This window comes from Ascaphus truei, unplaced genomic scaffold (genome assembly GCF_040206685.1).
Source record: "Ascaphus truei isolate aAscTru1 unplaced genomic scaffold, aAscTru1.hap1 HAP1_SCAFFOLD_922, whole genome shotgun sequence".
NCBI lineage: Eukaryota > Metazoa > Chordata > Amphibia > Anura > Ascaphidae > Ascaphus > Ascaphus truei.
This window is the reverse complement of record NW_027457261.1, coordinates 1-69,739: the sequence shown is the minus strand read 5'-3', so window position 1 is coordinate 69,739 and position 69,739 is coordinate 1. Positions and strand designations below refer to the sequence as shown.

The following is a 69,739-nucleotide window of genomic DNA, read 5'->3' as shown; positions in this document are numbered from 1 at the left end:
GCTTTCCTAGCTTAATAACAAAGCCGGGACTTCGTCTCTGCGAGGCGGGCTTTCCTAGCTTAATAACAAAGACGGGACTTCGTCTCTGCGAGGCGGGCTTTCCTAGCTTAATAACAAAGCCGGGACTTTGTCTCTGCGAGGCGGGCTTTCCTAGCTTAATAACAAAGCCGGGACTTTGTCTCTGTGAGGCGGGCTTTCCTAGCTTAATAACAAAGACGGGACTTCGTCTCTGCGAGGCGGGCTTTCCTAGCTTAATAACAAAGCCGGGACTTCGTCTCTGTGAGGCAGGCTTTCCTAGCTTAATAACAAAGACGGGACTTCGTCTCTGCGAGGCAGGCTTTCCTAGCTTAATAACAAAGACGGGACTTCGTCTCTGCGAGGCGGGCTTTCCTAGCTTAATAACAAAGCCGGGACTTCGTCTCTGCGAGGCAGGCTTTCCTAGCTTAATAACACAGACGGGACTTCGTCTCTGCGAGGCGGGCTTTCCTAGCTTAATAACAAAGACGGGACTTCGTCTCTGCGAGGCGGGCTTTCCTAGCTTAATAACAAAGCCGGGACTTCGTCTCTGCGAGGCGGGCTTTCCTAGCTTAATAACAAAGACGGGACTTCGTCTCTGCGAGGCGGGCTTTCCTAGCTTAATAACAAAGACGGGACTTCGTCTCTGCGAGGCGGGCTTTCCTAGCTTAATAACAAAGACGGGACTTCGTCTCTGCGAGGCGGGCTTTCCTAGCTTAATAACAAAGACGGGACTTCGTCTCTGCGAGGCGGGCTTTCCTAGCTTAATAACAAAGCCGGGACTTCGTCTCTGCGAGGCGGGCTTTCCTAGCTTAATAACAAAGACGGGACATCCTCTCTGCGAGGCAGGCTTTCCTAGCTTAATAACAAAGACGTGACTTCGGCTCTGCGATGCAGGCTTTCCTAGCTTAATAACAAAGCCAGGACTTCGTCTCTGCGAGGCGGGCTTTCCTAGCTTAATAACAAAGCCGGGACTTCGTCTCTGCGAGGCGGGCTTTCCTAGCTTAATAACAAAGACGGGACTTCGTCTCTGCGAGGCGGGCTTTCCTAGCTTAATAACAAAGACAGGACTTCGTCTCTGCGAGGCGGGCTTTCCTAGCTTAATAACAAAGACGGGACTTCGTCTCTGCGAGGCAGGCTTTACTAGCTTAATAACAAAGCCGGGACTTCGTCTCTGCGAGGCAGGCTTTCCTAGCTTAATAACAAAGACGGGACTTCGTCTCTGTGAGGCGGGCTTTCCTAGCTTAATAACAAAGCCGGGACTTCGTCTCTGCGAGGCGGGCTTTCCTAGCTTAATAACAAAGCCGGGACTTCGTCTCTGCGAGGCAGGCTTTACTAGCTTAATAACAAAGCCGGGACTTCGTCTCTGCGAGGCGGGCTTTCCTAGGTAATAATAATGCCGGGACTTCGTCTCTGCGAGGCAGGCTTTCCTAGCTTAATAACAAAGCCGGGACTTCGTCTCTGCGAGGCAGGCTTTACTAGCTTAATAACAAAGCCGGGACTTCGTCTCTGCGAGGCGGGCTTTCCTAGCTTAATAACAAAGACGGGACATCCTCTCTGCGAGGCAGGCTTTCCTAGCTTAATAACAAAGACGTGACTTCGGCTCTGTGATGCAGGCTTTCCTAGCTTAATAACAAAGCCGGGACTTCGTCTCTGAGAAGCAGGCTTTCCTGGCTTAATAACAAAGACGGGACTTCGTCTCTGCGAGGCAGGCTTTCCTAGCTTAATAACAAAGCCGGGACTTCGTCTCTGCGAGGCGGGCTTTCCTAGCTTAATAACAAAGACGGGACTTCGTCTCTGCGAGGCGGGCTTTCCTAGCTTAATAACAAAGACGGGACTTCGTCTCTGCGAGGCGGGCTTTCCTAGCTTAATAACAAAGCCGGGACTTCGTCTCTGCGAGGCGGGCTTTCCTAGCTTAATAACAAAGACGGGACTTCGTCTCTGCGAGGCGGGCTTTCCTAGCTTAATAACAAAGACGGGACTTCGTCTCTGCGAGGCGGGCTTTCCTAGCTTAATAACAAAGACGGGACTTCGTCTCTGCGAGGCGGGCTTTCCTAGCTTAATAACAAAGCCGGGACTTTGTCACTGCGAGGCGGGCTTTCCTAGCTTAATAACAAAGCCGGGACTTTGTCTCTGTGAGGCGGGCTTTCCTAGCTTAATAACAAAGACGGGACTTCGTCTCTGCGAGGCAGGCTTTCCTAGCTTAATAACAAAGCCGGGACTTTGTCTCTGTGAGGCGGGCTTTCCTAGCTTAATAACAAAGCCGGGACTTCGACTCTGCGAGGCGGGCTTTCCTAGCTTAATAACAATGCCGGGACTTCGTCTCTGCGAGGCGGGCTTTCCTAGCTTAATAACACAGACGGGACTTCGTCTCTGCGAGGCGGGCTTTCCTAGCTTAATAACAAAGCCGGGACTACGTCTCTGCGAGGCAGGCTTTCCTAGCTTGATAACAAAGCCGGGACTTCGTCTCTGCGAGGCGGGCTTTCCTAGCTTAATAACAAAGACGGGACTTCGTCTCTGCGAGGCGGGCTTTCCTAGCTTAATAACAAAGCCGGGACTTCGTCTCTGCGAGGCGGGCTTTCCTAGCTTAATAATAAAGACGGGACTTCGTCTCTGCGAGGCGGGCTTTCCTAGCTTAATAACAAAGCCGGGACTTTGTCTCTGCGAGGCAGGCTTTCCTAGCTTAATAACAAAGACGGGACTTCGTCTCTGCGAGGCGGGCTTTCCTAGCTTAATAACAAAGCCGGGACTTCGTCTCTGCGAGGCAGGCTTTCCTAGCTTAATAACAAAGACGGGACTTCGTCTCTGCGAGGCGGGCTTTCCTAGCTTAATAACAAAGACGGGACTTCGTCTCTGCGAGGCGGGCTTTCCTAGCTTAATAACAAAGACGGGACATCCTCTCTGCGAGGCAGGCTTTCCTAGCTTAATAACAAAGACGGGACTTCGTCTCTGCGAGGCGGGCTTTCCTAGCTTAATAACAAAGACGGGACTTCGTCTCTGCGAGGCGGGCTTTCCTAGCTTAATAACAAAGACGGGACTTCGTCTCTGCGAGGCGGGCTTTCCTAGCTTAATAACAAAGCCGGGACTTCGTCTCTGCGAGGCAGGCTTTCCTAGCTTAATAACAAAGCCGGGACTTCGTCTCTGCGAGGCGGGCTTTCCTAGCTTAATAACAAAGCCGGGACTTCGTCTCTGCGAGGCGGGCTTTCCTAGCTTAATAACAAAGACGGGACATCCTCTCTGCGAGGCAGGCTTTCCTAGCTTAATAACAAAGACGTGACTTCGGCTCTGCGATGCAGGCTTTCCTAGCTTAATAACAAAGCCGGGACTTCGTCTCTGCGAGGCGGGCTTTCCTAGCTTAATAACAAAGCCGGGACTTCGTCTCTGCGAGGCAGGCTTTCCTAGCTTAATAACAAAGACGGGACTTCGTCTCTGCGAGGCGGGCTTTCCTAGCTTAATAACAAAGACGGGACTTCGTCTCTGCGAGGCGGGCTTTCCTAGCTTAATAACAAAGACGGGACATCCTCTCTGCGAGGCAGGCTTTCCTAGCTTAATAACAAAGACGGGACTTCGTCTCTGCGAGGCGGGCTTTCCTAGCTTAATAACAAAGACGGGACTTCGTCTCTGCGAGGCGGGCTTTCCTAGCTTAATAACAAAGACGGGACTTCGTCTCTGCGAGGCGGGCTTTCCTAGCTTAATAACAAAGCCGGGACTTCGTCTCTGCGAGGCGGGCTTTCCTAGCTTAATAACAAAGACGGGACATCCTCTCTGCGAGGCAGGCTTTCCTAGCTTAATAACAAAGACGTGACTTCGGCTCTGCGATGCAGGCTTTCCTAGCTTAATAACAAAGCCGGGACTTCGTCTCTGCGAGGCGGGCTTTCCTAGCTTAATAACAAAGCCGGGACTTCGTCTCTGCGAGGTGGGCTTTCCTAGCTTAATAACAAAGACGGGACTTCGTCTCTGCGAGGCGGGCTTTCCTAGCTTAATAACAAAGACAGGACTTCGTCTCTGCGAGGCGGGCTTTCCTAGCTTAATAACAAAGACGGGACTTCGTCTCTGCGAGGCGGGCTTTCCTAGCTTAATAACAAAGACGGGACTTCGTCTCTGCGAGGCGGGCTTTCCTAGCTTAATAACAAAGCCGGGACTTCGTCTCTGCGAGGCGGGCTTTCCTAGCTTAATAACAAAGACGGGACATCCTCTCTGCGAGGCAGGCTTTCCTAGCTTAATAACAAAGACGGGACTTCGTCTCTGCGAGGCGGGCTTTCCTAGCTTAATAACAAAGACGGGACTTCATCTCTGCGAGGCGGGCTTTCCTAGCTTAATAACAAAGCCGGGACTTCGTCTCTGCGAGGCAGGCTTTCCTAGCTTAATAACAAAGACGGGACTTCGTCTCTGCGAGGCGGGCTTTCCTAGCTTAATAACAAAGCCGGGACTTCGTCTCTGCGAGGCAGGCTTTCCTAGCTTAATAACAAAGACGGGACTTCGTCTCTGCGAGGCGGGCTTTCCTAGCTTAATAACAAAGACGGGACTTCGTCTCTGCGAGGCGGGCTTTCCTAGCTTAATAACAAAGACGGGACATCCTCTCTGCGAGGCAGGCTTTCCTAGCTTAATAACAAAGACGGGACTTCGTCTCTGCGAGGCGGGCTTTCCTAGCTTAATAACAAAGACGGGACTTCGTCTCTGCGAGGCGGGCTTTCCTAGCTTAATAACAAAGACGGGACTTCGTCTCTGCGAGGCGGGCTTTCCTAGCTTAATAACAAAGCCGGGACTTCGTCTCTGCGAGGCGGGCTTTCCTAGCTTAATAACAAAGACGGGACATCCTCTCTGCGAGGCAGGCTTTCCTAGCTTAATAACAAAGACGTGACTTCGGCTCTGAGATGCAGGCTTTCCTAGCTTAATAACAAAGCCGGGACTTCGTCTCTGCGAGGCGGGCTTTCCTAGCTTAATAACAAAGCCGGGACTTCGTCTCTGCGAGGCGGGCTTTCCTAGCTTAATAACAAAGACGGGACTTCGTCTCTGCGAGGCGGGCTTTCCTAGCTTAATAACAAAGACAGGACTTCGTCTCTGCGAGGCGGGCTTTCCTAGCTTAATAACAAAGACGGGACTTCGTCTCTGCGAGGCAGGCTTTATTAGCTCAATAACAAAGCCGGGACTTCGTCTCTGTGAGGCAGGCTTTCCTAGCTTAATAACAAAGACGGGACTTCGTCTCTGTGAGGCGGGCTTTCCTAGCTTAATAACAAAGCCGGGACTTCGTCTCTGCGAGGCGGGCTTTCCTAGCTTAATAACAAAGCCGGGACTTCGTCTCTGCGAGGCAGGCTTTACTAGCTTAATAACAAAGCCGGGACTTCGTCTCTGCGAGGCGGGCTTTCCTAGGTAATAATAATGCCGGGACTTCGTCTCTGCGAGGCAGGCTTTCCTAGCTTAATAACAAAGCCGGGACTTCGTCTCTGCGAGGCAGGCTTTACTAGCTTAATAACAAAGCCGGGACTTCGTCTCTGCGAGGCGGGCTTTCCTAGCTTAATAACAAAGACGGGACATCCTCTCTGCGAGGCAGGCTTTCCTAGCTTAATAACAAAGACGTGACTTCGGCTCTGCGATGCAGGCTTTCCTAGCTTAATAACAAAGCCGGGACTTCGTCTCTGCGAGGCGGGCTTTCCTAGCTTAATAACAAAGCCGGGACTTCGTCTCTGCGAGGCGGGCTTTCCTAGCTTAATAACAAAGACGGGACTTCGTCTCTGCGAGGCGGGCTTTCCTAGCTTAATAACAAAGACAGGACTTCGTCTCTGCGAGGCGGGCTTTCCTAGCTTAATAACAAAGACGGGACTTCGTCTCTGCGAGGCAGGCTTTACTAGCTTAATAACAAAGCCGGGACTTCGTCTCTGCGAGGCAGGCTTTCCTAGCTTAATATCAAAGACGGGACTTCGTCTCTGTGAGGCGGGCTTTCCTAGCTTAATAACAAAGCCGGGACTTCGTCTCTGCGAGGCGGGCTTTCCTAGCTTAATAACAAAGCCGGGACTTCGTCTCTGCGAGGCAGGCTTTACTAGCTTAATAACAAAGATGGGACTTCGTCTCTGCGAGGCGGGCTTTCCTAGGTAATAATAATGCCGGGACTTCGTCTCTGCGAGGCAGGCTTTCCTAGCTTAATAACAAAGCCGGGACTTCGTCTCTGCGAGGCAGGCTTTACTAGCTTAATAACAAAGCCGGGACTTCGTCTCTGCGAGGCAGGCTTTCCTAGCTTAATAACAAAGACGGGACTTCGTCTCTGCGAGGCGGGCTTTCCTAGCTTAATAACAAAGCCGGGACTTCGTCTCTGCGAGGCAGGCTTTCCTAGCTTAATAACAAAGACGGGACTTCGTCTCTGCGAGGCGGGCTTTCCTAGCTTAATAACAAAGCCGGGACTTCGTCTCTGCGAGGCAGGCTTTCCTAGCTTAATAACAAAGACGGGACTTCGTCTCTGCGAGGCGGGCTTTCCTAGCTTAATAACAAAGACGGGACTTCGTCTCTGCGAGGCGGGCTTTCCTAGCTTAATAACAAAGACGGGACTTCGTCTCTGCGAGGCGGGCTTTCCTAGCTTAATAACAAAGACGGGACATCCTCTCTGCGAGGCAGGCTTTCCTAGCTTAATAACAAAGACGGGACTTCGTCTCTGCGAGGCGGGCTTTCCTAGCTTAATAACAAAGACGGGACTTCGTCTCTGCGAGGCGGGCTTTCCTAGCTTAATAACAAAGACGGGACTTCGTCTCTGCGAGGCGGGCTTTCCTAGCTTAATAACAAAGCCGGGACTTCGTCTCTGCGAGGCGGGCTTTCCTAGCTTAATAACAAAGACGGGACATCCTCTCTGCGAGGCAGGCTTTCCTAGCTTAATAACAAAGACGTGACTTCGGCTCTGAGATGCAGGCTTTCCTAGCTTAATAACAAAGCCGGGACTTCGTCTCTGCGAGGCGGGCTTTCCTAGCTTAATAACAAAGCCGGGACTTCGTCTCTGCGAGGCGGGCTTTCCTAGCTTAATAACAAAGACGGGACTTCGTCTCTGCGAGGCGGGCTTTCCTAGCTTAATAACAAAGACAGGACTTCGTCTCTGCGAGGCGGGCTTTCCTAGCTTAATAACAAAGACGGGACTTCGTCTCTGCGAGGCAGGCTTTATTAGCTCAATAACAAAGCCGGGACTTCGTCTCTGTGAGGCAGGCTTTCCTAGCTTAATAACAAAGACGGGACTTCGTCTCTGTGAGGCGGGCTTTCCTAGCTTAATAACAAAGCCGGGACTTCGTCTCTGCGAGGCGGGCTTTCCTAGCTTAATAACAAAGCCGGGACTTCGTCTCTGCGAGGCAGGCTTTACTAGCTTAATAACAAAGCCGGGACTTCGTCTCTGCGAGGCGGGCTTTCCTAGGTAATAATAATGCCGGGACTTCGTCTCTGCGAGGCAGGCTTTCCTAGCTTAATAACAAAGCCGGGACTTCGTCTCTGCGAGGCAGGCTTTACTAGCTTAATAACAAAGCCGGGACTTCGTCTCTGCGAGGCGGGCTTTCCTAGCTTAATAACAAAGACGGGACATCCTCTCTGCGAGGCAGGCTTTCCTAGCTTAATAACAAAGACGTGACTTCGGCTCTGCGATGCAGGCTTTCCTAGCTTAATAACAAAGCCGGGACTTCGTCTCTGCGAGGCGGGCTTTCCTAGCTTAATAACAAAGCCGGGACTTCGTCTCTGCGAGGCGGGCTTTCCTAGCTTAATAACAAAGACGGGACTTCGTCTCTGCGAGGCGGGCTTTCCTAGCTTAATAACAAAGACAGGACTTCGTCTCTGCGAGGCGGGCTTTCCTAGCTTAATAACAAAGACGGGACTTCGTCTCTGCGAGGCAGGCTTTACTAGCTTAATAACAAAGCCGGGACTTCGTCTCTGCGAGGCAGGCTTTCCTAGCTTAATATCAAAGACGGGACTTCGTCTCTGTGAGGCGGGCTTTCCTAGCTTAATAACAAAGCCGGGACTTCGTCTCTGCGAGGCGGGCTTTCCTAGCTTAATAACAAAGCCGGGACTTCGTCTCTGCGAGGCAGGCTTTACTAGCTTAATAACAAAGATGGGACTTCGTCTCTGCGAGGCGGGCTTTCCTAGGTAATAATAATGCCGGGACTTCGTCTCTGCGAGGCAGGCTTTCCTAGCTTAATAACAAAGCCGGGACTTCGTCTCTGCGAGGCAGGCTTTACTAGCTTAATAACAAAGCCGGGACTTCGTCTCTGCGAGGCAGGCTTTCCTAGCTTAATAACAAAGACGGGACTTCGTCTCTGCGAGGCGGGCTTTCCTAGCTTAATAACAAAGCCGGGACTTCGTCTCTGCGAGGCAGGCTTTCCTAGCTTAATAACAAAGACGGGACTTCGTCTCTGCGAGGCGGGCTTTCCTAGCTTAATAACAAAGACGGGACTTCGTCTCTGCGAGGCGGGCTTTCCTAGCTTAATAACAAAGACGGGACATCCTCTCTGCGAGGCAGGCTTTCCTAGCTTAATAACAAAGACGGGACTTCGTCTCTGCGAGGCGGGCTTTCCTAGCTTAATAACAAAGACGGGACTTCGTCTCTGCGAGGCGGGCTTTCCTAGCTTAATAACAAAGACGGGACTTCGTCTCTGCGAGGCGGGCTTTCCTAGCTTAATAACAAAGACGGGACTTCGTCTCTGCGAGGCGGGCTTTCCTAGCTTAATAACAAAGCCGGGACTTCGTCTCTGCGAGGCAGGCTTTCCTAGCTTAATAACAAAGCCGGGACTTCGTCTCTGCGAGGCAGGCTTTACTAGCTTAATAACAAAGCCGGGACTTCGTCTCTGTGAGGCGGGCTTTCCTAGCTTAATAACAAAGACGGGACATCCTCTCTGCGAGGCAGGCTTTCCTAGCTTAATAACAAAGACGTGACTTCGGCTCTGCGATGCAGGCTTTCCTAGCTTAATAACAAAGCCGGGACTTCGTCTCTGCGAGGCGGGCTTTCCTAGCTTAATAACAAAGCCGGGACTTCGTCTCTGCGAGGCGGGCTTTCCTAGCTTAATAACAAAGACGGGACTTCGTCTCTGCGAGGCGGGCTTTCCTAGCTTAATAACAAAGACAGGACTTCGTCTCTGCGAGGCGGGCTTTCCTAGCTTAATAACAAAGACGGGACTTCGTCTCTGCGAGGCAGGCTTTACTAGCTTAATAACAAAGCCGGGACTTCGTCTCTGCGAGGCAGGCTTTCCTAGCTTAATATCAAAGACGGGACTTCGTCTCTGTGAGGCGGGCTTTCCTAGCTTAATAACAAAGCCGGGACTTCGTCTCTGCGAGGCGGGCTTTCCTAGCTTAATAACAAAGCCGGGACTTCGTCTCTGCGAGGCAGGCTTTACTAGCTTAATAACAAAGATGGGACTTCGTCTCTGTGAGGCGGGCTTTCCTAGGTAATAATAATGCCGGGACTTCGTCTCTGCGAGGCAGGCTTTCCTAGCTTAATAACAAAGCCGGGACTTCGTCTCTGCGAGGCAGGCTTTACTAGCTTAATAACAAAGCCGGGACTTCGTCTCTGCGAGGCAGGCTTTCCTAGCTTAATAACAAAGACGGGACTTCGTCTCTGCGAGGCGGGCTTTCCTAGCTTAATAACAAAGCCGGGACTTCGTCTCTGCGAGGCAGGCTTTCCTAGCTTAATAACAAAGACGGGACTTCGTCTCTGCGAGGCGGGCTTTCCTAGCTTAATAACAAAGACGGGACTTCGTCTCTGCGAGGCGGGCTTTCCTAGCTTAATAACAAAGACGGGACATCCTCTCTGCGAGGCAGGCTTTCCTAGCTTAATAACAAAGACGGGACTTCGTCTCTGCGAGGCGGGCTTTCCTAGCTTAATAACAAAGACGGGACTTCGTCTCTGCGAGGCGGGCTTTCCTAGCTTAATAACAAAGACGGGACTTCGTCTCTGCGAGGCGGGCTTTCCTAGCTTAATAACAAAGCCGGGACTTCGTCTCTGCGAGGCGGGCTTTCCTAGCTTAATAACAAAGACGGGACATCCTCTCTGCGAGGCAGGCTTTCCTAGCTTAATAACAAAGACGTGACTTCGGCTCTGCGATGCAGGCTTTCCTAGCTTAATAACAAAGCCGGGACTTCGTCTCAGCGAGGCGGGCTTTCCTAGCTTAATAACAAAGCCGGGACTTCGTCTCTGCGAGGCGGGCTTTCCTAGCTTAATAACAAAGACGGGACTTCGTCTCTGCGAGGCGGGCTTTCCTAGCTTAATAACAAAGACAGGACTTCGTCTCTGCGAGGCGGGCTTTCCTAGCTTAATAACAAAGACGGGACTTCGTCTCTGCGAGGCGGGCTTTCCTAGCTTAATAACAAAGACGGGACTTCGTCTCTGCGAGGCGGGCTTTCCTAGCTTAATAACAAAGCCGGGACTTCGTCTCTGCGAGGCGGGCTTTCCTAGCTTAATAACAAAGACGGGACATCCTCTCTGCGAGGCAGGCTTTCCTAGCTTAATAACAAAGACGGGACTTCGTCTCTGCGAGGCGGGCTTTCCTAGCTTAATAACAAAGACGGGACTTCGTCTCTGCGAGGCGGGCTTTCCTAGCTTAATAACAAAGCCGGGACTTCGTCTCTGCGAGGCAGGCTTTCCTAGCTTAATAACAAAGACGGGACTTCGTCTCTGCGAGGCGGGCTTTCCTAGCTTAATAACAAAGCCGGGACTTCGTCTCTGCGAGGCAGGCTTTCCTAGCTTAATAACAAAGACGGGACTTCGTCTCTGCGAGGCGGGCTTTCCTAGCTTAATAACAAAGACGGGACTTCGTCTCTGCGAGGCGGGCTTTCCTAGCTTAATAACAAAGACGGGACATCCTCTCTGCGAGGCAGGCTTTCCTAGCTTAATAACAAAGACGGGACTTCGTCTCTGCGAGGCGGGCTTTCCTAGCTTAATAACAAAGACGGGACTTCGTCTCTGCGAGGCGGGCTTTCCTAGCTTAATAACAAAGACGGGACTTCGTCTCTGCGAGGCGGGCTTTCCTAGCTTAATAACAAAGCCGGGACTTCGTCTCTGCGAGGCGGGCTTTCCTAGCTTAATAACAAAGACGGGACATCCTCTCTGCGAGGCAGGCTTTCCTAGCTTAATAACAAAGACGTGACTTCGGCTCTGCGATGCAGGCTTTCCTAGCTTAATAACAAAGCCGGGACTTATTCTCTGCGAGGCGGGCTTTCCTAGCTTAATAACAAAGCCGGGACTTCGTCTCTGCGAGGCGGGCTTTCCTAGCTTAATAACAAAGACGGGACTTCGTCTCTGCGAGGCGGGCTTTCCTAGCTTAATAACAAAGACAGGACTTCGTCTCTGCGAGGCGGGCTTTCCTAGCTTAATAACAAAGACGGGACTTCGTCTCTGCGAGGCAGGCTTTACTAGCTCAATAACAAAGCCGGGACTTCGTCTCTGTGAGGCAGGCTTTCCTAGCTTAATAACAAAGACGGGACTTCGTCTCTGTGAGGCGGGCTTTCCTAGCTTAATAACAAAGCCGGGACTTCGTCTCTGCGAGGCGGGCTTTCCTAGCTTAATAACAAAGCCGGGACTTCGTCTCTGCGAGGCAGGCTTTACTAGCTTAATAACAAAGCCGGGACTTCGTCTCTGCGAGGCGGGCTTTCCTAGGTAATAATAATGCCGGGACTTCGTCTCTGCGAGGCAGGCTTTCCTAGCTTAATAACAAAGCCGGGACTTCGTCTCTGCGAGGCAGGCTTTACTAGCTTAATAACAAAGCCGGGACTTCGTCTCTGCGAGGCGGGCTTTCCTAGCTTAATAACAAAGACGGGACATCCTCTCTGCGAGGCAGGCTTTCCTAGCTTAATAACAAAGACGTGACTTCGGCTCTGCGATGCAGGCTTTCCTAGCTTAATAACAAAGCCGGGACTTCGTCTCTGCGAGGCGGGCTTTCCTAGCTTAATAACAAAGCCGGGACTTCGTCTCTGCGAGGCGGGCTTTCCTAGCTTAATAACAAAGACGGGACTTCGTCTCTGCGAGGCGGGCTTTCCTAGCTTAATAACAAAGACAGGACTTCGTCTCTGCGAGGCGGGCTTTCCTAGCTTAATAACAAAGACGGGACTTCGTCTCTGCGAGGCAGGCTTTACTAGCTTAATAACAAAGCCGGGACTTCGTCTCTGCGAGGCAGGCTTTCCTAGCTTAATATCAAAGACGGGACTTCGTCTCTGTGAGGCGGGCTTTCCTAGCTTAATAACAAAGCCGGGACTTCGTCTCTGCGAGGCGGGCTTTCCTAGCTTAATAACAAAGCCGGGACTTCGTCTCTGCGAGGCAGGCTTTACTAGCTTAATAACAAAGACGGGACTTCGTCTCTGCGAGGCGGGCTTTCCTAGGTAATAATAATGCCGGGACTTCGTCTCTGCGAGGCAGGCTTTCCTAGCTTAATAACAAAGCCGGGACTTCGTCTCTGCGAGGCAGGCTTTACTAGCTTAATAACAAAGCCGGGACTTCGTCTCTGCGAGGCAGGCTTTCCTAGCTTAATAACAAAGACGGGACTTCGTCTCTGCGAGGCGGGCTTTCCTAGCTTAATAACAAAGCCGGGACTTCGTCTCTGCGAGGCAGGCTTTCCTAGCTTAATAACAAAGACGGGACTTCGTCTCTGCGAGGCGGGCTTTCCTAGCTTAATAACAAAGACGGGACTTCGTCTCTGCGAGGCGGGCTTTCCTAGCTTAATAACAAAGACGGGACATCCTCTCTGCGAGGCAGGCTTTCCTAGCTTAATAACAAAGACGGGACTTCGTCTCTGCGAGGCGGGCTTTCCTAGCTTAATAACAAAGACGGGACTTCGTCTCTGCGAGGCGGGCTTTCCTAGCTTAATAACAAAGACGGGACTTCGTCTCTGCGAGGCGGGCTTTCCTAGCTTAATAACAAAGCCGGGACTTCGTCTCTGCGAGGCGGGCTTTCCTAGCTTAATAACAAAGACGGGACATCCTCTCTGCGAGGCAGGCTTTCCTAGCTTAATAACAAAGACGTGACTTCGGCTCTGCGATGCAGGCTTTCCTAGCTTAATAACAAAGCCGGGACTTCGTCTCTGCGAGGCGGGCTTTCCTAGCTTAATAACAAAGCCGGGACTTCGTCTCTGCGAGGCGGGCTTTCCTAGCTTAATAACAAAGACGGGACTTCGTCTCTGCGAGGCGGGCTTTCCTAGCTTAATAACAAAGACAGGACTTCGTCTCTGCGAGGCGGGCTTTCCTAGCTTAATAACAAAGACGGGACTTCGTCTCTGCGAGGCAGGCTTTAATAGCTTAATAACAAAGCCGGGACTTCGTCTCTGCGAGGCAGGCTTTCCTAGCTTAATAACAAAGACGGGACTTCGTCTCTGTGAGGCGGGCTTTCCTAGCTTAATAACAAAGCCGGGACTTCGTCTCTGCGAGGCGGGCTTTCCTAGCTTAATAACAAAGCCGGGACTTCGTCTCTGCGAGGCAGGCTTTACTAACTTAATAACAAAGCCGGGACTTCGTCTCTGCGAGGCGGGCTTTCCTAGGTAATAATAATGCCGGGACTTCGTCTCTGCGAGGCAGGCTTTCCTAGCTTAATAACAAAGACGGGACTTCGTCTCTGCGAGGCAGGCTTTACTAGCTTAATAACAAAGCCGGGACTTCGTGTCTGCGAGGCAGGCTTTCCTAGCTTAATAACAAAGCCGGGACTTCATCTCTGCGAGGCGGGCTTTCCTAGCTTAATAACAAAGCCGGGACTTCGTCTCTGCGAGGCGGGCTTTCCTAGCTTAATAACAAAGACGGGACATCCTCTCTGCGAGGCAGGCTTTCCTAGCTTAATAACAAAGACGTGACTTCGGCTCTGCGATGCAGGCTTTCCTAGCTTAATAACAAAGCCGGGACTTCGTCTCTGCGAGGCGGGCTTTCCTAGCTTAATAACAAAGCCGGGACTTCGTCTCTGCGAGGCGGGCTTTCCTAGCTTAATAACAAAGACGGGACTTCGTCTCTGCGAGGCGGGCTTTCCTAGCTTAATAACAAAGACAGGACTTCGTCTCTGCGAGGCGGGCTTTCCTAGCTTAATAACAAAGACGGGACTTCGTCTCTGCGAGGCAGGCTTTACTAGCTCAATAACAAAGCCGGGACTTCGTCTCTGTGAGGCAGGCTTTCCTAGCTTAATAACAAAGACGGGACTTCGTCTCTGTGAGGCGGGCTTTCCTAGCTTAATAACAAAGCCGGGACTTCGTCTCTGCGAGGCGGGCTTTCCTAGCTTAATAACAAAGCCGGGACTTCGTCTCTGCGAGGCAGGCTTTACTAGCTTAATAACAAAGCCGGGACTTCGTCTCTGCGAGGCGGGCTTTCCTAGGTAATAATAATGCCGGGACTTCGTCTCTGCGAGGCAGGCTTTCCTAGCTTAATAACAAAGCCGGGACTTCGTCTCTGCGAGGCAGGCTTTACTAGCTTAATAACAAAGCCGGGACTTCGTCTCTGCGAGGCGGGCTTTCCTAGCTTAATAACAAAGACGGGACATCCTCTCTGCGAGGCAGGCTTTCCTAGCTTAATAACAAAGACGTGACTTCGGCTCTGCGATGCAGGCTTTCCTAGCTTAATAACAAAGCCGGGACTTCGTCTCTGCGAGGCGGGCTTTCCTAGCTTAATAACAAAGCCGGGACTTCGTCTCTGCGAGGCGGGCTTTCCTAGCTTAATAACAAAGACGGGACTTCGTCTCTGCGAGGCGGGCTTTCCTAGCTTAATAACAAAGACAGGACTTCGTCTCTGCGAGGCGGGCTTTCCTAGCTTAATAACAAAGACGGGACTTCGTCTCTGCGAGGCGGGCTTTCCTAGCTTAATAACAAAGACGGGACTTCGTCTCTGCGAGGCAGGCTTTACTAGCTTAATAACAAAGCCGGGACTTCGTCTCTGCGAGGCAGGCTTTCCTAGCTTAATATCAAAGACGGGACTTCGTCTCTGTGAGGCGGGCTTTCCTAGCTTAATAACAAAGCCGGGACTTCGTCTCTGCGAGGCGGGCTTTCCTAGCTTAATAACAAAGCCGGGACTTCGTCTCTGCGAGGCAGGCTTTACAAGCTTAATAACAAAGCCGGGACTTCGTCTCTGCGAGGCGGGCTTTCCTAGGTAATAATAATGCCGGGACTTCGTCTCTGCGAGGCAGGCTTTCCTAGCTTAATAACAAAGCCGGGACTTCGTCTCTGCGAGGCAGGCTTTACTAGCTTAATAACAAAGCCGGGACTTCGTCTCTGCGAGGCAGGCTTTCCTAGCTTAATAACAAAGACGGGACTTCGTCTCTGCGAGGCGGGCTTTCCTAGCTTAATAACAAAGCCGGGACTTCGTCTCTGCGAGGCAGGCTTTCCTAGCTTAATAACAAAGACGGGACTTCGTCTCTGCGAGGCGGGCTTTCCTAGCTTAATAACAAAGACGGGACTTCGTCTCTGCGAGGCGGGCTTTCCTAGCTTAATAACAAAGACGGGACATCCTCTCTGCGAGGCAGGCTTTCCTAGCTTAATAACAAAGACGGGACTTCGTCTCTGCGAGGCGGGCTTTCCTAGCTTAATAACAAAGACGGGACTTCGTCTCTGCGAGGCGGGCTTTCCTAGCTTAATAACAAAGACGGGACTTCGTCTCTGCGAGGCGGGCTTTCCTAGCTTAATAACAAAGCCGGGACTTCGTCTCTGCGAGGCCGGCTTTCCTAGCTTAATAACAAAGACGGGACATCCTCTCTGCGAGGCAGGCTTTCCTAGCTTAATAACAAAGACGTGACTTCGGCTCTGCGATGCAGGCTTTCCTAGCTTAATAACAAAGCCGGGACTTCGTCTCTGCGAGGCGGGCTTTCCTAGCTTAATAACAAAGCCGGGACTTCGTCTCTGCGAGGCAGGCTTTCCTAGCTTAATAACAAAGACGGGACTTCGTCTCTGCGTGGCGGGCTTTCCTAGCTTAATAACAAAGACAGGACTTCGTCTCTGCGAGGCGGGCTTTCCTAGCTTAATAACAAAGACGGGACTTCGTCTCTGCGAGGCAGGCTTTACTAGCTTAATAACAAAGCCGGGACTTCGTCTCTGCGAGGCAGGCTTTCCTAGCTTAATAACAAAGACGGGACTTCGTCTCTGTGAGGCGGGCTTTCCTAGCTTAATAACAAAGCCGGGACTTCGTCTCTGCTAGGCGGGCTTTCCTAGCTTAATAACAAAGCCGGGACTTCGTCTCTGCGAGGCAGGCTTTACTAACTTAATAACAAAGCCGGGACTTCGTCTCTGCGAGGCGGGCTTTCCTAGGTAATAATAATGCCGGGACTTCGTCTCTGCGAGGCAGGCTTTCCTAGCTTAATAACAAAGACGGGACTTCGTCTCTGCGAGGCAGGCTTTACTAGCTTAATAACAAAGCCGGGACTTCGTCTCTGCGAGGCAGGCTTTCCTAGCTTAATAACAAAGACGGGACTTCGTCTCTGCGAGGCGGGCTTTCCTAGCTTAATAACAAAGCCGGTACTTCGTCTCTGCGAGGCGGGCTTTCCTAGCTTAATAACAAAGACGTGACTTCGTCTCTGCGAGGCGGGCTTTCCTAGCTTAATAACAAAGACGTGACTTCGTCTCTGCGAGGCGGGCTTTCCTAGCTTAATAACAAAGACGTGACTTCGTCTCTGCGAGGCGGGCTTTCCTAGCTTAATAACAAAGACGGGACTTCGTCTCTGCGAGGCAGGCTTTCCTAGCTTAATAACAAAGCCGGGACTTCGTCTCTGCGAGGCGGGCTTTCCTAGCTTAATAACAAAGCCGGGACTTCGTCTCTGCGAGGCGGGCTTTCCTAGGTAATAATAATGCCGGGACTTCGTCTCTGCGAGGCAGGCTTTCCTAGCTTAATAACAAAGACGGGACTTCGTCTCTGCGAGGCGGGCTTTCCTAGCTTAATAACAAAGCCAGGACTTCGTCTCTGCGAGGCGGGCTTTCCTAGCTTAATAACAAAGCCGGGACTTCGTCTCTGCGAGGCGGGCTTTCCTAGCTTAATAACAAAGACGGGACATCGTCTCTGCGAGGCAGGCTTTCCTAGCTTAATAACAAAGACGGGACTTCGTCTCTGCGAGGCGGGCTTTCCTAGCTTAATAACAAAGACGGGACTTCGTCTCTGCGAGGCGGGCTTTCCTAGCTTAATAACAAAGCCGGGACTTCGTCTCTGCGAGGCAGGCTTTCCTAGCTTAATAACAAAGCCGGGACTTCGTCTCTGCGAGGCGGGCTTTCCTAGCTTAATAACAAAGACGGGACTTCGTCTCTGCGAGGCGGGCTTTCCTAGCTTAATAACAAAGTCGGGACTTCGTCTCTGCGAGGCGGGCTTTCCTAGCTTAATAACAAAGACGGGACTTCGTCTCTGCGAGGCGGGCTTTCCTAGCTTAATAACAAAGACGGGACTTCGTCTCTGCGAGGCAGGCTTTCCTAGCTTAATAACAAAGACGGGACTTCGTCTCTGCGAGGCGGGCTTTCCTAGCTTAATAACAAAGACGGGACTTCGTCTCTGCGAGGCGGGCTTTCCTAGCTTAATAACGAAGACGGGACTTCGTCTCTGCGAGGCGGGCTTTCCTAGCTTAATAACAAAGACGGGACTTCGTCTCTGCGAGGCGGGCTTTCCTAGCTTAATAACAAAGACGGGACTTCGTCTCTGCGAGGCGGGCTTTGCTAGCTTAATAACAAAGACGGGACTTCGTCTCTGCGAGGCGGGCTTTCCTAGCTTAATAACAAAGACAGACTTCGTCTCTGCGAGGCGGGCTTTCCAAGCTTAATAACAAAGCCGGGACTTCGTCTCTGCGAGGCGGGCTTTCCTAGCTTAATAACAAAGACGGGACTTCGTCTCTGCGAGGCGGGCTTTCCTAGCTTAATAACAAAGCCGGGACTTCGTCTCTGCGAGGCGGGCTTTCCTAGCTTAATAACAAAGCCGGGACTTCGTCTCTGCGAGGCGGGCTTTCCTAGCTTAATAACAAAGACGGGACTTCGTCTCTGCGAGGCAGGCTGTCCTAGCTTAATAACAAAGACGGGACTTCGTCTCTGCGAGGCGGGCTTTCCTAGCTTAATAACAAAGCCGGGACTTCGTCTCTGCGAGGCGGGCTTTCCTAGCTTAATAACAAAGCCGGGACTTCGTCTCTGCGAGGCGGGCTTTCCTAGCTTAATAACAAAGACGGGACTTCGTCTCTGCGAGGCGGGCTTTCCTAGCTTAATAACAAAGCCGGGACTTCGTCTCTGCGAGGCGGGCTTTCCTAGCTTAATAACAAAGCCAGGACTTCGTCTCTGCGAGGCAGGCTTTCCTAGCTTAATAACAAAGCCGGGACTTCGTCTCTGCGAGGCGGGCTTTCCTAGCTTAATAACAAAGCCGGGACTTCGTCTCTGCGAGGCGGGCTTTCCTAGCTTAATAACAAAGACGGGACTTCGTCTCTGCGAGGCAGGCTGTCCTAGCTTAATAACAAAGACGGGACTTCGTCTAAGCGAGGCGGGCTTTCCTAGCTTAATAACAAAGCCGGGACTTCGTCTCTGCGAGGCGGGCTTTCCTAGCTTAATAACAAAGCCGGGACTTCGTCTCTGCGAGGCGGGCTTTCCTAGCTTAATAACAAAGACGGGACTTCGTCTCTGCGAGGCGGGCTTTCCTAGCTTAATAACAAAGCCGGGACTTCGTCTCTGCGAGGCGGGCTTTCCTAGCTTAATAACAAAGCCAGGACTTCGTCTCTGCGAGGCAGGCTTTCCTAGCTTAATAACAAAGCCGGGACTTCGTCTCTGCGAGGCGGGCTTTCCTAGCTTAATAACAAAGCCGGGACTTCGTCTCTGCGAGGCGGGCTTTCCTAGCTTAATAACAAAGCCGGGACTTCGTCTCTGCGAGGCGGGCTTTCCTAGCTTAATAACAAAGCCGGGACTTTGTCTCTGCGAGGCGGGCTTTCCTAGCTTAATAACAAAGCCAGGACTTCGTCTCTGCGAGGCAGGCTTTCCTAGCTTAATAACACAGACGGGACTTTGTCTCTGCGAGGCGGGCTTTCCTAGCTTAATAACAAAGCCGGGACTTCGTCTCTGCGAGGCAGGCTATCCTAGCTTAATAACAAAGCCGGGACTTCGTCTCTGCGAGGCAGGCTTTCCTAGCTTAATAACACAGACGGGACTTCGTCTCTGCGAGGCAGGCTTTCCTAGCTTAATAACAAAGACGGGACTTCGTCTCTGCGAGGCAGGCTTTCCTAGCTTAATAACAAAGACGGGACTTCGTCTCTGTGAGGCAGGCTTTCCTAGCTTAATAACAAAGCCGGGACTTCGTCTCTGCGAGGCGGGCTTTCCTAGCTTAATAACAAAGCCGGGACTTCGTCTCTGCGAGGCGGGCTTTCCTAGCTTAATAACACAGACGGGACTTCGTCTCTGCGAGGCGGGCTTTCCTAGCTTAATAACAAAGACGGGACTTCGTCTCTGCGAGGCGGGCTTTCCTAGCTTAATAACAAAGATGGGACTTCGTCTCTGCGAGGCGGGCTTTCCTAGCTTAATAACAAAGCCGGGACTTCGTCTCTGCGAGGCAGGCTTTCCTAGCTTAATAACAAAGCCGGGACTTCGTCTCTGCGAGGCAGGCTGTCCTAGCTTAATAACAAAGCCGGGACTTCGTCTCTACGAGGCAGGCTTTCCTAGCTTAATAACAAAGCCGGGACTTTGTCTCTGCGAGGCAGGCTGTCCTAGCTTAATAACAAAGCCGGGACTTCGTCTCTACGAGGCGGGCTTTCCTAGCTTAATAACAAAGCCGGGACTTCGTCTCTGCGAGGCGGGCTTTCCTAGCTTAATAACAAAGCCGGGACTTTGTCTCTGCGAGGCAGGCTTTCCTAGCTTAATAACAAAGACGGGACTTCGTCTCTGCGAGGCGGGCTTTCCTAGCTTAATAACAAAGACGGGACTTCGTCTCTGCGAGGCAGACTTTCCTAGCTTAATAACAAAGCCGGGACTTCGTCTCTGCGAGGCGGGCTTTCCTAGCTTAATAACAAAGACGGGACTTCGTCTCTGCGAGGCGGGCTTTCCTAGCTTAATAACAAAGACGGGACTTCGTCTCTGCGAGGCGGGCTTTCCTAGCTTAATAACAAAGACGGGACTTCGTCTCTGCGAGGCGGGCTTTCCTAGCTTAATAACAAAGCCGGGACTTCGTCTCTGCGAGGCGGGCTTTCCTAGCTTAATAACAAAGCCGGGACTTCGTCTCTGCGAGGCAGGCTTTCCTAGCTTAATAACAAAGACGGGACTTAGTCTCTGCGAGGCGGGCTTTCCTAGCTTAATAACAAAGCCAGGACTTCGTCTCTGCGAGGCGGGCTTTCCTAGCTTAATAACAAAGCCGGGACTTCGTCTCTGCGAGGCAGGCTTTCCTAGCTTAATAACAAAGCCGGGGCTTCGTCTCTGCGAGGCGGGCTTTCCTAGCTTAATAACAAAGCCGGGACTTCATCTCTGCGAGGCGGGCTTTCCTAGCTTAATAACAAAGACGGGACTTCGTCTCTGCGAGGCGGGCTTTCCTAGCTTAATAACAAAGCCGGGACTTCGTCTCTGCGAGGCGGGCTTTCCTAGCTTAATAACAAAGACGTGACTTCGTCTCTGCGAGGCGGGCTTTCCTAGCTTAATAACACAGACGGGACTTCGTCTCTGCGAGGCGGGCTTTCCTAGCTTAATAACAAAGACGGGACTTCGTCTCTGCGAGGCGGGCTTTCCTAGCTTAATAACAAAGACGGGACTTCGTCTCTGCGAGGCAGGCTTTCCTAGCTTAATAACAAAGCCGGGACTTCGTCTCTGCGAGGCGGGCTTTCCTAGCTTAATAACAAAGCCGGGACTTCGTCTCTGCGAGGCGGGCTTTCCTAGCTTAATAACAAAGCCGGGACTTCGTCTCTGCGAGGCGGGCTTTCCTAGCTTAATAACAAAGACGGGACTTCGTCTCTGCGAGGCGGGCTTTCCTAGCTTAATAACAAAGCCGGGACTTCGTCTCTGCGAGGCGGGCTTTCCTAGCTTAATAACAAAGCCGGGACTTCGTCTCTGCGAGGCGGGCATTCCTAGCTTAATAACAAAGCCGGGACTTCGTCTCTGCGAGGCGGGCTTTCCTAGCTTAATAACAAAGACGGGACTTCGTCTCTGCGAGGCGGGCTTTCCTAGCTTAATAACACAGACGGGACTTCGTCTCTGCGAGGCGGGCTTTCCTAGCTTAATAACAAAGCCAGGACTTCGTCTCTGCGAGGCGGGCTTTCCTAGCTTAATAACAAAGACGGGACTTCGTCTCTGCGAGGCGGGCTTTCCTAGCTTAATAACAAAGACGGGACTTCGTCTCTGCGAGGCGGGCTTTCCTAGCTTAATAACAAAGACGGGACTTCGTCTCTGCGAGGCGGGCTTTCCTAGCTTAATAACAAAGACAGGACTTCGTCTCTGCGAGGCGGGCTTTCCTAGCTTAATAACAAAGACGGGACATCGTCTCTGCGATGCAGGCTTTCCTAGCTTAATAACAAAGACGGGACTTCGTCTCTGCGAGGCGGGCTTTCCTAGCTTAATAACAAAGCCGGGACTTCGTCTCTGCGAGGCGGGCTTTCCTAGCTTAATAACAAAGACGGGACATCGTCTCTGCGAAGCGGGCTTTCCTAGCTTAATAACAAAGCCGGGACTTCGTCTCTGCGAGGCAGGCTTTCCTAGCTTAATAACAAAGACGTGACTTCGTCTCTGCGAGGCGGGCTTTCCTAGCTTAATAACAAAGCCGGGACTTCGTCTCTGCGAGGCGGGCTTTCCTAGCTTAATAACTAAGCCGGGACTTCGTCTCTGCGAGGCGGGCTTTCCTAGCTTAATAACAAAGACGGGACTTCGTCTCTGCGAGGCGGGCTTTCCTAGCTTAATAACAAAGCCGGGACTTCGTCTCTGCGAGGCAGGCTTTCCTAGCTTAATAACAAAGCCGGGACTTCGTCTCTGCGAGGCGGGCTTTCCTAGCTTAATAACAAAGACGGGACTTCGTCTCTGCGAGGCGGGCTTTCCTAGCTTAATAACAAAGACGGGACTTCGTCTCTGCGAGGCGGGCTTTCCTAGCTTAATAACAAAGCCGGGACTTCGTCTCTGCGAGGCAGGCTTTCCTAGCTTAATAACAAAGCCGGGACTTCGTCTCTGCGAGGCGGGCTTTCCTAGCTTAATAACAAAGACGGGACTTCGTCTCTGCGAGGCGGGCTTTCCTAGCTTAATAACAAAGACGGGACTTCGTCTCTGCGAGGCGGGCTTTCCTAGCTTAATAACACAGACGGGACTTCGTCTCTGCGAGGCGGGCTTTCCTAGCTTAATAACAAAGACGGGACTTCGTCTCTGCGAGGCGGGCTTTCCTAGCTTAATAACAAAGCCGGGACTTCGTCTCTGCGAGGCGGGCTTTCCTAGCTTAATAACAAAGACGGGACTTCGTCTCTGCGAGGCGGGCTTTCCTAGCTTAATAACAAAGACGGGACTTCGTCTCTGCGAGGCGGGCTTTCCTAGCTTAATAACAAAGCCGGGACTTCGTCTCTGCGAGGCGGGCTTTCCTAGCTTAATAACAAAGACGGGACTTCGTCTCTGCGAGGCGGGCTTTCCTAGCTTAATAACAAAGCCGGGACTTCGTCTCTGCGGGGCAGGCTTTCCTAGCTTAATAACAAAGCCGGGACTTCGTCTCTGCGAGGCGGGCTTTCCTAGCTTAATAACAAAGCCGGGACTTCGTCTCTGCGAGGCGGGCTTTCCTAGCTTAATAACAAAGACGGGACTTCGTCTCTGTGAGGCGGGCTTTCCTAGCTTAATAACAAAGCCGGGACTTCGTCTCTGCGAGGCGGGCTTTCCTAGCTTAATAACAAAGACGGGACTTCGTCTCTGCGAGGCGGGCTTTCCTAGCTTAATAACAAAGCCGGGACTTCGTCTCTGCGAGGCGGGCTTTCCTAGCTTAATAACAAAGACGGGACTTCGTCTCTGCGAGGCAGGCTTTCCTAGCTTAATAACAAAGCCGGGACTTCGTCTCTGCGAGGCGGGCTTTCCTAGCTTAATAACAAAGACGGGACTTCGTCTCTGCGAGGCGGGCTTTCCTAGCTTAATAACAAAGCCGGGACTTCGTCTCTGCGAGGCGGGCTTTCCTAGCTTAATAACAAAGCCGGGACTTCGTCTCTGCGAGGCGGGATTTCCTAGCTTAATAACAAAGACGGGACTTCGTCTCTGCGAGGCGGGCTTTCCTAGCTTAATAACAAAGACGGGACTTCGTCTCTGCGAGGCGGGCTTTCCTAGCTTAATAACAAAGACGGGACTTCGTCTCTGCGAGGCGGGCTTTCCTAGCTTAATAACAAAGCCGGGACTTCGTCTCTGCGAGGCGGGCTTTCCTAGCTTAATAACAAAGACGGGACTTCGTCTCTGCGAGGCGGGCTTTCCTAGCTTAATAACAAAGCCGGGACTTCGTCTCTGCGAGGCGGGCTTTCCTAGCTTAATAACAAAGCCGGGACTTCGTCTCTGCGAGGCGGGCTTTCCTAGCTTAATAACAAAGCTGGGACTTCGTCTCTGCGAGGCGGGCTTTCCTAGCTTAATAACAAAGACGGGACTTCGTCTCTGCGAGGCAGGCTTTCCTAGCTTAATAACAAAGACGGGACATCGTCTCTGCGAGGCGGGCTTTCCTAGCTTAATAACAAAGACGGGACTTCGTCTCTGCGAGGCAGGCTTTCCTAGCTTAATAACAAAGACGGGACTTCGTCTCTGCGAGGCGGGCTTTCCTAGCTTAATAACAAAGCCGGGACTTCGTCTCTGCGAGGCAGGCTTTCCTAGCTTAATAACAAAGCCGGGACTTCGTCTCTGCGAGGCGGGCTTTCCTAGCTTAATAACAAAGCCGGGACTTCGTCTCTGCGAGGCGGGCTTTCCTAGCTTAATAACAAAGACGGGACTTCGTCTCTGCGAGGCGGGCTTTCCTAGCTTAATAACAAAGACGGGACTTCGTCTCTGCGAGGCGGGCTTTCCTAGCTTAATAACAAAGACGGGACTTCGTCTCTGCGAGGCGGGCTTTCCTAGCTTAATAACAAAGCCAGAACTTCGTCTATGCGAGGCGGGCTTTCCTAGCTTAATAACAAAGCCGGGACTTCTTCTCTGCGAGGCGGGCTTTCCTAGCTTAATAACAAAGCCGGGACTTCGTCTCTGCGAGGCGGGCTTTCCTAGCTTAATAACAAAGCCGGGACTTCGTCTCTGCGAGGCGGGCTTTCCTAGCTTAATAACAAAGCCGGGACTTCGTCTCTGCGAGGCGGGCTTTCCTAGCTTAATAACAAAGCCGGGACTTCGTCTCTGCGAGGCGGGCTTTCCTAGCTTAATAACAAAGCCGGGACTTCGTCTCTGCGAGGCGGGCTTTCCTAGCTTAATAACAAAGACGGGACTTCGTCTCTGCGAGGCAGGCTTTCCTAGCTTAATAACAAAGCCGGGACTTCGTCTCTGCGAGGCGGGCTTTCCTAGCTTAATAACAAAGACGGGACTTCGTCTCTAAGAGGCGGGCTTTCCTAGCTTAATAACAAAGCCAGGACTTCGTCTCTGCGAGGCGGGCTTTCCTAGCTTAATAACAAAGCCGGGACTTCGTCTCTGCGAGGCGGGCTTTCCTAGCTTAATAACAAAGACGGGACTTCGTCTCTGCGAGGCAGGCTTTCCTAGCTTAATAACAAAGCCGGGACTTCGTCTCTGCGAGGCAGGCTTTCCTAGCTTAATAACAAAGCCAGGACTTCGTCTCTGCGAGGCAGGCTTTCCTAGCTTAATAACAAAGCCGGGACTTCGTCTCTGAGAGGCGGGCTTTCCTAGCTTAATAACAAAGACGGGACTTCGTCTCTGCGAGGCAGGCTTTCCTAGCTTAATAACAAAGACGGGACTTCGTCTCTGCGAGGCGGGCTTTCCTAGCTTAATAACAAAGCCGGGACTTCGTCTCTGCGAGGCAGGCTTTCCTAGCTTAATAACAAAGCCAGGACTTCGTCTCTGCGAGGCAGGCTTTCCTAGCTTAATAACAAAGACGGGACTTCGTCTCTGCGAGGCAGGCTTTCCTAGCTTAATAACAAAGCCAGGACTTCGTCTCTGCGAGGCGGGCTTTCCTAGCTTAATAACAAAGCCGGGACTTCGTCTCTGCGAGGCGGGCTTTCCTAGCTTAATAACAAAGACGGGACTTCGTCTCTGCGAGGCAGGCTTTCCTAGCTTAATAACAAAGCCAGGACTTCGTCTCTGCGAGGCGGGCTTTCCTAGCTTAATAACAAAGCCGGGACTTCGTCTCTGCGAGGCGGGCTTTCCTAGCTTAATAACAAAGCCGGGACTTCGTCTCTGCGAGGCGGGCTTTCCTAGCTTAATAACAAAGCCGGGACTTCGTCTCTGCGAGGCGGGCTTTCCTAGCTTAATAACAAAGACGGGACTTCGTCTCTGCGAGGCGGGCTTTCCTAGCTTAATAACAAAGACGGGACTTCGTCTCTGCGAGGCGGGCTTTCCTAGCTTAATAACAAAGACGGGACTTCGTCTCTGCGAGGCGGGCTTTCCTAGCTTAATAACAAAGACGGGACATCCTCTCTGCGAGGCAGGCTTTCCTAGCTTAATAACAAAGACGTGACTTCGGCTCTGCGATGCAGGCTTTCCTAGCTTAATAACAAAGACGGGACTTCGTCTCTGCGAGGCAGGCTTTCCTAGCTTAATAACAAAGCCGGGACTTCGTCTCTGCGAGGCGGGCTTTCCTAGCTTAATAACAAAGACGGGACTTCGTCTCTGCGAGGCGGGCTTTCCTAGCTTAATAACAAAGACGGGACTTCGTCTCTGCGAGGCAGGCTTTCCTAGCTTAATAACAAAGCCGGGACTTCGTCTCTGCGAGGCGGGCTTTCCTAGCTTAATAACAAAGCCGGGACTTCGTCTCTGCGAGGCGGGCTTTCCTAGCTTAATAACAAAGACGGGACTTCGTCTCTGCGAGGCGGGCTTTCCTAGCTTAATAACAAAGCCGGGACTTCGTCTCTGCGAGGCAGGCTTTCCTAGCTTAATAACAAAGCCGGGACTTCGTCTCTGCGAGGCGGGCTTTCCTAGCTTAATAACAAAGACAGGACTTCGTCTCTGCGAGGCAGGCTTTCCTAGCTTAATAACAAAGACGGGACTTCGTCTCTGCGAGGCGGGCTTTCCTAGCTTAATAACAAAGACGGGACTTTGTCTCTGCGAGGCGGGCTTTCCTAGCTTAATAACAAAGACGGGACTTCGTCTCTGCGAGGCGGGCTTTCCTAGCTTAATAACAAAGCCGGGACTTCGTCTCTGCGAGGCAGGCTTTCCTAGCTTAATAACAAAGACGGGACTTTGTCTCTGCGAGGCGGGCTTTCCTAGCTTAATAACAAAGACGGGACTTCGTCTCTGCGAGGCGGGCTTTCCTAGCTTAATAACAAAGACGGGACTTCGTCTCTGCGAGGCAGGCTTTCCTAGCTTAATAACAAAGACGGGACTTCGTCTCTGCGAGGCAGGCTTTCCTAGCTTAATAACAAAGACGGGACTTCGTCTCTGCGAGGCGGGCTTTCCTAGCTTAATAACAAAGCCGGGACTTCGTCTCTGCGAGGCGGGCTTTCCTAGCTTAATAACAAAGACGGGACTTCGTCTCTGCGAGGCGGGCTTTCCTAGCTTAATAACAAAGACGGGACTTCGTCTCTGCGAGGCGGGCTTTCCTAGCTTAATAACAAAGCCGGGACTTCGTCTCTGCGAGGCGGGCTTTCCTAGCTTAATAACAAAGCCGGGACTTCGTCTCTGCGAGGCAGGCTTTCCTAGCTTAATAACAAAGACTGGACTTCGTCTCTGCGAGGCGGGCTTTCCTAGCTTAATAACAAAGCCAGGACTTCGTCTCTGCGAGGCAGGCTTTCCTAGCTTAATAACAAAGCCGGGACTTCGTCTCTGCGAGGCAGGCTTTCCTAGCTTAATAACAAAGCCGGGACTTCGTCTCTGCGAGGCGGGCTTTCCTAGCTTAATAACAAAGACGGGACTTCGTCTCTGCGAGGCGGGCTTTCCTAGCTTAATAACAAAGACGGGACTTCGTCTCTGCGAGGCAGGCTTTCCTAGCTTAATAACAAAGCCGGGACTTCGTCTCTGCGAGGCGGGCTTTCCTAGCTTAATAACAAAGCCGGGACTTCGTCTCTGCGAGGCGGGTTTTCCTAGCTTAATAACAAAGCCGGGACTTCGTCTCTGCGAGACGGGCTTTCCTAGCTTAATAACAAAGACGGGACTTCGTCTCTGCGAGGCGGGCTTTCCTAGCTTAATAACAAAGCCAGGACTTCGTCTCTGCGAGGCAGGCTTTCCTAGCTTAATAACAAAGACGGGACTTCGTCTCTGCGAGGCGGGCTTTCCTAGCTTAATAACAAAGCCGGGACTTCGTCTCTGCGAGGCGGGCTTTCCTAGCTTAATAACAAAGCCGGGACTTCGTCTCTGCGAGGCGGGCTTTCCTAGCTTAATAACAAAGCCGGGACTTCGTCTCTGCGAGGCGGGCTTTCCTAGCTTAATAACAAAGACGGGACTTCGTCTCTGCGAGGCGGGCTTTCCTAGCTTAATAACAAAGCCGGGACTTCGTCTCTGCGAGGCGGGCTTTCCTAGCTTAATAACAAAGACGGGACTTCGTCTCTGCGAGGCGGGCTTTCCTAGCTTAATAACAAAGACGGGACTTCGTCTCTGCGAGGCAGGCTTTCCTAGCTTAATAACAAAGCCGGGACTTCGTCTCTGCGAGGCGGGCTTTCCTAGCTTAATAACAAAGACGGGACTTCGTCTCTGCGAGGCGGGCTTTCCTAGCTTAATAACAAAGACGGGACTTCGTCTCTGCGAGGCGGGCTTTCCTAGCTTAATAACAAAGACGGGACTTCGTCTCTGCGAGGCAGGCTTTCCTAGCTTAATAACAAAGACGGGACTTCGTCTCTGCGAGGCGGGCTTTCCTAGCTTAATAACAAAGCCGGGACTTCGTCTCTGCGAGGCGGGCTATCATAGCTTAATAACAAAGCCGGGACTTCGTCTCTGCGAGGCGGGCTTTCCTAGCTTAATAACAAAGACGGGACTTCGTCTCTGCGAGGCGGGCTTTCCTAGCTTAATAACAAAGACGGGACTTCGTCTCTGCGAGGCGGGCTTTCCTAGCTTAATAACAAAGACGGGACTTCGTCTCTGCGAGGCGGGCTTTCCTAGCTTAATAACAAAGACGGGACATCCTCTCTGCGAGGCAGGCTTTCCTAGCTTAATAACAAAGACGTGACTTCGGCTCTGCGATGCAGGCTTTCCTAGCTTAATAACAAAGACGGGACTTCGTCTCTGCGAGGCAGGCTTTCCTAGCTTAATAACAAAGCCGGGACTTCGTCTCTGCGAGGCGGGCTTTCCTAGCTTAATAACAAAGCCAGGACTTCGTCTCTGCGAGGCGGGCTTTCCTAGCTTAATAACAAAGCCGGGACTTCGTCTCTGCGAGGCGGGCTTTCCTAGCTTAATAACAAAGACGGGACTTCGTCTCTGCGAGGCAGGCTTTCCTAGCTTAATAACAAAGCCGGGACTTCGTCTCTGCGAGGCAGGCTTTCCTAGCTTAATAACAAAGCCAGGACTTCGTCTCTGCGAGGCAGGCTTTCCTAGCTTAATAACAAAGCCGGGACTTCGTCTCTGAGAGGCGGGCTTTCCTAGCTTAATAACAAAGACGGGACTTCGTCTCTGCGAGGCAGGCTTTCCTAGCTTAATAACAAAGACGGGACTTCGTCTCTGCGAGGCGGGCTTTCCTAGCTTAATAACAAAGCCGGGACTTCGTCTCTGCGAGGCAGGCTTTCCTAGCTTAATAACAAAGCCAGGACTTCGTCTCTGCGAGGCAGGCTTTCCTAGCTTAATAACAAAGACGGGACTTCGTCTCTGCGAGGCAGGCTTTCCTAGCTTAATAACAAAGCCAGGACTTCGTCTCTGCGAGGCGGGCTTTCCTAGCTTAATAACAAAGCCGGGACTTCGTCTCTGCGAGGCGGGCTTTCCTAGCTTAATAACAAAGACGGGACTTCGTCTCTGCGAGGCAGGCTTTCCTAGCTTAATAACAAAGCCAGGACTTCGTCTCTGCGAGGCAGGCTTTCCTAGCTTAATAACAAAGCCGGGACTTCGTCTCTGCGAGGCGGGCTTTCCTAGCTTAATAACAAAGCCGGGACTTCGTCTCTGCGAGGCGGGCTTTCCTAGCTTAATAACAAAGACGGGACTTCGTCTCTGCGAGGCGGGCTTTCCTAGCTTAATAACAAAGCCGGGACTTCGTCTCTGCGAGGCAGGCTTTCCTAGCTTAATAACAAAGCCGGGACTTCGTCTCTGCGAGGCGGGCTTTCCTAGCTTAATAACAAAGACGGGACTTCGTCTCTGCGAGGCGGGCTTTCCTAGCTTAATAACAAAGACGGGACTTTGTCTCTGCGAGGCAGGCTTTCCTAGCTTAATAACAAAGCCGGGACTTCGTCTCTGCGAGGCGGGCTTTCCTAGCTTAATAACAAAGACAGGACTTCGTCTCTGCGAGGCAGGCTTTCCTAGCTTAATAACAAAGACGGGACTTCGTCTCTGCGAGGCGGGCTTTCCTAGCTTAATAACAAAGACGGGACTTTGTCTCTGCGAGGCGGGCTTTCCTAGCTTAATAACAAAGACGGGACTTCGTCTCTGCGAGGCGGGCTTTCCTAGCTTAATAACAAAGCCGGGACTTCGTCTCTGCGAGGCAGGCTTTCCTAGCTTAATAACAAAGACGGGACTTTGTCTCTGCGAGGCGGGCTTTCCTAGCTTAATAACAAAGACGGGACTTCGTCTCTGCGAGGCGGGCTTTCCTAGCTTAATAACAAAGACGGGACTTCGTCTCTGCGAGGCAGGCTTTCCTAGCTTAATAACAAAGACGGGACTTCGTCTCTGCGAGGCAGGCTTTCCTAGCTTAATAACAAAGACGGGACTTCGTCTCTGCGAGGCGGGCTTTCCTAGCTTAATAACAAAGCCGGGACTTCGTCTCTGCGAGGCGGGCTTTCCTAGCTTAATAACAAAGACGGGACTTCGTCTCTGCGAGGCGGGCTTTCCTAGCTTAATAACAAAGACGGGACTTCGTCTCTGCGAGGCGGGCTTTCCTAGCTTAATAACAAAGCCGGGACTTCGTCTCTGCGAGGCGGGCTTTCCTAGCTTAATAACAAAGCCGGGACTTCGTCTCTGCGAGGCAGGCTTTCCTAGCTTAATAACAAAGACTGGACTTCGTCTCTGCGAGGCGGGCTTTCCTAGCTTAATAACAAAGCCAGGACTTCGTCTCTGCGAGGCAGGCTTTCCTAGCTTAATAACAAAGCCGGGACTTCGTCTCTGCGAGGCAGGCTTTCCTAGCTTAATAACAAAGCCGGGACTTCGTCTCTGCGAGGCGGGCTTTCCTAGCTTAATAACAAAGACGGGACTTCGTCTCTGCGAGGCGGGCTTTCCTAGCTTAATAACAAAGACGGGACTTCGTCTCTGCGAGGCAGGCTTTCCTAGCTTAATAACAAAGCCGGGACTTCGTCTCTGCGAGGCGGGCTTTCCTAGCTTAATAACAAAGCCGGGACTTCGTCTCTGCGAGGCGGGCTTTCCTAGCTTAATAACAAAGCCGGGACTTCGTCTCTGCGAGACGGGCTTTCCTAGCTTAATAACAAAGACGGGACTTCGTCTCTGCGAGGCGGGCTTTCCTAGCTTAATAACAAAGCCGAGACTTCGTCTCTGCGAGGCAGGCTTTCCTAGCTTAATAACAAAGACGGGACTTCGTCTCTGCGAGGCAGGCTTTCCTAGCTTAATAACAAAGACGGGACTTCGTCTCTGCGAGGCGGGCTTTCCTAGCTTAATAACAAAGCCGGGACTTCGTCTCTGCGAGGCGGGCTTTCCTAGCTTAATAACAAAGACGGGACTTCGTCTCTGCGAGGCGGGCTTTCCTAGCTTAATAACAAAGCCGGGACTTCGTCTCTACGAGGCAGGCTGTCCTAGCTTAATAACAAAGACGGGACTTCGTCTCTGCGAGGCAGGCTTTCCTAGCTTAATAACAAAGACGGGACTTCGTCTCTGCGAGGCAGGCTTTCCTAGCTTAATAACAAAGCCAGGACTTCGTCTCTGCGAGGCGGGCTTTCCTAGCTTAATAACAAAGCCGGGACTTCGTCTCTGCGAGGCGGGCTTTCCTAGCTTAATAACAAAGACGGGACTTCGTCTCTGCGAGGCGGGCTTTCCTAGCTTAATAACAAAGACGGGACTTCGTCTCTGCGAGGCGGGCTTTCCTAGCTTAATAACAAAGACGGGACTTCGTCTCTGCGAGGCAGGCTTTCCTAGCTTAATAACAAAGACGGGACTTCGTCTCTGCGAGGCGGGCTTTCCTAGCTTAATAACAAAGCCGGGACTTCGTCTCTGCGAGGCGGGCTATCATAGCTTAATAACAAAGCCGGGACTTCGTCTCTGCGAGGCGGGCTTTCCTAGCTTAATAACAAAGACGGGACTTCGTCTCTGCGAGGCGGGCTTTCCTAGCTTAATAACAAAGACGGGACTTCGTCTCTGCGAGGCGGGCTTTCCTAGCTTAATAACAAAGACGGGACTTCGTCTCTGCGAGGCGGGCTTTCCTAGCTTAATAACAAAGACGGGACATCCTCTCTGCGAGGCAGGCTTTCCTAGCTTAATAACAAAGACGTGACTTCGGCTCTGCGATGCAGGCTTTCCTAGCTTAATAACAAAGACGGGACTTCGTCTCTGCGAGGCAGGCTTTCCTAGCTTAATAACAAAGCCGGGACTTCGTCTCTGCGAGGCGGGCTTTCCTAGCTTAATAACAAAGCCAGGACTTCGTCTCTGCGAGGCGGGCTTTCCTAGCTTAATAACAAAGCCGGGACTTCGTCTCTGCGAGGCGGGCTTTCCTAGCTTAAAAACAAAGACGGGACTTCGTCTCTGCGAGGCAGGCTTTCCTAGCTTAATAACAAAGCCGGGACTTCGTCTCTGCGAGGCAGGCTTTCCTAGCTTAATAACAAAGCCAGGACTTCGTCTCTGCGAGGCAGGCTTTCCTAGCTTAATAACAAAGCCGGGACTTCGTCTCTGAGAGGCGGGCTTTCCTAGCTTAATAACAAAGACGGGACTTCGTCTCTGCGAGGCAGGCTTTCCTAGCTTAATAACAAAGACGGGACTTCGTCTCTGCGAGGCGGGCTTTCCTAGCTTAATAACAAAGCCGGGACTTCGTCTCTGCGAGGCAGGCTTTCCTAGCTTAATAACAAAGACAGGACTTCGTCTCTGCGAGGCAGGCTTTCCTAGCTTAATAACAAAGACGGGACTTCGTCTCTGCGAGGCAGGCTTTCCTAGCTTAATAACAAAGCCAGGACTTCGTCTCTGCGAGGCGGGCTTTCCTAGCTTAATAACAAAGCCGGGACTTCGTCTCTGCGAGGCGGGCTTTCCTAGCTTAATAACAAAGACGGGACTTCGTCTCTGCGAGGCAGGCTTTCCTAGCTTAATAACAAAGCCAGGACTTCGTCTCTGCGAGGCGGGCTTTCCTAGCTTAATAACAAAGCCGGGACTTCGTCTCTGCGAGGCGGGCTTTCCTAGCTTAATAACAAAGCCGGGACTTCGTCTCTGCGAGGCGGGCTTTCCTAGCTTAATAACAAAGCCGGGACTTCGTCTCTGCGAGGCGGGCTTTCCTAGCTTAATAACAAAGCCGGGACTTCGTCTCTGCGAGGCGGGCTTTCCTAGCTTAATAACAAAGACGGGACTTCGTCTCTGCGAGGCGGGCTTTCCTAGCTTAATAACAAAGACGGGACTTCGTCTCTGCGAGGCGGGCTTTCCTAGCTTAATAACAAAGACGGGACTTCGTCTCTGCGAGGCGGGCTTTCCTAGCTTAATAACAAAGACGGGACATCCTCTCTGCGAGGCAGGCTTTCCTAGCTTAATAACAAAGACGTGACTTCGGCTCTGCGATGCAGGCTTTCCTAGCTTAATAACAAAGACGGGACTTCGTCTCTGCGAGGCAGGCTTTCCTAGCTTAATAACAAAGCCGGGACTTCGTCTCTGCGAGGCGGGCTTTCCTAGCTTAATAACAAAGACGGGACTTCGTCTCTGCGAGGCGGGCTTTCCTAGCTTAATAACAAAGACGGGACTTCGTCTCTGCGAGGCAGGCTTTCCTAGCTTAATAACAAAGCCGGGACTTCGTCTCTGCGAGGCGGGCTTTCCTAGCTTAATAACAAAGCCGGGACTTCGTCTCTGCGAGGCGGGCTTTCCTAGCTTAATAACAAAGACGGGACTTCGTCTCTGCGAGGCGGGCTTTCCTAGCTTAATAACAAAGCCGGGACTTCGTCTCTGCGAGGCAGGCTTTCCTAGCTTAATAACAAAGCCGGGACTTCGTCTCTGCGAGGCGGGCTTTCCTAGCTTAATAACAAAGACGGGACTTCGTCTCTGCGAGGCGGGCTTTCCTAGCTTAATAACAAAGACGGGACTTTGTCTCTGCGAGGCAGGCTTTCCTAGCTTAATAACAAAGCCGGGACTTCGTCTCTGCGAGGCGGGCTTTCCTAGCTTAATAACAAAGACAGGACTTCGTCTCTGCGAGGCAGGCTTTCCTAGCTTAATAACAAAGACGGGACTTCGTCTCTGCGAGGCGGGCTTTCCTAGCTTAATAACAAAGACGGGACTTTGTCTCTGCGAGGCGGGCTTTCCTAGCTTAATAACAAAGACGGGACTTCGTCTCTGCGAGGCGGGCTTTCCTAGCTTAATAACAAAGCCGGGACTTCGTCTCTGCGAGGCAGGCTTTCCTAGCTTAATAACAAAGACGGGACTTTGTCTCTGCGAGGCGGGCTTTCCTAGCTTAATAACAAAGACGGGACTTCGTCTCTGCGAGGCGGGCTTTCCTAGCTTAATAACAAAGACGGGACTTCGTCTCTGCGAGGCAGGCTTTCCTAGCTTAATAACAAAGACGGGACTTCGTCTCTGCGAGGCAGGCTTTCCTAGCTTAATAACAAAGACGGGACTTCGTCTCTGCGAGGCGGGCTTTCCTAGCTTAATAACAAAGCCGGGACTTCGTCTCTGCGAGGCGGGCTTTCCTAGCTTAATAACAAAGACGGGACTTCGTCTCTGCGAGGCGGGCTTTCCTAGCTTAATAACAAAGCCGAGACTTCGTCTCTGCGAGGCAGGCTTTCCTAGCTTAATAACAAAGACGGGACTTCGTCTCTGCGAGGCAGGCTTTCCTAGCTTAATAACAAAGACGGGACTTCGTCTCTGCGAGGCGGGCTTTCCTAGCTTAATAACAAAGCCGGGACTTCGTCTCTGCGAGGCGGGCTTTCCTAGCTTAATAACAAAGACGGGACTTCGTCTCTGCGAGGCGGGCTTTCCTAGCTTAATAACAAAGCCGGGACTTCGTCTCTACGAGGCAGGCTGTCCTAGCTTAATAACAAAGACGGGACTTCGTCTCTGCGAGGCAGGCTTTCCTAGCTTAATAACAAAGACGGGACTTCGTCTCTGCGAGGCAGGCTTTCCTAGCTTAATAACAAAGCCAGGACTTCGTCTCTGCGAGGCGGGCTTTCCTAGCTTAATAACAAAGCCGGGACTTCGTCTCTGCGAGGCGGGCTTTCCTAGCTTAATAACAAAGACGGGACTTCGTCTCTGCGAGGCAGACTTTCCTAGCTTAATAACAAAGACGGGACTTCGTCTCTGCGAGGCGGGCTTTCCTAGCTTAATAACAAAGCCGGGACTTCGTCTCTGCGAGGCGGGCTATCCTAGCTTAATAACAAAGCCGGGACTTCGTCTCTGCGAGGCGGGCTTTCCTAGCTTAATAACAAAGACGGGACTTCGTCTCTGCGAGGCGGGCTTTCCTAGCTTAATAACAAAGACGGGACTTCGTCTCTGCGAGGCGGGCTTTCCTAGCTTAATAACAAAGACGGGACTTCGTCTCTGCGAGGCGGGCTTTCCTAGCTTAATAACAAAGACGGGACATCCTCTCTGCGAGGCAGGCTTTCCTAGCTTAATAACAAAGACGTGACTTCGGCTCTGCGATGCAGGCTTTCCTAGCTTAATAACAAAGACGGGACTTCGTCTCTGCGAGGCAGGCTTTCCTAGCTTAATAACAAAGCCGGGACTTCGTCTCTGCGAGGCGGGCTTTCCTAGCTTAATAACAAAGACGGGACTTCGTCTCTGCGAGGCGGGCTTTCCTAGCTTAATAACAAAGACGGGACTTCGTCTCTGCGAGGCAGGCTTTCCTAGCTTAATAACAAAGCCGGGACTTCGTCTCTGCGAGGCGGGCTTTCCTAGCTTAATAACAAAGACGGGACTTCGTCTCTGCGAGGCGGGCTTTCCTAGCTTAATAACAAAGACGGGACTTCGTCTCTGCGAGGCGGGCTTTCCTAGCTTAATAACAAAGACGGGACATCCTCTCTGCGAGGCGGGCTTTCCTAGCTTAATAACAAAGACGTGACTTCGGCTCTGCGATGCAGGCTTTCCTAGCTTAATAACAAAGACGGGACTTCGTCTCTGCGAGGCAGGCTTTCCTAGCTTAATAACAAAGCCGGGACTTCGTCTCTGCGAGGCGGGCTTTCCTAGCTTAATAACAAAGACGGGACTTCGTCTCTGCGAGGCGGGCTTTCCTAGCTTAATAACAAAGACGGGACTTCGTCTCTGCGAGGCAGGCTTTCCTAGCTTAATAACAAAGCCGGGACTTCGTCTCTGCGAGGCGGGCTTTCCTAGCTTAATAACAAAGCCGGGACTTCGTCTCTGCGAGGCGGGCTTTCCTAGCTTAATAACAAAGACGGGACTTCGTCTCTGCGAGGCGGGCTTTCCTAGCTTAATAACAAAGCCGGGACTTCGTCTCTGCGAGGCAGGCTTTCCTAGTTTAAAAACAAAGCCGGGACTTCGTCTCTGCGAGGCGGGCTTTCCTAGCTTAATAACAAAGACGGGACTTCGTCTCTGCGAGGCGGGCTTTCCTAGCTTAATAACAAAGACGGGACTTCGTCTCTGCGAGGCAGGCTTTCCTAGCTTAATAACAAAGCCGGGACTTCGTCTCTGCGAGGCGGGCTTTCCTAGCTTAATAACAAAGACAGGACTTCGTCTCTGCGAGGCAGGCTTTCCTAGCTTAATAACAAAGACGGGACTTCGTCTCTGCGAGGCGGGCTTTCCTAGCTTAATAACAAAGCCGGTACTTCGTCTCTGCGAGGCGGGCTTTCCTAGCTTAATAACAAAGACGGGACTTCGTCTCTGCGAGGCAGGCTTTCCTAGCTTAATAACAAAGCCGGGACTTCGTCTCTGCGAGGCAGGCTTTCCTAGCTTAATAACAAAGACGGGACTTCGTCTCTGCGAGGCAGGCTTTCCTAGCTTAATAACAAAGACGGGACTTCGTCTCTGCGAGACGGGCTTTCCTAGCTTAATAACAAAGCCGGGACTTCGTCTCTGCGAGGCGGGCTTTCCTAGCTTAATAACAAAGACGGGACTTCGTCTCTGCGAGGCGGGCTTTCCTAGCTTAATAACAAAGACGGGACTTCGTCTCTGCGAGGCGGGCTTTCCTAGCTTAATAACAAAGCCGGGACTTCGTCTCTACGAGGCAGGCTGTCCTAGCTTAATAACAAAGACGGGACTTCGTCTCTGCGAGGCAGGCTTTCCTAGCTTAATAACAAAGACGGGACTTCGTCTCTGCGAGGCAGGCTTTCCTAGCTTAATAACAAAGCCAGGACTTCGTCTCTGCGAGGCGGGCTTTCCTAGCTTAATAACAAAGCCGGGACTTCGTCTCTGCGAGGCGGGCTTTCCTAGCTTAATAACAAAGACGGGACTTCGTCTCTGCGAGGCAGACTTTCCTAGCTTAATAACAAAGACGGGACTTCGTCTCTGCGAGGCGGGCTTTCCTAGCTTAATAACAAAGCCGGGACTTCGTCTCTGCGAGGCGGGCTATCCTAGCTTAATAACAAAGCCGGGACTTCGTCTCTGCGAGGCGGGCTTTCCTAGCTTAATAACAAAGACGGGACTTCGTCTCTGCGAGGCGGGCTTTCCTAGCTTAATAACAAAGACGAAACTTCGTCTCTGCGAGGCGGGCTTTCCTAGCTTAATAACAAAGACGGGACTTCGTCTCTGCGAGGCGGGCTTTCCTAGCTTAATAACAAAGACGGGACATCCTCTCTGCGAGGCAGGCTTTCCTAGCTTAATAACAAAGACGTGACTTCGGCTCTGCGATGCAGGCTTTCCTAGCTTAATAACAAAGACGGGACTTCGTCTCTGCGAGGCAGGCTTTCCTAGCTTAATAACAAAGCCGGGACTTCGTCTCTGCGAGGCGGGCTTTCCTAGCTTAATAACAAAGACGGGACTTCGTCTCTGCGAGGCGGGCTTTCCTAGCTTAATAACAAAGACGGGACTTCGTCTCTGCGAGGCAGGCTTTCCTAGCTTAATAACAAAGCCGGGACTTCGTCTCTGCGAGGCGGGCTTTCCTAGCTTAATAACAAAGCCGGGACTTCGTCTCTGCGAGGCGGGCTTTCCTAGCTTAATAACAAAGACGGGACTTCGTCTCTGCGAGGCGGGCTTTCCAAGCTTAATAACAAAGCCGGGACTTCGTCTCTGCGAGGCAGGCTTTCCTAGTTTAATAACAAAGCCGGGACTTCGTCTCTGCGAGGCGGGCTTTCCTAGCTTAATAACAAAGACGGGACTTCGTCTCTGCGAGGCGGGCTTTCCTAGCTTAATAACAAAGACGGGACTTCGTCTCTGCGAGGCAGGCTTTCCTAGCTTAATAACAAAGCCGGGACTTCGTCTCTGCGAGGCAGGCTTTCCTAGCTTAATAACAAAGCCGGGACTTCGTCTCTGCGAGGCGGGCTTTCCTAGCTTAATAACAAAGACGGGACTTCGTCTCTGCGAGGCGGGCTTTCCTAGCTTAATAACAAGACGGGACTTCGTCTCTGCGAGGCAGGCTTTCCTAGCTTAATAACAAAGCCGGGACTTCGTCTCTGCGAGGCGGGCTTTCCTAGCTTAATAACAAAGCCGGGACTTCGTCTCTGCGAGGCGGGCTTTCCTAGCTTAATAACAAAGACGGGACTTCGTCTCTGCGAGGCGGGCTTTCCTAGCTTAATAACAAAGCCGGGACTTCGTCTCTGCGAGGCAGGCTTTCCTAGTTTAATAACAAAGCCGGGACTTCGTCTCTGCGAGGCGGGCTTTCCTAGCTTAATAACAAAGACGGGACTTCGTCTCTGCGAGGCGGGCTTTCCTAGCTTAATAACAAAGACGGGACTTCGTCTCTGCGAGGCAGGCTTTCCTAGCTTAATAACAAAGCCGGGACTTCGTCTCTGCGAGGCGGGCTTTCCTAGCTTAATAACAAAGACAGGACTTCGTCTCTGCGAGGCAGGCTTTCCTAGCTTAATAACAAAGACGGGACTTCGTCTCTGCGAGGCAGGCTTTCCTAGTTTAATAACAAAGCCGGGACTTCGTCTCTGCGAGGCGGGCTTTCCTAGCTTAATAACAAAGACGGGACTTCGTCTCTGCGAGGCGGGCTTTCCTAGCTTAATAACAAAGACGGGACTTCGTCTCTGCGAGGCAGGCTTTCCTAGCTTAATAACAAAGCCGGGACTTCGTCTCTGCGAGGCGGGCTTTCCTAGCTTAATAACAAAGACAGGACTTCGTCTCTGCGAGGCAGGCTTTCCTAGCTTAATAACAAAGACGGGACTTCGTCTCTGCGAGGCGGGCTTTCCTAGCTTAATAACAAAGACGGGACTTTGTCTCTGCGAGGCGGGCTTTCCTAGCTTAATAACAAAGCCGGGACTTCGTCTCTGCGAGGCGGGCTTTACTAGCTTAATAACAAAGCCGGGACTTCGTCTCTGCGAGGCGGGCCTAGCTTAATAACAAAGCCGGGACTTCGTCTCTGCGAGGCGGGCTTTCCTAGCTTAATAACAAAGCCGGGACTTCGTCTCTGCGAGGCAGGCTTTCCTAGCTTAATAACAAAGACGGGACTTCGTCTCTGCGAGGCAGGCTTTCCTAGCTTAATAACAAAGACGGGACTTCGTCTCTGCGAGGCGGGCTTTCCTAGCTTAATAACAAAGCCGGGACTTCGTCTCTGCGAGGCGGGCTTTCCTAGCTTAATAACAAAGACGGGACTTCGTCTCTGCGAGGCGGGCTTTCCTAGCTTAATAACAAAGACGGGACTTCGTCTCTGCGAGGCGGGCTTTCCTAGCTTAATAACAAAGCCGGGACTTCGTCTCTGCGAGGCGGGCTTTCCTAGCTTAATAACAAAGCCGGGACTTCGTCTCTGCGAGGCAGGCTTTCCTAGCTTAATAACAAAGACGGGACTTCGTCTCTGCGAGGCGGGCTTTCCTAGCTTAATAACAAAGCCAGGACTTCGTCTCTGCGAGGCAGGCTTTCCTAGCTTAATAACAAAGCCGGGACTTCGTCTCTGCGAGGCGGGCTATCCTAGCTTAATAACAAAGCCGGGACTTCGTCTCTGCGAGGCGGGCTTTCCTAGCTTAATAACAAAGACGGGACTTCGTCTCTGCGAGGCGGGCTTTCCTAGCTTAATAACAAAGACGGGACTTCGTCTCTGCGAGGCGGGCTTTCCTAGCTTAATAACAAAGACGGGACTTCGTCTCTGCGAGGCGGGCTTTCCTAGCTTAATAACAAAGACGGGACATCCTCTCTGCGAGGCAGGCTTTCCTAGCTTAATAACAAAGACGTGACTTCGGCTCTGCGATGCAGGCTTTCCTAGCTTAATAACAAAGACGGGACTTCGTCTCTGCGAGGCAGGCTTTCCTAGCTTAATAACAAAGCCGGGACTTCGTCTCTGCGAGGCGGGCTTTCCTAGCTTAATAACAAAGACGGGACTTCGTCTCTGCGAGGCGGGCTTTCCTAGCTTAATAACAAAGACGGGACTTCGTCTCTGCGAGGCAGGCTTTCCTAGCTTAATAACAAAGCCGGGACTTCGTCTCTGCGAGGCGGGCTTTCCTAGCTTAATAACAAAGCCGGGACTTCGTCTCTGCGAGGCGGGCTTTCCTAGCTTAATAACAAAGACGGGACTTCGTCTCTGCGAGGCGGGCTTTCCTAGCTTAATAACAAAGCCGGGACTTCGTCTCTGCGAGGCAGGCTTTCCTAGTTTAATAACAAAGCCGGGACTTCGTCTCTGCGAGGCGGGCTTTCCTAGCTTAATAACAAAGACGGGACTTCGTCTCTGCGAGGCGGGCTTTCCTAGCTTAATAACAAAGACGGGACTTCGTCTCTGCGAGGCAGGCTTTCCTAGCTTAATAACAAAGCCGGGACTTCGTCTCTGCGAGGCGGGCTTTCCTAGCTTAATAACAAAGACAGGACTTCGTCTCTGCGAGGCAGGCTTTCCTAGCTTAATAACAAAGACGGGACTTCGTCTCTGCGAGGCGGGCTTTCCTAGCTTAATAACAAAGACGGGACTTTGTCTCTGCGAGGCGGGCTTTCCTAGCTTAATAACAAAGACGGGACTTTGTCTCTGCGAGGCGGGCTTTCCTAGCTTAATAACAAAGACGGGACTTCGTCTCTGCGAGGCGGGCTTTCCTAGCTTAATAACAAAGCCGGGACTTCGTCTCTGCGAGGCAGGCTTTCCTAGCTTAATAACAAAGACGGGACTTCGTCTCTGCGAGGCAGGCTTTCCTAGCTTAATAACAAAGACGGGACTTCTTCTCTGCGAGGCGGGCTTTCCTAGCTTAATAACAAAGCCGGGACTTCGTCTCTGCGAGGCGGGCTTTCCTAGCTTAATAACAAAGACGGGACTTCGTCTCTGCGAGGCGGGCTTTCCTAGCTTAATAACAAAGACGGGACTTCGTCTCTGCGAGGCGGGCTTTCCTAGCTTAATAACAAAGCCGGGACTTCGTCTCTGCGAGGCGGGCTTTCCTAGCTTAATAACAAAGCCGGGACTTCGTCTCTGCGAGGCAGGCTTTCCTAGCTTAATAACAAAGACGGGACTTCGTCTCTGCGAGGCGGGCTTTCCTAGCTTAATAACAAAGCCAGGACTTCGTCTCTGCGAGGCAGGCTTTCCTAGCTTAATAACAAAGCCGGGACTTTGTCTCTGCGAGGCAGGCTTTCCTAGCTTAATAACAAAGCCGGGACTTCGTCTCTGCGAGGCGGGCTTTCCTAGCTTAATAACAAAGACGGGACTTCGTCTCTGCGAGGCGGGCTTTCCTAGCTTAATAACAAAGACGGGACTTCGTCTCTGCGAGGCAAGCTTTCCTAGCTTAATAACAAAGCCAGGACTTCGTCTCTGCGAGGCAGGCTTTCCTAGCTTAATAACAAAGACGGGACTTCGTCTCTGCGAGGCGGGCTTTCCTAGCTTAATGACAAAGCCGGGACTTTGTCTCTGCGAGGCGGGCTGTCCTAGCTTAATAACAAAGCCGGGACTTCGTCTCTGCGAGGCGGGCTTTCCTAGCTTAATAACAAAGCCGGGACTTCGTCTCTGCGAGGCGGGCTTTCCTAGCTTAATAACAAAGACGGGACTTCGTCTCTGCGAGGCGGGCTTTCCTAGCTTAATAACAAAGCCGGGACTTCGTCTCTGCGAGGCGGGCTTTCCTAGCTTAATAACAAAGACGGGACTTCGTCTCTGCGAGGCGGGCTTTCCTAGCTTAATAACAAAGACGGGACTTCGTCTCTGCGAGGCAGGCTTTCCTAGCTTAATAACAAAGCCGGGACTTCGTCTCTGCGAGGCAGGCTTTCCTAGCTTAATAACAAAGCCGGGACTTCGTCTCTGCGAGGCAGGCTTTCCTAGCTTAATAACAAAGCCGGGACTTCGTCTCTGCGAGGCGGGCTTTCCTAGCTTAAGAACAAAGCCGGGACTTCGTCTCTGCGGGCCGGGCTTTCCTAGCTTAATAACAAAGCCAGGAATTCGTCTCTGCGAGGCGGGCTTTCCTAGCTTAATAACAAAGCCGGGACTTTGTCTCTGCGAGGCGGGCTTTCCTAGCTTAATAACAAAGACGGGACTTCGTCTCTGCGAGGCGGGCTTTCCTAGCTTAATAACAAAGACGGGACTTCGTCTCTGCGAGGCGGGCTTTCCTAGCTTAATAACAAAGCCGGGACTTCGTCTCTGCGAGGCGGGCTTTCCTAGCTTAATAACAAAGACGGGACTTCGTCTCTGCGAGGCGGGCTTTCCTAGCTTAATAACAAAGCCGGGACTTCGTCTCTGCGAGGCGGGCTTTCCTAGCTTAATAACAAAGACGGGACTTCGTCTCTGCGAGGCGGGCTTTCCTAGCTTAATAACAAAGCCAGGACTTCGTCTCTGCGAGGCGGGCTTTCCTAGCTTAATAACAAAGACGGGACTTCGTCTCTGCGAGGCAGGCTTTCCTAGCTTAATAACAAAGCCGGGACTTCGTCTCTGCGAGGCGGGCTTTCCTAGCTTAATAACAAAGCCGGGACTTCGTCTCTGCGAAGCAGGCTTTCCTAGCTTAATAACAAAGATGGGACTTCGTCTCTGCGAGGCGGGCTTTCCTAGCTTAATAACAAAGCCAGGACTTCGTCTCTGCGAGGCAGGCTTTCCTAGCTTAATAACAAAGACGGGACTTCGTCTCTACGAGGCAGACTTTCCTAGCTTAATAACAAAGACGGGACTTCGTCTCTGCGAGGTGGGCTTTCCTAGCTTAATAACAAAGACGGGACTTCGTCTCTGCGAGGCAGACTTTCCTAGCTTAATAACAAAGACGGGACTTCGTCTCTGCGAGGCGGGCTTTCCTAGCTTAATAACAAAGACGGGACTTCGTCTCTGCGAGGCGGGCTTTCCTAGCTTAATAACAAAGACGGGACTTCGTCTCTGCGAGGCGGGCTTTCCTAGCTTAATAACAAAGCCGGGACTTCGTCTCTGCGAGGCAGGCTTTCCTAGCTTAATAACAAAGCCGGGACTTCGTCTCTGCGAGGCGGGCTTTCCTAGCTTAATAACAAAGCCGGGACTTCGTCTCTGCGAGGCGGGCTTTCCTAGCTTAATAACAAAGCCGGGACTTCGTCTCTGCGAGGCGGGCTTTCCTAGCTTAATAACAAAGACGGGACTTCGTCTCTGCGAGGCGGGCTTTCCTAGCTTAATAACAAAGACGGGACTTCGTCTCTGCGAGGCGGGCTTTCCTAGCTTAATAACAAAGACGGGACTTCGTCTCTGCGGGGCAGGCTTTCCTAGCTTAATAACAAAGACGGGACTTTGTCTCTGCGAGGCGGGCTTTCCTAGCTTAATAACAAAGACGGGACTTCGTCTCTGCGAGGCGGGCTTTCCTAGCTTAATAACAAAGACGTGACTTCGTCTCTGCGAGGCGGGCTTTCCTAGCTTAATAACAAAGCCGGGACTTCGTCTCTGCGAGGCGGGCTTTCCTAGCTTAATAACAAAGCCGGGACTTCGTCTCTGCGAGGCGGGCTTTCCTAGCTTAATAACAAAGCCGGGACTTCGTCTCTGCAAGGCAGGCTGTCCTAGCTTAATAACAAAGCCGGGACTTCGTCTCTGCGAGGCGGGCTTTCCTAGCTTAATAACAAAGACGGGACTTCGTCTCTGCGAGGCAGGCTTTCCTAGCTTAATAACAAAGACGGGACATCGTCTCTGCGAGGCAGGCTTTCCTAGCTTAATAACAAAGAAGGGACTTCGTCTCTGCGAGGCGGGCTTTCCTAGCTTAATAACAAAGACGGGACTTCGTCTCTGCGAGGCAGACTTTCCTAGCTTAATAACAAAGCCGGGACTTTGTCTCTGCGAGGCGGGCTTTCCTAGCTTAATAACAAAGCCGGGACTTTGTCTCTGCGAGGCGGGCTTTCCTAGCTTAATAACAAAGCCGGGACTTCGTCTCTGCGGGGCGGGCTTTCCTAGCTTAATAACAAAGACGGGACATCGTCTCTGCGAGGCGGGCTTTCCTAGCTTAATAACAAAGACGGGACTTCGTCTCTGCGAGGCGGGCTTTCCTAGCTTAATAACAAAGACGGGACTTCGTCTCTGCGAGGCGGGCTTTCCTAGCTTAATAACAAAGCCAGGACTTCGTCTCTGCGAGGCGGGCTTTCCTAGCTTAATAACAAAGACGGGACTTGGTCTCTGCGAGGCGGGCTTTCCTAGCTTAATAACAAAGCCGGGACTTCGTCTCTGCGGGGCGGGCTTTCCTAGCTTAATAACAAAGACGGGACATCGTCTCTGCGAGGCGGGCTTTCCTAGCTTAATAACAAAGACGGGACTTCGTCTCTGCGAGGCAGGCTTTCCTAGCTTAATAACAAAGACGGGACTTCGTCTCTGCGAGGCGGGCTTTCCTAGCTTAATAACAAAGACGGGACTTCGTCTCTGCGAGGCAGGCTTTCCTAGCTTAATAACAAAGACGGGACATCGTCTCTGCGAGGCAGGCTTTCCTAGCTTAATAACAAAGAAGGGACTTCGTCTCTGCGAGGCGGGCTTTCCTAGCTTAATAACAAAGACGGGACTTCGTCTCTGCGAGGCAGACTTTCCTAGCTTAATAACAAAGCCGGGACTTTGTCTCTGCGAGGCGGGCTTTCCTAGCTTAATAACAAAGACGGGACTTCGTCTCTGCGAGGCGGGCTTTCCTAGCTTAATAACAAAGACGGGACTTCGTCTCTGCGAGGCGGGCTTTCCTAGCTTAATAACAAAGACGGGACTTCGTCTCTGCGGGGCAGGCTTTCCTAGCTTAATAACAAAGACGGGACTTTGTCTCTGCGAGGCGGGCTTTCCTAGCTTAATAACAAAGACGGGACTTCGTCTCTGCGAGGCGGGCTTTCCTAGCTTAATAACAAAGACGTGACTTCGTCTCTGCGAGGCGGGCTTTCCTAGCTTAATAACAAAGCCGGGACTTCGTCTCTGCGAGGCGGGCTTTCCTAGCTTAATAACAAAGCCGGGACTTCGTCTCTGCGAGGCGGGCTTTCCTAGCTTAATAACAAAGCCGGGACTTCGTCTCTGCAAGGCAGGCTGTCCTAGCTTAATAACAAAGCCGGGACTTCGTCTCTGCGAGGCGGGCTTTCCTAGCTTAATAACAAAGACGGGACTTCGTCTCTGCGAGGCAGGCTTTCCTAGCTTAATAACAAAGACGGGACATCGTCTCTGCGAGGCAGGCTTTCCTAGCTTAATAACAAAGAAGGGACTTCGTCTCTGCGAGGCGGGCTTTCCTAGCTTAATAACAAAGACGGGACTTCGTCTCTGCGAGGCAGACTTTCCTAGCTTAATAACAAAGCCGGGACTTTGTCTCTGCGAGGCGGGCTTTCCTAGCTTAATAACAAAGCCGGGACTTTGTCTCTGCGAGGCGGGCTTTCCTAGCTTAATAACAAAGCCGGGACTTCGTCTCTGCGGGGCGGGCTTTCCTAGCTTAATAACAAAGACGGGACATCGTCTCTGCGAGGCGGGCTTTCCTAGCTTAATAACAAAGACGGGACTTCGTCTCTGCGAGGCGGGCTTTCCTAGCTTAATAACAAAGACGGGACTTCGTCTCTGCGAGGCGGGCTTTCCTAGCTTAATAACAAAGCCAGGACTTCGTCTCTGCGAGGCGGGCTTTCCTAGCTTAATAACAAAGACGGGACTTGGTCTCTGCGAGGCGGGCTTTCCTAGCTTAATAACAAAGCCGGGACTTCGTCTCTGCGGGGCGGGCTTTCCTAGCTTAATAACAAAGACGGGACATCGTCTCTGCGAGGCGGGCTTTCCTAGCTTAATAACAAAGACGGGACTTCGTCTCTGCGAGGCAGGCTTTCCTAGCTTAATAACAAAGACGGGACATCGTCTCTGCGAGGCGGGCTTTCCTAGCTTAATAACAAAGACGGGACATCGTCTCTGCGAGGCAGGCTTTCCTAGCTTAATAACAAAGCCGGGACTTCGTCTCTGCGAGGCGGGCTTTCCTAGCTTAATAACAAAGATGGGACATCGTCTCTGCGAGGCAGGCTTTCCTAGCTTAATAACAAAGCCGGGACTTCGTCTCTGCGAGGCAGGCTTTCCTAGCTTAATAACAAAGCCGGGACTTCGTCTCTGCGAGGCGGGCTTTCCTAGCTTAATAACAAAGCCGGGACTTCGTCTCTGCGAGGCGGGCTTTCCTAGCTTAATAACAAAGACGGGACTTCGTCTCTGCGAGGCGGGCTTTCCTAGCTTAATAACAAAGACGGGACTTCGTCTCTGCGAGGCGGGCTTTCCTAGCTTAATAACAAAGACGGGACTTCGTCTCTGCGAGGCGGGCTTTCCTAGCTTAATAACAAAGCCAGGACTTCGTCTCTGCGAGGCGGGCTTTCCTAGCTTAATAACAAAGACGGGACTTCGTCTCTGCGAGGCGGGCTTTCCTAGCTTAATAACAAAGCCGGGACTTCGTCTCTGCGAGGCAGGCTTTCCTAGCTTAATAACAAAGACGGGACTTCGTCTCTGCGAGGCGGGCTTTCCTAGCTTAATAACAAAGACGGGACTTCGTCTCTGCGAGGCGGGCTTTCCTAGCTTAATAACAAAGACGGGACTTCGTCTCTGCGAGGCAGGCTTTCCTAGCTTAATAACAAAGCCAGGACTTCGTCTCTGCGAGGCAGACTTTCCTAGCTTAATAACAAAGACGGGACTTCGTCTCTGCGGGGCGGGCTTTCCTAGCTTAATAACAAAGCCGGGACTTCGTCTCTGCGAGGCAGGCTTTCCTAGCTTAATAACAAAGCCGGGACTTCGTCTCTGCGAGGCAGGCTTTCCTAGCTTAATAACAAAGACGGGACTTCGTCTCTGCGAGGCGGGCTTTCCTAGCTTAATAACAAAGACGGGACTTCGTCTCTGCGAGGCAGGCTTTCCTAGCTTAATAACAAAGCCGGGACTTCGTCTCTGCGAGGCGGGCTTTCCTAGCTTAATAACAAAGACGGGACTTCGTCTCTGCGAGGCGGGCTTTCCTAGCTTAATAACAAAGACGGGACTTCGTCTCTGCAAGGCGGGCTTTCCTAGCTTAATAACAAAGACGGGACTTCGTCTCTGCGAGGCGGGCTTTCCTAGCTTAATAACAAAGCCAGGACTTCGTCTCTGCGAGGCGGGCTTTCCTAGCTTAATAACAAAGACGGGACTTCGTCTCTGCGAGGCGGGCTCTCCTAGCTTAATAACAAAGCCGGGACTTCGTCTCTGCGAGGCGGGCTTTCCTAGCTTAATAACAAAGACGGGACTTCGTCTCTGCGAGGCAGGCTTTCCTAGCTTAATAACAAAGAAGGGACTTCGTCTCTGCGGGGCGGGCTTTCCTAGCTTAATAACAAAGACGGGACTTCGTCTCTGCGAGGCAGGCTTTCCTAGCTTAATAACAAAGACGGGACTTCGTCTCTGCGAGGCGGGCTTTCCTAGCTTAATAACAAAGACGGGACTTCGTCTCTGCGAGGCAGGCTTTCCTAGCTTAATAACAAAGACGGAACTTCGTCTCTGCGAGGCAGGCTTTCCTAGCTTAATAACAAAGCCAGGACTTCGTCTCTGCGAGGCGGGCTTTCCTAGCTTAATAACAAAGCCGGGACTTCGTCTCTGCGAGGCGGGCTTTCCTAGCTTAATAACAAAGACGGGACATCGTCTCTGCGAGGCAGGCTTTCCTAGCTTAATAACAAAGACGGGACTTCGTCTCTGCGAGGCGGGCTTTCCTAGCTTAATAACAAAGACGGGACATCGTATCTGCGAGGCGGGCTTTCCTAGCTTAATAACAAAGCCGGGACTTCGTCTCTGCGAGGCGGGCTTTCCTAGCTTAATAACAAAGACGGGACATCGTCTCTGCGAGGCAGGCTTTCCTAGCTTAATAACACAGACGGGACTTCGTCTCTGCGAGGCGGGCTTTCCTAGCTTAATAACAAAGACGGGACTTCGTCTCTGCGGGGCGGGCTTTCCTAGCTTAATAACAAAGACGGGACTTCGTCTCTGCGAGGCAGGCTTTCCTAGCTTAATAACAAAGACGGGACTTCGTCTCTGCGAGGCGGGCTTTCCTAGCTTAATAACAAAGACGGGACTTCGTCTCTGCGAGGCAGGCTTTCCTAGCTTAATAACAAAGACGGGACTTCGTCTCTGCGAGGCGGGCTTTCCTAGCTTAATAACAAAGACGGGACTTCGTCTCTGCGAGGCGGGCTCTCCTAGCTTAATAACAAAGCCGGGACTTCGTCTCTGCGAGGCGGGCTTTCCTAGCTTAATAACAAAGCCGGGACTTCATCTCTGCGAGGCGGGCTTTCCTAGCTTAATAACAAAGACGGGACTTCGTCTCTGCGAGGCGGGCTTTCCTAGCTTAATAACAAAGCCGGGACTTCGTCTCTGCGAAGCAGGCTTTCCTAGCTTAATAACAAAGATGGGACTTCGTCTCTGCGAGGCGGGCTTTCCTAGCTTAATAACAAAGCCAGGACTTCGTCTCTGCGAGGCAGGCTTTCCTAGCTTAATAACAAAGACGGGACTTCGTCTCTGCGAGGCAGACTTTCCTAGCTTAATAACAAAGACGGGACTTCGTCTCTGCGAGGCGGGCTTTCCTAGCTTAATAACAAAGACGGGACTTCGTCTCTGCGAGGCAGACTTTCCTAGCTTAATAACAAAGACGGGACTTCGTCTCTGCGAGGCGGGCTTTCCTAGCTTAATAACAAAGACGGGACTTCGTCTCTGCGAGGCGGGCTTTCCTAGCTTAATAACAAAGACGGGACTTCGTCTCTGCGAGGCGGGCTTTCCTAGCTTAATAACAAAGCCGGGACTTCGTCTCTGCGAGGCAGGCTTTCCTAGCTTAATAACAAAGCCAGGACTTCGTCTCTGCGAGGCGGGCTTTCCTAGCTTAATAACAAAGCCGGTACTTCGTCTCTGCGAGGCGGGCTTTCCTAGCTTAATAACAAAGCCGGGACTTCGTCTCTGCGAGGCGGGCTTTCCTAGCTTAATAACAAAGACGGGACTTCGTCTCTGCGAGGCGGGCTTTCCTAGCTTAATAACAAAGATGGGACTTCGTCTCTGTGAGGCGGGCTTTCCTAGCTTAATAACAAAGACGGGACTTCGTCTCTGCGAGGCGGGCTTTCCTAGCTTAATAACAAAGACGGGACTTCGTCTCTGCGGGGCAGGTTTCCTAGCTTAATAACAAAGACGGGACTTCGTCTCTGCGAGGCGGGCTTTCCTAGCTTAATAACAAAGACGGGACTTCGTCTCTGCGAGGCGGGCTTTCCTAGCTTAATAACAAAGACGTGACTTCGTCTCTGCGAGGCGGGCTTTCCTAGCTTAATAACAAAGCCGGGACTTCGTCTCTGCGAGGCGGGCTTTCCTAGCTTAATAACAAAGCCGGGACTTCGTCTCTGCGAGGCGGGCTTTCCTAGCTTAATAACAAAGCCGGGACTTCGTCTCTGCAAGGCAGGCTGTCCTAGCTTAATAACAAAGCCGGGACTTCGTCTCTGCGAGGCGGGCTTTCCTAGCTTAATAACAAAGACGGGACTTCGTCTCTGCGAGGCAGGCTTTCCTAGCTTAATAACAAAGACGGGACATCGTCTCTGCGAGGCAGGCTTTCCTAGCTTAATAACAAAGAAGGGACTTCGTCTCTGCGAGGCGGGCTTTCCTAGCTTAATAACAAAGACGGGACTTCGTCTCTGCGAGGCAGACTTTCCTAGCTTAATAACAAAGCCGGGACTTTGTCTCTGCGAGGCGGGCTTTCCTAGCTTAATAACAAAGCCGGGACTTCGTCTCTGCGAGGCGGGCTTTCCTAGCTTAATAACAAAGCCGGGACTTCGTCTCTGCGAGGCGGGCTTTCCTAGCATAATAACAAAGCCAGGACTTCGTCTCTGCGAGGCGGGCTTTCCTAGCTTAATAACAAAGACGGGACTTGGTCTCTGCGAGGCAGGCTTTCCTAGCTTAATAACAAAGATGGGACTTCGTCTCTGCGAGGCGGGCTTTCCTAGCTTAATAACAAAGACGGGACTTCGTCTCTGCGAGGCGGGCTTTCCTAGCTTAATAACACAGACGGGACTTCGTCTCTGCGAGGCGGGCTTTCCTAGCTTAATAACACAGACGGGACTTCGTCTCTGCGAGGCGGGCTTTCCTAGCTTAATAACAAAGACGGGACTTCGTCTTTGCGGGGCGGGCTTTCCTAGATTAATAACAAAGCCGGGACTTCGTCTCTGCGAGGCGGGCTTTCCTAGCTTAATAACAAAGACGGGACATCGTCTCTGCGAGGCAGGCTTTCCTAGCTTAATAACAAAGCCGGGACTTCGTCTCTGCGAGGCAGGCTTTCCTAGCTTAATAACAAAGCCGGGACTTCGTCTCTGCGAGGCAGGCTTTCCTAGCTTAATAACAAAGACGGGACTTCGTCTCTGCGAGGCAGGCTTTCCTAGCTTAATAACAAAGACGGGACTTCGTCTCTGCGAGGCAGGCTTTCCTAGCTTAATAACAAAGACGGGACTTCGTCTCTGCGAGGCGGGCTTTCCTAGCTTAATAACAAAGCCGGGACTTCGTCTCTGCGAGGCGGGCTTTCCTAGCTTAATAACAAAGACGGGACTTCGTCTCTGCGAGGCGGGCTTTCCTAGCTTAATAACAAAGACGGGACTTCGTCTCTGCGAGGCGGGCTTTCCTAGCTTAATAACAAAGACGGGACTTCGTCTCTGCGGGGCGGGCTTTCCTAGCTTAATAACAAAGACGGGACTTCGTCTCTGCGGGGCGGGCTTTCCTAGCTTAATAACAAAGCCGGGACTTCGTCTCTGCGAGGCAGGCTTTCCTAGCTTAATAACAAAGACGGGACTTCGTCTCTGCGAGGCAGGCTTTCCTAGCTTAATAACAAAGACGGGACTTCGTCTCTGCGAGGCGGGCTTTCCTAGCTTAATAACAAAGACGGGACTTCGTCTCTGCGAGGCGGGCTTTCCTAGCTTAATAACAAAGCCGGGATTTCGTCTCTGCGAGGCGGGCTTTCCTAGCTTAATAACAAAGACGGGACTTCGTCTCTGCGAGGCAGGCTTTCCTAGCTTAATAACAAAGACGGGACTTCGTCTCTGCGAGGCGGGCTTTCCTAGCTTAATAACAAAGACGGGACTTCGTCTCTGCGAGGCAGGCTTTCCTAGCTTAATAACACAGACGGGACTTCGTCTCTGCGAGGCGGGCTTTCCTAGCTTAATAACAAAGCCGGGACTTCGTCTCTGCGAGGCAGGCTTTCCTAGCTTAATAACAAAGACGGGACTTCGTCTCTGCGAGGCGGGCTTTCCTAGCTTAATAACAAAGCCGGGACTTCGTCTCTGCGAGGCGGGCTTTCCTAGCTTAATAACAAAGCCGGGACTTCGTCTCTGCGAGGCGGGCTTTCCTAGCTTAATAACAAAGCCGGGACTTCGTCTCTGCGAGGCGGGCTTTCCTAGCTTAATAACAAAGCCGGGACTTCGTCTCTGCGGGGCGGGCTTTCCTAGCTTAATAACAAAGACGGGACTTCGTCTCTGCGAGGCGGGCTTTCCTAGCTTAATAACAAAGCCGGGACTTCGTCTCTGCGAGGCGGGCTTTCCTAGCTTAATAACAAAGCCGGGACTTCGTCTCTGCGAGGCGGGCTTTCCTAGCTTAATAACAAAGACGGGACTTCGTCTCTGCGAGGCAGGCTTTCCTAGCTTAATAACACAGACGGGACTTCGTCTCTGCGAGGCGGGCTTTCCTAGCTTAATAACAAAGCCGGGACTTCGTCTCTGCGAGGCAGGCTTTCCTAGCTTAATAACAAAGACGGGACTTCGTCTCTGCGAGGCGGGCTTTCCTAGCTTAATAACAAAGCCGGGACTTCGTCTCTGCGAGGCGGGCTTTCCTAGCTTAATAACAAAGCCGGGACTTCGTCTCTGCGAGGCGGGCTTTCCTAGCTTAATAACAAAGCCGGGACTTCGTCTCTGCGAGGCGGGCTTTCCTAGCTTAATAACAAAGCCGGGACTTCGTCTCTGCGGGGCGGGCTTTCCTAGCTTAATAACAAAGACGGGACTTCGTCTCTGCGAGGCGGGCTTTCCTAGCTTAATAACAAAGACGGGACTTCGTCTCTGCGAGGCGGGCTTTCCTAGCTTAATAACAAAGCCGGGACTTCGTCTCTGCGAGGCGGGCTTTCCTAGCTTAATAACAAAGCCGGGACTTCGTCTCTGCGGGGCAGGCTTTCCTAGCTTAATAACAAAGACGGGACTTCGTCTCTGCGAGGCAGGCTTTCCTAGCTTAATAACAAAGACGGGACTTCGTCTCTGCGAGGCGGGCTTTCCTAGCTTAATAACAAAGACGGGACTTCGTCTCTGCGAGGCGGGCTTTCCTAGCTTAATAACAAAGACGGGACTTCGTCTCTGCGAGGCAGGCTTTCCTAGCTTAATAACAAAGACGGGACTTCGTCTCTGCGAGGCGGGCTTTCCTAGCTTAATAACAAAGACGGGACTTCGTCTCTGCGAGGCGGGCTCTCCTAGCTTAATAACAAAGCCGGGACTTCGTCTCTGCGAGGCGGGCTTTCCTAGCTTAATAACAAAGACGGGACTTCGTCTCTGCGAGGCGGGCTTTCCTAGCTTAATAACAAAGACGGGACTTCGTCTCTGCGAGGCAGACTTTCCTAGCTTAATAACAAAGCCGGGACTTCGTCTCTGTGAGGCGGGCTTTCCTAGCTTAATAACAAAGACAGGACTTCGTCTCTGTGAGGCGGGCTTTCCTAGCTTAATAACAAAGACGGGACTTCGTCTCTGCGAGGCAGGCTTTCCTAGCTTAATAACAAAGACGGGACTTCGTCTCTGCGAGGCAGGCTTTCCTAGCTTAATAACAAAGACGGGACTTCGTCTCTGCGAGGCGGGCTTTCCTAGCTTAATAACAAAGACGGGACTTCGTCTCTGCGAGGCTGGCTTTCCTAGCTTAATAACAAAGCCGGGATTTCGTCTCTGCGAGGCGGGCTTTCCTAGCTTAATAACAAAGACGGGACTTCGTCTCTGCGAGGCGGGCTTTCCTAGCTTAATAACAAAGCCGGGACTTCGTCTCTGCGAGGCGGGCTTTCCTAGCTTAATAACACAGACGGGACTTCGTCTCTGCGAGGCGGGCTTTCCTAGCTTAATAACAAAGACGGGACTTCGTCTCTGCGAGGCGGGCTTTCCTAGCTTAATAACAAAGACGGGACTTCGTCTCTGCGAGGCAGGCTTTCCTAGCTTAATAACACAGACGGGACTTCGTCTCTGCGAGGCGGGCTTTCCTAGCTTAATAACAAAGCCGGGACTTCGTCTCTGCGAGGCAGGCTTTCCTAGCTTAATAACAAAGACGGGACTTCGTCTCTGCGAGGCGGGCTTTCCTAGCTTAATAACAAAGCCGGGACTTCGTCTCTGCGAGGCGGGCTTTCCTAGCTTAATAACAAAGCCGGGACTTCGTCTCTGCGAGGCGGGCTTTCCTAGCTTAATAACAAAGCCGGGACTTCGTCTCTGCGAGGCGGGCTTTCCTAGCTTAATAACAAAGCCGGGACTTCGTCTCTGCGGGGCGGGCTTTCCTAGCTTAATAACAAAGACGGGACTTCGTCTCTGCGAGGCGGGCTTTCCTAGCTTAATAACAAAGCCGGGACTTCGTCTCTGCGAGGCGGGCTTTCCTAGCTTAATAACAAAGCCGGGACTTCGTCTCTGCGAGGCGGGCTTTCCTAGCTTAATAACAAAGCCGGGACTTCGTCTCTGCGGGGCAGGCTTTCCTAGCTTAATAACAAAGACGGGACTTCGTCTCTGCGAGGCAGGCTTTCCTAGCTTAATAACACAGACGGGACTTCGTCTCTGCGAGGCGGGCTTTCCTAGCTTAATAACAAAGCCGGGACTTCGTCTCTGCGAGGCGGGCTTTCCTAGCTTAATAACAAAGCCGGGACTTCGTCTCTGCGAGGCGGGCTTTCCTAGCTTAATAACAAAGCCGGGACTTCGTCTCTGCGAGGCGGGCTTTCCTAGCTTAATAACAAAGCCGGGACTTCGTCTCTGCGGGGCAGGCTTTCCTAGCTTAATAACAAAGATGGGACTTCGTCTCTGCGAGGCAGGCTTTCCTAGCTTAATAACAAAGACGGGACTTCGTCTCTGCGAGGCGGGCTTTCCTAGCTTAATAACAAAGACGGGACTTCGTCTCTGCGAGGCGGGCTTTCCTAGCTTAATAACAAAGACGGGACTTCGTCTCTGCGAGGCAGGCTTTCCTAGCTTAATAACAAAGACGGGACTTCGTCTCTGCGAGGCGGGCTTTCCTAGCTTAATAACAAAGACGGGACTTCGTCTCTGCGAGGCGGGCTCTCCTAGCTTAATAACAAAGCCGGGACTTCGTCTCTGCGAGGCGGGCTTTCCTAGCTTAATAACAAAGACGGGACTTCGTCTCTGCGAGGCGGGCTTTCCTAGCTTAATAACAAAGACGGGACTTCGTCTCTGCGAGGCAGACTTTCCTAGCTTAATAACAAAGCCGGGACTTCGTCTCTGTGAGGCGGGCTTTCCTAGCTTAATAACAAAGACAGGACTTCGTCTCTGTGAGGCGGGCTTTGCTAGCTTAATAACAAAGCCAGGACTTCGTCTCTGCGAGGCGGGCTTTCCTAGCTTAATAACAAAGACGGGACTTCGTCTCTGCGAGGCGGGATTTCCTAGCTTAATAACAAAGACGGGACTTCGTCTCTGCGAGGCAGGCTTTCCTAGCTTAATAACAAAGCCGGGACTTCGTCTCTGCGAGGCGGGCTTTCCTAGCTTAATAACAAAGCCGGGACTTCGTCTCTGCGAGGCGGGCTTTCCTAGCTTAATAACAAAGACGGGACTTCGTCTCTGCGAGGCAGGCTTTCCTAGCTTAATAACAAAGCCGGGACTTCGTCTCTGCGAGGCGGGCTTTCCTAGCTTAATAACAAAGCCGGGACTTCGTCTCTGCGAGGCGGGCTTTCCTAGCTTAATAACAAAGCCGGGACTTCGTCTCTGCGAGGCAGGCTTTCCTAGCTTAATAACAAAGCCGGGACTTCGTCTCTGCGAGGCGGGCTTTCCTAGCTTAATAACAAAGACGGGACTTCGTCTCTGCGAGGCGGGCTTTCCTAGCTTAATAACAAAGCCGGGACTTCGTCTCTGCGAGGCGGGCTTTCCTAGCTTAATAACAAAGCCGGGACTTCGTCTCTGCGAGGCGGGCTTTCCTAGCTTAATAACAAAGCCGGGACTTCGTCTCTGCGAGGCGGGCTTTCCTAGCTTAATAACAAAGCCGGGACTTCGTCTCTGCGAGGCGGGCTTTCCTAGCTTAATAACACAGACGGGACTTCGTCTCTGCGAGGCGGGCTTTCCTAGCTTAATAACAAAGCCGGGACTTCGTCTCTGCGAGGCGGGCTTTCCTAGCTTAATAACAAAGACGGGACTTCGTCTCTGCGAGGCGGGCTTTCCTAGCTTAATAACAAAGCCGGGACTTCGTCTCTGCGAGGCGGGCTTTCCTAGCTTAATAACAAAGCCGGGACTTCGTCTCTGCGAGGCGGGCTTTCCTAGCTTAATAACAAAGCCGGGACTTCGTCTCTGCGAGGCGGGCTTTCCTAGCTTAATAACAAAGCCGGGACTTCGTCTCTGCGGGGCAGGCTTTCCTAGCTTAATAACAAAGATGGGACTTCGTCTCTGCGAGGCAGGCTTTCCTAGCTTAATAACAAAGACGGGACTTCGTCTCTGCGAGGCGGGCTTTCCTAGCTTAATAACAAAGACGGGACTTCGTCTCTGCGAGGCGGGCTTTCCTAGCTTAATAACAAAGACGGGACTTCGTCTCTGCGAGGCAGGCTTTCCTAGCTTAATAACAAAGACGGGACTTCGTCTCTGCGAGGCGGGCTTTCCTAGCTTAATAACAAAGACGGGACTTCGTCTCTGCGAGGCGGGCTCTCCTAGCTTAATAACAAAGCCGGGACTTCGTCTCTGCGAGGCGGGCTTTCCTAGCTTAATAACAAAGACGGGACTTCGTCTCTGCGAGGCGGGCTTTCCTAGCTTAATAACAAAGACGGGACTTCGTCTCTGCGAGGCAGACTTTCCTAGCTTAATAACAAAGCCGGGACTTCGTCTCTGTGAGGCGGGCTTTCCTAGCTTAATAACAAAGACAGGACTTCGTCTCTGTGAGGCGGGCTTTCCTAGCTTAATAACAAAGCCGGGACTTCGTCTCTGCGAGGCGGGCTTTGCTAGCTTAATAACAAAGCCAGGACTTCGTCTCTGCGAGGCGGGCTTTCCTAGCTTAATAACAAAGACGGGACTTCGTCTCTGCGAGGCGGGATTTCCTAGCTTAATAACAAAGACGGGACTTCGTCTCTGCGAGGCAGGCTTTCCTAGCTTAATAACAAAGCCGGGACTTCGTCTCTGCGAGGCGGGCTTTCCTAGCTTAATAACAAAGCCGGGACTTCGTCTCTGCGAGGCGGGCTTTCCTAGCTTAATAACAAAGACGGGACTTCGTCTCTGCGAGGCAGGCTTTCCTAGCTTAATAACAAAGCCGGGACTTCGTCTCTGCGAGGCGGGCTTTCCTAGCTTAATAACAAAGCCGGGACTTCGTCTCTGCGAGGCGGGCTTTCCTAGCTTAATAACAAAGCCGGGACTTCGTCTCTGCGAGGCAGGCTTTCCTAGCTTAATAACAAAGCCGGGACTTCGTCTCTGCGAGGCGGGCTTTCCTAGCTTAATAACAAAGACGGGACTTCGTCTCTGCGAGGCGGGCTTTCCTAGCTTAATAACAAAGCCGGGACTTCGTCTCTGCGAGGCGGGCTTTCCTAGCTTAATAACAAAGCCGGGACTTCGTCTCTGCGAGGCGGGCTTTCCTAGCTTAATAACAAAGCCGGGACTTCGTCTCTGCGAGGCGGGCTTTCCTAGCTTAATAACAAAGCCGGGACTTCGTCTCTGCGAGGCGGGCTTTCCTAGCTTAATAACACAGACGGGACTTCGTCTCTGCGAGGCGGGCTTTCCTAGCTTAATAACAAAGCCGGGACTTCGTCTCTGCGAGGCGGGCTTTCCTAGCTTAATAACAAAGACGGGACTTCGTCTCTGCGAGGCGGGCTTTCCTAGCTTAATAACAAAGCCGGGACTTCGTCTCTGCGAGGCGGGCTTTCCTAGCTTAATAACAAAGCCGGGACTTCGTCTCTGCGGGGCAGGCTTTCCTAGCTTAATAACAAAGACGGGACTTCGTCTCTGCGAGGCAGGCTTTCCTAGCTTAATAACAAAGACGGGACTTCGTCTCTGCGAGGCGGGCTTTCCTAGCTTAATAACAAAGACGGGACTTCGTCTCTGCGAGGCGGGCTTTCCTAGCTTAATAACAAAGACGGGACTTCGTCTCTGCGAGGCAGGCTTTCCTAGCTTAATAACAAAGACGGGACTTCGTCTCTGCGAGGCGGGCTTTCCTAGCTTAATAACAAAGACGGGACTTCGTCTCTGCGAGGCGGGCTCTCCTAGCTTAATAACAAAGCCGGGACTTCGTCTCTGCGAGGCGGGCTTTCCTAGCTTAATAACAAAGACGGGACTTCGTCTCTGCGAGGCGGGCTTTCCTAGCTTAATAACAAAGACGGGACTTCGTCTCTGCGAGGCAGACTTTCCTAGCTTAATAACAAAGCCGGGACTTCGTCTCTGTGAGGCGGGCTTTCCTAGCTTAATAACAAAGACAGGACTTCGTCTCTGTGAGGCGGGCTTTCCTAGCTTAATAACAAAGCCGGGACTTCGTCTCTGCGAGGCGGGCTTTGCTAGCTTAATAACAAAGCCAGGACTTCGTCTCTGCGAGGCGGGCTTTCCTAGCTTAATAACAAAGACGGGACTTCGTCTCTGCGAGGCGGGCTCTCCTAGCTTAATAACAAAGCCGGGACTTCGTCTCTGCGAGGCGGGCTTTCCTAGCTTAATAACAAAGACGGGACTTCGTCTCTGCGAGGCGGGCTTTCCTAGCTTAATAACAAAGACGGGACTTCGTCTCTGCGAGGCAGACTTTCCTAGCTTAATAACAAAGCCGGGACTTCGTCTCTGTGAGGCGGGCTTTCCTAGCTTAATAACAAAGACAGGACTTCGTCTCTGTGAGGCGGGCTTTCCTAGCTTAATAACAAAGCCGGGACTTCGTCTCTGCGAGGCGGGCTTTGCTAGCTTAATAACAAAGCCAGGACTTCGTCTCTGCGAGGCGGGCTTTCCTAGCTTAATAACAAAGACGGGACTTCGTCTCTGCGAGGCGGGATTTCCTAGCTTAATAACAAAGACGGGACTTCGTCTCTGCGAGGCAGGCTTTCCTAGCTTAATAACAAAGCCGGGACTTCGTCTCTGCGAGGCGGGCTTTCCTAGCTTAATAACAAAGCCGGGACTTCGTCTCTGCGAGGCGGGCTTTCCTAGCTTAATAACAAAGACGGGACTTCGTCTCTGCGAGGCAGGCTTTCCTAGCTTAATAACAAAGCCGGGACTTCGTCTCTGCGAGGTGGGCTTTCCTAGCTTAATAACAAAGCCGGGACTTCGTCTCTGCGAGGCGGGCTTTCCTAGCTTAATAACAAAGCCGGGACTTCGTCTCTGCGAGGCAGGCTTTCCTAGCTTAATAACAAAGCCGGGACTTCGTCTCTGCGAGGCGGGCTTTCCTAGCTTAATAACAAAGACGGGACTTCGTCTCTGCGAGGCGGGCTTTCCTAGCTTAATAACAAAGCCGGGACTTCGTCTCTGCGAGGCGGGCTTTCCTAGCTTAATAACAAAGCCGGGACTTCGTCTCTGCGAGGCGGGCTTTCCTAGCTTAATAACAAAGCCGGGACTTCGTCTCTGCGAGGCGGGCTTTCCTAGCTTAATAACAAAGCCGGGACTTCGTCTCTGCGAGGCGGGCTTTCCTAGCTTAATAACACAGACGGGACTTCGTCTCTGCGAGGCGGGCTTTCCTAGCTTAATAACAAAGCCGGGACTTCGTCTCTGCGAGGCGGGCTTTCCTAGCTTAATAACAAAGACGGGACTTCGTCTCTGCGAGGCGGGCTTTCCTAGCTTAATAACAAAGCCGGGACTTCGTCTCTGCGAGGCGGGCTTTCCTAGCTTAATAACAAAGCCGGGACTTCGTCTCTGCGGGGCAGGCTTTCCTAGCTTAATAACAAAGACGGGACTTCGTCTCTGCGAGGCAGGCTTTCCTAGCTTAATAACAAAGACGGGACTTCGTCTCTGCGAGGCGGGCTTTCCTAGCTTAATAACAAAGACGGGACTTCGTCTCTGCGAGGCGGGCTTTCCTAGCTTAATAACAAAGACGGGACTTCGTCTCTGCGAGGCAGGCTTTCCTAGCTTAATAACAAAGACGGGACTTCGTCTCTGCGAGGCGGGCTTTCCTAGCTTAATAACAAAGACGGGACTTCGTCTCTGCGAGGCGGGCTCTCCTAGCTTAATAACAAAGCCGGGACTTCGTCTCTGCGAGGCGGGCTTTCCTAGCTTAATAACAAAGACGGGACTTCGTCTCTGCGAGGCGGGCTTTCCTAGCTTAATAACAAAGACGGGACTTCGTCTCTGCGAGGCAGACTTTCCTAGCTTAATAACAAAGCCGGGACTTCGTCTCTGTGAGGCGGGCTTTCCTAGCTTAATAACAAAGACAGGACTTCGTCTCTGTGAGGCGGGCTTTCCTAGCTTAATAACAAAGCCGGGACTTCGTCTCTGCGAGGCGGGCTTTGCTAGCTTAATAACAAAGCCAGGACTTCGTCTCTGCGAGGCGGGCTTTCCTAGCTTAATAACAAAGACGGGACTTCGTCTCTGCGAGGCGGGATTTCCTAGCTTAATAACAAAGACGGGACTTCGTCTCTGCGAGGCAGGCTTTCCTAGCTTAATAACAAAGCCGGGACTTCGTCTCTGCGAGGCGGGCTTTCCTAGCTTAATAACAAAGCCGGGACTTCGTCTCTGCGAGGCGGGCTTTCCTAGCTTAATAACAAAGACGGGACTTCGTCTCTGCGAGGCAGGCTTTCCTAGCTTAATAACAAAGCCGGGACTTCGTCTCTGCGAGGCGGGCTTTCCTAGCTTAATAACAAAGCCGGGACTTCGTCTCTGCGAGGCGGGCTTTCCTAGCTTAATAACAAAGCCGGGACTTCGTCTCTGCGAGGCAGGCTTTCCTAGCTTAATAACAAAGCCGGGACTTCGTCTCTGCGAGGCGGGCTTTCCTAGCTTAATAACAAAGCCGGGACTTCGTCTCTGCGAGGCAGGCTTTCCTAGCTTAATAACAAAGCCGGGACTTCGTCTCTGCGAGGCGGGCTTTCCTAGCTTAATAACAAAGACGGGACTTCGTCTCTGCGAGGCGGGCTTTCCTAGCTTAATAACAAAGCCGGGACTTCGTCTCTGCGAGGCGGGCTTTCCTAGCTTAATAACAAAGCCGGGACTTCGTCTCTGCGAGGCGGGCTTTCCTAGCTTAATAACAAAGCCGGGACTTCGTCTCTGCGAGGCGGGCTTTCCTAGCTTAATAACAAAGCCGGGACTTCGTCTCTGCGAGGCGGGCTTTCCTAGCTTAATAACACAGACGGGACTTCGTCTCTGCGAGGCGGGCTTTCCTAGCTTAATAACAAAGCCGGGACTTCGTCTCTGCGAGGCGGGCTTTCCTAGCTTAATAACAAAGACGGGACTTCGTCTCTGCGAGGCGGGCTTTCCTAGCTTAATAACAAAGACGGGACTTCGTCTCTGCGAGGCGGGCTTTCCTAGCTTAATAACAAAGCCGGGACTTCGTCTCTGCGAGGCAGGCTTTCCTAGCTTAATAACAAAGCCGGGACTTCGTCTCTGCGAGGCGGGCTTTCCTAGCTTAATAACAAAGACGGTTGCTCTGCTTTTTGCAACAGAGCAACTTTAAAAAATCCGCCTTAGTTTCATTCACACAAGTCACTGGATGGTCTGTGTCATGGGAGAGCAGGTTATTTACACCTTTTCACCAGGATCATTCATTGAGCAAAATAAGGTAATGAAATAAATTGTAATTTATTCGGCATAAATTCACTTACACACAATGATACACAAAATACAGACAGAAAGACACACTTACTTTGGGACTCGGGGTGAAAACTAGACTCTCCTGGGTGCAGGGAACTCTATAGAAGAGTTTATCCCCGACCGGGACTTAGCCCGGAGTCTCCTGGAACCCAAATCGGCGTGAAGTCCCAAACGCCCCCGCTACGTTCTCTCCTGGGAACCTGGTCCCTGCTGACCGCGAGTTACTCCCAATCTCCTGGGACTCAAATCGGAATAAAATCCCTGCCACGTGCGCTGCGATCGTTTCTGAGAACTTGGGTGCAAAGGTCGGGACTCAGTCTCTGGCGGGCGCTTTCGTGGCTGGAAATCGGAGCCGGCTGCTCTGCTATTCGCGCAGAAGCAACTTTGAAAATCCCGTCTGTTTGGACATCGGTTCCGAATGTAAAAGCACATTACATTATATTAAAGTATATTTTAATACACTTCTGAGTCTCTGGGTACGGGGGACAGAAGAGGAGAAATACTGTCGTTTTATTTCTATCTGCCTTATTCTCCCCCCCCCCCCTCTCCTGTGTATGCAGGCCGCTCTCCCCTACCCCCCTCTCCTGTGTGCAGGCTGCTCTCCCCTACCCCCCTCTCCTGTGTGCAGGCCGGTCTCCCCTACCCCCCCCTCCTGTGTGCAAGCCGCTCTCCCCTACCCCCCCCCTCTCCTGTGTGCAGGCCGCTCTCCCCTACCCCCCTCTCCTGTGTGCAGGCCGGTCTCCCCTACCCCCCCCTCCTGTGTGCAAGCCGCTCTCCCCTACCCCCCCCCCTCTCCTGTGTGCAGGCCGGTCTCCCCTACCCCCCCTCTCCTGTGTGTGCCAGCCGCTCTCCCCTACCCCCCCCCCTCTCCTGTGTGTGCAGGCTGCTGTTCCCTACCCCCCCTCTCCTGTGTGTGCAGGCCGCTCTTCCCTACCCCCCCCCCTCTCCTGTGTGTGCAGGCCGCTCTCCCCTACCCCCCCCCTCTCCTGTGTGTGCAAGCCGCTCTCCCCTACCCTCCTCTCCTGTGTGTGCAGGCCGCTCTCCCCTGCCCCCCCCCCCTCTCCTGTGTGTGCAGGCTGCTGTTCCCTACCCCCCCCCTCTCCTGTGTGTGCAGGCCGCTCTTCCCTACCCCCCCCCCCCCTCTCCTGTGTGTGCAGGCCGCTCTCCCCTACCCCCCCCCCCCTCTCCTGTGTGTGCAAGCTGCTCTCCCCTACCCTCCTCTCCTGTGTGTGCAGGCCGCTCTCCCCTACCCCCCCCCCTCTCCTGTGTGTGCAGGCTGCTGTTCCCTACCCCCCCCCCTCTCCTGTGTGTGCAGGCCGCTCTTCCCTACCCCCCCCCCTCTCCTGTGTGTGCAAGCCGCTCTCCCCTACCCCCCCCTCTCCTGTGTGTGCAAGCCGCTCTCCCCTACCCTCCTCTCCTGTGTGTGCAGGCCGCTCTCCCCTACCCCCCCCCCCCTCTCCTGTGTGTGCAAGCCGCTCTCACCTACCGTCCTCTCCTGTGTGTGCAGGCCGCTCTCCCCTACCCCCCCCCCCCTCTTCTGTGTGTGCAGGCTGCTTTTCCCTACCCCCCCCCCCTCTCCTGTGTGTGCAAGCCGCTCTCCCCTACCCCCCCTCTCCTGTGTGTGCAAGCCGCTCTCCCCTACCCCCCTCCCCCCTTCCTGTATGTGCAGTCTCCTCTCCCCCCTCTCTATGTGCTATTAGTCTGCTCCTGCTCATACAGCGCCATCGCAAGGTGCGTCCGTGACCCCAGAGACTCCAAGTTGCTGAGCACACACCGGTGATACCCATCCCCAGAAAGGCGCGCGCTGCAGGTCCGCAGGGAGAACCTCTGCACCAGAGCCGGCTCCAGCGCCCGGAACACATGCAGGTCCGAGTAGCGCAGGAACAGCTCCAGCAGCTCGGCGTTCCCGCCCTCCCCATCCTCCTCTTCCTCCCGCTCACGCACCTCTGACGCCATCCTCCCGCGGGCCGCCATGAAGTCCAAGTTATAGAAGCAGAACTCGGAAGAGGAGAGGCTGTCGAAGTGCCCGTCCCGCAGTGGGTCCGAGGATGAGGAGGAGGGAGCCGGGGAGGGGTGGTGTACCACGTCCTGGCTGTACTCCTGGTAGTGCACTGGGGAAAAGACCTGCCAGGCGCTGATGGCGTTCATCCGGCAGCGGTTCAGAGCGTCGCCCGTCACCTCGCTCCACACACCCACAAGGAAGAATAGGGTGTCCACTGGGTGCTTCTTGGAGACCACGTCCATGAGGCGAACCTGAGAGGGAAGCTCAGTGCTGACACTGACTAGTGCCACGTGCAGGGGCGGGTACCTCCTCTCCAGCTCTGACACCATCCCCCGCACCTCCACAAAGATGTCGTCTGCCCTCCCTGCCTGCCCCGCAGAGCCGGCATCATATGCCAGCAGGACGGTGAGCGCGGCGTTCTCCCGCGGATCCAACACGTTGGTGGCAAAGGCGTCCAGGAATCCTGCAGCGTGGCCGGCATCTGTAGGCGTGAGGGGCAGCACCAGCTGCACACGCGTGGCCTCTGTCACATAGGGCATGGGGAGGATCTCCACGCGACCCAGTGGGCGCAGGAGGCTGACACGCTTGGTCAGGGCCCCTACGTGGCCCCTCTGGGTGGTAGCCTCCAGCAACAGGTCCAGTGTGTATTCCATGCCACGTGTGGGGTCGAAGCGCCGGTACCCATTGAGCAGGCGGTGGAGCTGGAAGCGAAACCATGGGTTATAGCGCTCATTCAACTGCTCCACAGCCCCCTCCAGGACCTGTTGCACGTCCTGCAGCCACGGGCCACGCAAAGGGCACTTGGGGGCCCCATCAGGGCAGGCGTAGGTGTGGCTCTCAGTGAAGTACTCCCACGGCAGCATATCAAAGCGTGATGTCGGGGTGAAAGGGGGGCTAATACCCACCGGCCACGAGAGACTGTCCTCACCCTCTGGTGTCAGAGAGGACAAGTTCCGGATCTCACTCTGGGGAGGGACAAAGCGGAAGAGAGAAGGTTAGACAGGACAAGAGAGAGAAAAGGGGGGGTGGGGAGAGATTGGAAGTGAGGGTGAGTGTAGACCAGAGAGACAGGCAGAGAGAGAGAGAGAGACAGGTAAGACGAGTGCAGAATAACATTAAGAAGGGAGGACACACTCTTCAGGCCCACACATGATCAGCTTCTCCGCAGTCCCGCTCGGTACCTGCAATTGTCGGATTCTGCGATATGTTCTGTGCAGTCGGATCTGGCTGAGTCTGCGTTGCAGTCTGTACATGACCGTGGCTTCTCGCACAGGGTGAACAGAGAGCGCTCCACTCAGCAACGTCTCGTCCACATCATCCACATCCACGTTCCGGGGGAAATCCAATGAGACGTACCGCAGACCCTACAGAGAGATAGAGACAGTATCAGGAATAGAGAGAGAAAGAAATGAGTGTCAGCGAGAGAGAGATACCACTGATCCTGTACTATCGCACGGAAAGTCCCATTGAATTCAATGGATTCAATATAAAATAAGCCCCCATAGAGTGTTAAGGAGAGTGTGATATAGAATATTATGGAGAAAGAGACAGACAGAGATAGAGCGTTAAGGTGAGTGAGAGAGAGAACGTCAGGTAGAGAGATATCGAACGTTATAAACAGAGATAGTTAAGGGGAGAGAGACACAGAGGACGGTACAGTGTAGAGTAGGCAAAACAAAGGGAAAATCAAAGTGATACCCTCAATGGTAAACGAGGAGATAAAGAGTGCAGATTACTACAAAAATTGAAATGTGCCATCTACACAACTCTCCCATCCTACTCCACAAAGTGACACGTCTTCATATATCTACACAACTCTCCCATCCTACTCCACAAAGTGACACGGCGTCTTTATACATCTACACAACTCTCCCATCCTACTCCACAAAGTGACACGTCTTCATATATCTACACAACTCTCCCATCCTACTCCACAAAGTGACACAGCATCTTCATATATCTACACAACTCTCCCATCCTACTCCACAAAGTGACACATCTTCATATATCTACACAACTCTCCCATCCTATTCCACAAAGTGACACGTCGTCATATATCTACACAACTCTCCCATCCTACTCCACAAAGTGACACATCTTCATATATCTACACAACTCTCCCATCCTACTCCACAAAGTGACACGTCTTCATATATCTACACAACTCTCCTATCCTACTCCACAAAGTGACACAGCGACTTCATATATCTACACAACTCTCCCCTCCTACTCCACAAAGTGACACAGCGACTTCATATATCTACACAACTCTCCCATCCTACTCCACAAAGTGACACTTCTTCATATATACATATATATATACACACAACTCTCCTATCCTACTCCACAAAGTGACACGGCGTCTTCATATATATACAAAACTCTCCCATCCTACTACACAAAGTGACACGGCATCTTTATATATCTACAAAACTCTCCCATCCTACTTCACAAAGTGACACTTCTTCATATATACATATATATATATACACATAACTCTCCCATCCTACTCCACAAAGTGACACGGCGTCTTCATATATATACAAACCTCTCCAATCCTACTCCACAAAGTGACACGTCTTCATATCTACAAAACTCTCCCATCCTACTCCACAAAGGGACACTGCATCTTCATACCTACACAACTCTCCCATCCTACTCCACAAAGTGACACGTCTTCATATCAACACAACTCTCCCATCCTACTCCACAATGTGACACGTCTTCATACTGTATATATACAAAACTCTCCCATCCTACTCCACAAAGTGGCACAACATCTTCATATCTACACAACTCTCCCATCCTACTCCACAAAGTGACACGGCATCTTCATATCTACACAACTCTCCCATCCTACTCCACAATGTGACACAGCATCTTCCTACAGTACATACACAACTCTCTCATACTACTCCACAAAGTGACAGGGCATCTTCATATCTACACAACTCTCCAATACTATTCCACAAAGTGACAGGGCATCTTCATATCTACACAACTCTCCCATACTATTCCACAAAGTGACACAACATTATATCTACACAACTTTCCCATCCTACTCCACAAAGTGACACGATGTCTTCATATCTACACAACTCTCCCATCCTATTCCACAAAGTGACACAACGTTATATCTACACAACTTTCCTATCCTACTCCACAAAGTGACACAGCGTCTTCATATCTACACAACTCTCCCATCGTACTCCACAAAGTTACACGGCATCTTCATACATACACAACTCTCCCATCCTACTCCACAAAGTGACACGGCATCTTCATACAGTACCTACACAACTCTCCCATCCTACTCCACAAAGTGACACGGCATCTTCATACCTACACAACTCTCCCATCCTACTCCACAAAGTGACAGGGCGTCTTCATATCAACACAACACTCCCATCCTACTCCACAAAGTGGCACGACATCTTCATATCTACACAACTCTCCCATCCTACTCCACAAAGTGACACGTCTTCATATATATACACAACTCTCCCATCCTACTCCACAAAGTGACACGGCATCTTCATATCTACACAACTCTCCCATCCTACTCCACAATGTGACACAGCATCTTCCTACAGTACATACACAACTCTCTCATACTACTCCACAAAGTGACAGGGCATCTTCATATCTACACAACTCTCCAATACTATTCCACAAAGTGACAGGGCATCTTCATATCTACACAACTCTCCCATACTATTCCACAAAGTGACACAACATTATATCTACACAACTTTCCCATCCTACTCCACAAAGTGACACGACGTCTTCATATCTACACAACTCTCCCATCCTATTCCACAAAGTGACACAACGTTATATCTACACAACTTTCCTATCCTACTCCACAAAGTGACACAGCGTCTTCATATCTACACAACTCTCCCATCGTACTCCACAAAGTTACACGGCATCTTCATACATACACAACTCTCCCATGCTACTCCACAAAGTGACACGGCATCTTCATACAGTACCTACACAACTCTCCCATCCTACTCCACAAAGTGACAGGGCGTCTTCATATCAACACAACACTCCCATCCTTCTCCACAAAGTGACAGGTCAATCTTCATATCTACACAACTCTCCCATCCTACTCCACAAAGTGACACGTCTTCATATCAACACAACTCTCCCATCCTTCTCCACAAAGTGACAGGTCATCTTCATATATCTACACAACTCTCCCATCCTACTCCACAAAGTGACACAGCATCTTCATACCTACACAGCTCTCCCATCCTACTCCACAAAGTGACACGTCTTCATATATCTACACAACTCTCCCATCCTACTCCACAAAGTGACACAGCATCTTCATACCTACACAGCTCTCACATCCTACTCCACAAAGTGACATGGCATCTTCATACCTACACAAATCTGGGAATCAGGTCACATTCCCGGGGACATGTAGACATGTAGACACAGCACTCTGGTCAGAGTCTTCCCTGGAAAACAGTTGCACGACTCACCACCATGTTTCCCTGCTTCAGCACAGAAAGGTAAATGGGCCATAGGGATATGTGTATCCCGGGTAGAGTCAGGGGTCCCTAGGTTAATGGGGGTTCCCCCAGTATATGCCCCGATCACCAGAACCAAGTATACAGGTTCTGGGGTGGTTCAACCATCGATACGGTTGCAAGCTGATTTCATGTCTAAGTCCAAATTCCTGTGTGTAAAAGTAACTCTGAGACTGAACCTAAGCGTTATTTCGTTCAACTTTTAAAACATTTTCTTATAGGAAGGTCTGGGAGCGCTGAAACTGAACGTACGCGTCTTTTCAGTCAAACCCAGGAAACGAGGGACTTAGAAGAAATTGTGAAATATTTTAATTTTAACATTGTTTGTAATGGTAAATGTTTTATGCACTGTACATGAGCTGGGGATTTCCAAGTCCGTGGTTCCGAGAGACCAGCTGGCTACCAAGTTGGTGCCACTAAATCTGCTCGGGTCCCGGAGTTGAAAGCCACAGCGATTGCCAAGCTGTGAAAGCCATTTTGGCGGAGGAGTTAGAATCAAGAACCCTCGTCCTGGGCTGAATAGAAGCCATCGGGCGTCCATTTGCCCAGCCCAGACCTTGAGACGCCTAACTCCACTGGTGGCTTCTGACTCACAGGTGGCAGAGGTGCCATGTTGGCGCATGCTGCTGTCAGATTTCAAATCCATCCTTGCCCGGCTTCAGGAGACTGTCAAGTCGCCGATTGGCTGGTCAGAATTCTCCCACGCTCGGATTGGCTGGAGTATTTAATGAATGGGACTGAAATACTATAAGAAAGCCAGCAGCCAATCCGGTCTTCAGATTCTAAGCGCCAAGACAGCAGCGGCAAATTTGAAACCACCAAAGGATGCTCTGGGAGAAATAGGCGCGAGTCGGCTTCAGAAATTTCAAGGCAAGATTTTTTTTGTAAGTCCCACTTTTCGGGGCCAAGTTCTGGGAAAGGAACGTATCGGTCGCGGCTGGAACTACACGCCGAAAACAGTACCAGGACGTTATTTTGGCATCTCCGGGGCAGATACAGCGGTGGCGGTTGGAACTACCTGATGATTGGAGTTCCAGGACTTTTCGGGCTGAGTCCTGGTCAACTACGAACTTTGTTATATGGACTGTAGAAGCTAGGGCAGGCTAGTTCTTTCACCCCGACCCCCTGTAAGTGTGTCTTTCTCTTGTATATTGTAATGCACTGTGCGTACGTCTGTTTCTAAGGAATAAATGACAATTTGTTTTACCTCCTTGTTTTGCTCAATCTTATGATCCCGGTTAAAAAGGTGTAATTGCCTGGTCTGCCGTGACACTAATATTGCCAAGATCCGCCCTTTCCTCTGCCAATCTACTGCTAAAAGTCCAATGCATGCCCTTATCCTATCTGTTACTGTAACATACTGCTAACACTCCAATGCATGCCCTTATCGTATGGGTTATTGTAACATACTGCTAACACTCCAATGCATGCCCTTATCGCATGTGTTATTGTAACATACTGCTAACACTCCAATGCATGCCCTTATCCTATGGGTTGTTGTAACATACTTCTAACACTCCAATGCATGCCCTTATCGTATGGGTTATTGTAACATACTGCTAACACTCCAATGCATGCCCTTATCGCATGGGTTATTGTAACATACTGCTAACACTCCAATGCATGCCCTTATCGCATGGGTTATTGTAACAAACTGCTAACACTCCAATGCATGCCCTTATCGCATGGGTTATTGTAACAAACTGCTAACACTCCAATGCATGCCCTTATCGCATGGGTTATTGTAACAAACTGCTAACACTCCAATGCATGCCCTTATCGCATGGGTTACTGTAACATACTGCTAACACTCCAATGCATGCCCTTATCGCATGGGTTACTGTAACATACTGCTAACACTCCAATGCATGCCCTTATCGCATGGGTTACTGTAACATACTGCTAACACTCCAATGCATGCCCTTATCGCATGGGTTACTGTAACATACTGCTAACAGGCCTCCCTGCTTCACAACTTTCTCATTTGCAATCTATCCAAATCTCTGCTGCTTGAATAATTTCCCTTTCTCCCACAACAATTGCTACAGATTTTAAAATGTATTAATATTGGTATGTGTGAGCTGGATTCTACTATCAATTTGTAAGATCCTAAAATGTAATTAACAATTTGATGTGTCTGAGTTGATTAGGCAGACCCGTCCCTTAATTGTTAGTCAATGTGACTGTATTTTAGAATACTTAAGGCGGGATACCTTGGCTGTGAGCCATATGGCTGTGTGTAACATATAAGTGTAACATATAAGTGTGTGGCAGAGTTAATCTTGGAGTTATAATTGGAGGAAGATCTGGACTCTGAAAAACAACTTTACATCTGTGAGAACTTTACTTTCTAAAAGTTGTGATTATTTGTACTCTATCCTAAAATAACTGGCCAGTCTCTCCTCCTGCATCTCACTATGCCCTCCCTATTTCTTTTTCTGTTTACTGTTTCCACACTCCTTTGTGAGCGTTTCTGTTCTCTACAACAGGGGTGAGCAAACTTTTTAGGCCGAGCCCCCCTTTTAATCCATGAAATTTCTCGGGCCCCCCCCTGTCTGATCAAAATCACATTAAAAAAAACCTTTATTAAACGGTATACAATGTAAATACAAATATGTCTAAGGCTGCGCGTA

The 69,739-nt window shown here is 51.7% G+C and overlaps 1 protein-coding gene across 1 annotated transcript; it reads right to left on the bottom strand.

Annotated features, from left to right (window-relative positions):
* Nucleotides 1–62,215: 62,215 nt before the first annotated feature.
* LOC142486507 (chondroitin sulfate glucuronyltransferase-like) lies at nucleotides 62,216–67,752 on the bottom strand. The gene is made up of 3 exons (XM_075585084.1): nucleotides 67,663–67,752; nucleotides 63,744–63,926; nucleotides 62,216–63,527 (listed from the first exon to the last, which is right to left on the bottom strand). Exons 1-3 carry the CDS (start codon nucleotides 67,750–67,752, stop codon nucleotides 62,247–62,249), a joined length of 1,554 nt encoding a protein of 517 aa, XP_075441199.1. The 3' UTR covers nucleotides 62,216–62,246.
* Nucleotides 67,753–69,739: the final 1,987 nt, after the last annotated feature.

Excerpts from the sequence above, each read along its gene's own strand:
- LOC142486507 (XM_075585084.1), bottom strand. The coding sequence starts at position 67,752 with ATGGATTTGAAATCTGACAGCAGCATGCGCCAACATGGCACCTCTGCC. Across the intron at positions 63,927-67,662 it reads GTGGAGTTAGGCGTCTCAAG|GGTCTGCGGTACGTCTCATT; the intron begins GTCTGGGCTGGG and ends ATCTCTCTGTAG. Across the intron at positions 63,528-63,743 it reads GCAGAATCCGACAATTGCAG|AGTGAGATCCGGAACTTGTC; the intron begins GTACCGAGCGGG and ends GTCCCTCCCCAG.